General features: G+C 37.9%; 1 protein-coding gene and 1 long non-coding RNA gene across 3 annotated transcripts; one reads left to right on the top strand and one right to left on the bottom strand.

Annotated features, from left to right (window-relative positions):
* Positions 1-2,177: 2,177 nt before the first annotated feature.
* PPDPFL (pancreatic progenitor cell differentiation and proliferation factor like) lies at positions 2,178-39,294 on the top strand. 2 transcript variants are annotated; one of them, XM_080381519.1, is made up of 4 exons: positions 2,178-3,248; positions 4,064-4,153; positions 4,245-4,344; positions 38,509-39,294. In XM_080381519.1, exons 1-4 carry the CDS (start codon positions 3,194-3,196, stop codon positions 38,510-38,512), a joined length of 249 nt encoding a protein of 82 aa, XP_080237645.1. In that variant the 5' UTR covers positions 2,178-3,193; the 3' UTR covers positions 38,513-39,294. The 2 variants fall into 2 exon arrangements, with proteins under 2 accessions (XP_080237645.1, XP_080237644.1); XM_080381518.1 differs by lacking the exon at positions 38,509-39,294 and adding an exon at positions 4,729-6,202 and having other exon boundaries at positions 3,016-3,248.
* LOC308061491 lies at positions 12,539-38,499 on the bottom strand. The gene is made up of 2 exons (XR_013927253.1): positions 32,289-38,499; positions 12,539-32,251 (listed from the first exon to the last, which is right to left on the bottom strand). It is a non-coding gene; the product is annotated as an uncharacterized lncRNA (long non-coding RNA).
* Positions 39,295-60,948: the final 21,654 nt, after the last annotated feature.

Raw genomic sequence — 60,948 nt, 5'->3', positions numbered from 1 at the left:
GAAGTAGCTAAGAAACCAAACAGGTTTTGATAACTAATTTTGCATAGCAAAGCTTTGTTACTTTACATAGTAGAGCTACTTGATTTCTTTAATGCAAACCTCTTTTTACAAACTCCTTTCAAAATTTGACAGAACAAATATGCAAAACAATTTGTTGAGATAGCAAATAGTTAGTTACTGAAAGATGCATGAAAGAAACCTTTCTGAAAGTTCTCTGAAAATGTTAACATGCCCATTACAAAATACTAACCTGGGAAGTTAATTCTTCTCATGGAGAGTCATACTGTCAAATTAAGGCATAATTCCCTTCAAATAAGAGTGAATTATATTTTCTGTACAGATTTTGATTGAAATGTTAATTGCAGATGGGCAATAAGTCTGGGCAATGAAAATGTGCAAAAGCTGTTCTTGCAGAAACCTGGGGGGAGGGAATACCTTACCCTCCGTGCCGCAAATGTACCTTTCTGCATATGGAAAAATATATGTGCCTGTGGAAAAATGCTTTCACTGAAATTGTTCATAACTCTCTCCAAATTTATGTCAGAGTACCCATACAGTCATTGAATGTATGAACAGCCATGATGCAACACTGCACAATTTCCAGTGCTGCACTACTCTTCCACAAGGTTAAGCAACAAGGAGAGGTAAAAAATTTGTCATACAAATGCATGGAAGAAAACACCAAAAACAAGTCCCCCCAAAAGATTGGCATCATGCTCACAGATATTCCAAGAACTGAAAGAGTATCTGAGTTTATTAGATAAACCCTGTCTAGTGAATAATTAACAGGTTAGCTCCAAGGTGAAGCTCAATATAGACTTGTTTTTGTTGCTGTGACTGAGGTTATTTACTTTTAATGTCTAAAAAAGGGTTCTACCAGGTAATCAGGACTAGGTGGGATATTTATTCACTTAATGTGTCATATTGACTTCATTTTAAAATACAAGTTATACTTTTAATAAGTATCTATGATTCATGGGATGACATATAGATCTGTGTTTTGTCCATTTTATAGTTATGCATACACAAATGTTAAATGAACGCTGTTAAATTCACAATATTAGTCAGTCAAAAGGCTGAAAATGTTCCTTCTGTTAAAAGCATTTTTATAAAATTGGGGATTATGTACTACTTATTTCATAGGGCCCCTGCTTCTTTTGGCAAGAAGCATGGATGTGAACTGAGCTCGTGAAGTTAAAGAGATTATAAAGTGCATTTAGTAGGACTTCTTTCATGTCTGTAACAGCAGTTGAGTAGTGAATGTAGTAAAGGCTTCCAGAGAGAAAAGAACAGGTCAGTGGTTAAGGCAATTGAATGCTGTCTTGAAGTGAAATTATAACCTTGCCCCTGAGTTTGTAATTGATGCTATGTGAGTTACTTACATTTATCATAAGGTGGCCACTAACCAATTTTTTCTATGTCTGATGAGAATCTGATTTATCAACATGCTGAGTGCTTAAATCTGGATCTGAAGTGAATGAGAGCTGTAAGTGGGTAAACAAAGTGTGGCATAGTGCTAAATAGTTATAACAAAATGATGTCCTAGACTGCTGTCATTTAACACCTGCTGTCATTAGACACCTAAGCTTTGTGTCGTAGCTCCTTTGGATCTCGGAATTTCCACTTGTTAACTGAAGATAATAACATGTTTTGGTTTTGCAGCGATTGAAAATAAGTGTGCTGGTATTTTAGAAGCACTATGTCAAAATAACTATGGAAGGAAAGACACTGGCAAAATCTGTAGTATTCAGTGCATTACTCGAAGAAAATACAATAGATAGGTCATAACGCCAGAGAGAGTGGGAGAAATGGTGGTAAACTTCTCATTAAATAAGTACTTTCTATTCCAGTGCAATGCATGAAACAGGATTCTGGAACAAACCTGGTACATGGCCATGTAAGCTAAATGATATAGTAAAATAATACACATGCAGGAGTGAAGCAATTTCAGGTTTCACAGAGGTGGTGTTCCCCAGCTCCTGAGTGTTTTGGCATGGCTCCGACATGGATGGATATTCACAGGGATCACAACAGATCCACTTACCTCTGCTTTCTTGCCAAATACAATGCCTAGATCAAGGGTCCTCACACTTTTTAACCAGGGGGCTGGCGCACGGATGAAGTGGCAGGCAGTCATCTGCGGCTGCTTGGCTGGGGGGGTCTGTAAATACCGGGGGCCGGATTGAGGACCCTGGGGGGCCGTATCCGGCCCGCGAGCCGTAGTTTGAGTAAGTCCTTACAAATGTGGCAGGAGCTATTACGAGCCATGCCCTTGTCATCTGAGCCAGGACTCGCTGTTCAAGCAGGCAGACACGTTGCGGTAACACGGTATCACGCACTACACACGCCTGCGTTCTGACCCGCTGCCCTGCTGTGAAAAAAACAACCCCAACACAACAACAGATGAAACTTGGAGAGCAAGAGCAAACAGCCAAAACTGCTTGTTACTTTTTCTGTTGACAATTCTGAAAGGTGAGGAAACATGCTGTAGGACAAGTTTTGCCATGAGTGAGGATGAAAGTGATTTAAAGAGCTGTGTTTGTCTGTGGGAACAAAAAACTTCCTGGGTGATCTAGCTGTGACACAGCTCGCTCTGTACCAAGCCTTGAGATGGTCACTGGTTTCACCTATCACCGTGGGGTGGAGACTATTCCTTGGACTTCGCGTTCTCTAGGGTATGTGCACAGTCGTGTGCATGTTTATAAACAAAACAAAAGTCTCTACTGAAACAGGTACCGGCCCTGCTTCACCCCCCTCTCCCCTGCCCCTCTGGTGGGAGAGTCACTAAGGCAGCAGCTGCCTGTCCCCGCTCAGCGCGCTCCAGAGAAGTGCTGAGAGGTGACACCCGGCACGCCAGACCGAGGGGACCAGGCCGGGCACCGGCGGCCGCCGCGGGCTGTCCCGGGCCGGGCCGGGGCTGGGCGGCAGCGTGCCGGGGGCTGGCCCCGACCGGGCCCGTCCCACCGCCCTCGGGGCGGGCCGCCCGCCGCCGCGGCCCATATAGGGGCGGCCCGGGGTGGCGGCGGCACTGGCTGCGGAGGGGAGCGGGGCGCTGCGTACCCCAGCCTCCCGGCGGCGGCTTTCCCGGGGCGACTCAGGTGAGGCCGTTGCCGCTGTCCTGCGCCGGGCGCCGCTCCCCGTTCCCCTGCAGGCGCCTCCCGCAGAGAGGCGGCTTACCCGCCGCGCCGCTGCCATGGCCTCGGTACCCTCGGCCGGCTGCCTCCTGGCCAAGAACCAGTACTACAGAAGTAAGTGCGCGGCGGCCCGCGAGCTGTCCCCTGTTCCGCTCGGGAAAAGTCAGGGGGTGTCCGGACAAACTGGAGGCAGAAGGGTGGCCTTGCCCGGTAGCTTTTAATTGCTTGAAGAGCTTTTTGTTACATCAATGAACTTAAGTTTTAATGAGTATCAGCTTCTGGTTATTCTGGTTCTTATTTAGAGTTGTTTATATAAAAAAGGTATTACATACCCCTAATATTTTTAAAACTATAAAAGATGATGCACAAAAAGGATTAGGCCCGCAACTTTTGGCTTCTAGCTGTAATTCATATTTACTTTGCAGGCTTAGCAGAACACAAAATCAAGTCACGCTTTTTGTTTCTAAATATGTAACATAATCACAGGTTTGAGAGTATGTTTGGTGCATTAGGATCCCTCTGTGCAGGATGGACGCTGTAGTGTGAGTTTAGCATGCATTGTACCGCAAAGAACAGCAGCTAGGTTGTTTTGGACTTAAAATACTCAAGAACAGACTCATTTGTTTCAATAGCAGTGTGTATACGATCACAAGATTTGTCAGTGCTTTCAGTGAAAGGTATGCAAACAGATCTCAGTATGCTTCTAAGTGAAGAGTAAGTAGACTGAGGGATCAACTTCTATAAAAGTTTTTATGTAACAACTGTAGTAGAATGGTGTCTATAATATAGAGGTTATACTTTGTAGCCAAGTATATTTATTTTTTAGATTGTTTCCTCCAAGATAGCAGCAGGTCTGAAAAATTCTTGGCATAGAAATAGTGTGCTCTCTCAAATAACTTTCTGTTACGTGTGTCTTTTTCCATGAACAGCAAGACAGAACTCGGAATCCAGTGTTTCTTCCAGCTCCTCCTGCTGTTCGGATGCTGTGAATGTTACAGACCAGGACAAAGCATTTCATGGTACTGTGTCCTTCTTTCAAACTGTCTTCTGGTTTTGCCTGTTTGTTATTCAGCTAGTGTCTAATGGTGTGGGCTTTTTCTCCTTTGGCAGGATTACCTGAGTTGATTGATAAATGTTGGTGGATAAAAAGTTTTTTCCATAGTGAACAATCTCCACCAACTGTTGGCAGAAAAACACTATCAGCAAGCAGGTGAGTCCTGTTTTTACTATGGTGGGGATAACTTGCTCATTCCATTTTCCCTTTGGTAAAAGTGTTACTAAACAAGTCTTAATCGGCTAAAATAATCTGGAATGTGCAGTGCTATTTTGATGACTTAAGATACTGCAAGTGTACAGCTACAGAAGCTTCCTATGTTTTCATTTTAATAGGTGAACTCATATTACTTCACAGTAAGCATAGTGACATTTAATCCTCTATCTGTGTCACTTGCACACTCATTTATGCAGTTTACTGTTTGACTTTATATTAAAAAGCTGATGTGAATGCATTTGAAAATACTTAGGCAGATAATTAAATTTTCCTCAAAAGACATTTATAATTCTGCTCATAACCTTTTAATATATATTTCTGCAGTACCAACAGCTGAATAGGACAGCATGCTGGTTTTACCGACTGAGATACTACGTGCAGACTTGTTTTTCCAAGAGGCTTGGGATCTCCCTAATGTCTGGGTTCAGCTGCAAGAAGAAAACAAAACCTTTAGGAGAGCAGAAAAGTATATTTCAAAATATGTCAGTAGTTTAAATGATACTGCTTAATGGACATTTCCATGGTCTACCTTGTTCATTACAGACTTGCTGTAATTTGAGATGTCTCTAATGGGAGTTACCAGGATTAAATATCCTGATGTTTTATCTGGACAGTCAGAGAAAAATGCCAGTAAAAGTAAGATATTGTAGGCTTAGGAGAAGCATGTGTATTGAATGACTTTGCAGTAGGTGATACTCTTAAGTTTTAAGATACCGGCTCTGTCAGCCGTCACACAGAGATGTAAACAAGATTAAAATATGCAGTCCAGTGTAGGACTGCTATATGGTGTTTTCTATCAATTACTTGTTTACCAGTTGCAAGGAGTAAGTTTCCAAGAATGCTTGGTGATAGCTTTGCTTTTAGAAAGCCCAATTACATGACAAAACAGTAATTAGTTTGGTTTCCTTGTTCAAGCAGGGTGCATAGATCCCAACCTCAAACAACAAGGTACAACTTTCATTCATATCTATGCATGTTGATATTTGATGACAGGATAGAAGAGATAGATGAGAAACCAGTAATCCTAATGGACACTGACATCTTCCAGGCAGAAGAGCAACCTTAATCAGAGCTGATACTCCTAGCTCTGTTTTAGAGTACTGTCACCTGCTTTGCTTGTAGCTTAAAGAGCTACTTGTTATCAAGTGGTTAATCCCATCAATATTCACTACTCTGTCAGCTTAGTTATGTGTTAGATCTAGGAAAGTGTCCAACTCAAAGGGATAACATTAATGTTATTAACCAATTCTACTGTTGTCATGATTCATGCTCTTGAAAGGTACTGTAACATAGCTTCATTTGGTCTTCAGCATTGCAAAGCAGTACATCAGACTGTTTATTCTACTGGGTATGACTGAAATGCAGATGAGGTCATAGAAAGTAACAAGTTATTTGACTGGATGATGTAATTTCTGTAAACTGTCTATGCAACTTTTTGATGTACTATCACTAAACCTACCTGACCTCACCATCACTGGATGAACTAACACCAGCAAACATTAATGTAGCCATCATTTTTCATCATAGGTTAATGGTTGTCATGGTTACACATAACTCCAAAGTGTACCTAGTGACTGCTTCAGGAAGCTTACAGTTTGGTAAGGGCAATAAATGCATGGCACATGAGAACAGAAAAGAACATAATTCTGAAAACAGTTTCAGGAATCCTGAAATTGACATGTTAAGTATCTTACTTTACTCCTGCTGTGTAGTTTCATCTTTGTCCAATCTCTAAGTGTACAGAATGAACTATTTTTTATACTAAGGTATTTTTATTAATAAAAAGATTTAATCAGTATTTGGTCTTATGGGTTCAAATAACACTGATGTTCAATGGTGTTTGTGGTGTGGGTGGTTTTGGATTTTTGGGGATGTGTTTATTTGAAGTCATAGTAAAACTTTAAAATTCCTACAGAATGCTGTGTGTCACATTCTTCCTTTAGTTTCTGAAGTCTAATGTGAGGTGATAAAGGAATGATGGAATGCAAGGTAGGAAGAAGACCCTAACATCTTTTTCTGTAACATCATGTAAAGGAAGGGGAAAAAGACAGACTTGCTAGTTGCAAGGAGGTGATTTGGTCTCTTTGAACATGCTTGGCGTCCTAGAACAAAGAAGTGCTGTAGCCCTTATTGTACATGAGAAATACAGGGTGCGGGAAACACCGAAGGACAGTGACAAGCTTCCATATCACTTGCTGAGCTTAGGCTGCTTGTGTCCTTATATAATCAGAAGGTGGGGTGCAGAACATGCTGAAAGAGCTGATAAACTGTGAAGACAGACCTACAAACTCCACTCCACACTGCCCCCTTCCTTTCCCTGGTTTTTTTGGTGTTTTTTGTTTTTTTTTTTTTGGAGGGGGGAAGGCTGGAAGAACAAGAGGTGGGAGCCTGCCTATTGTTTGCATTCATCTGCTTAGCCTATATGAGCTACTCTATGTAATGGTGGCATGGTGATGGAGAACTGTTCTGGAGAAGTGCCCTCACATGATTCCCATCATCTTTTACTGTGTTCAGCACAGTGTTGGAGTTGCAGCACCACCAACTCATAGTTATTTGTGCCAGTTCTTCGAAGTATAGCTGCCCTGCAGTGAATCAACTCTGTTAAATAACATGCAATGTTGCTATGACAAACTCCTAAGCAGATAGGGGTAAATGGGACATTAAAGTGCTTGCTAACAAAGGGCTGCATCTAGTTACAACATGGTAATAAGGAAAGGTCAATTTTCTTGAATTAAATGTCAATATAGTGTTACTTTGTGGGGAGATAGAAGTCAAAATCTAAATGATTTAAAGAGAAATATGAAGGGGAAATTACATTGTATGGCTTAAATGCAGCTTAGAACAAGAAAAACAGCAGAAAATTATGATTTTAATTCCTATCTGGGTAAGACAATTCTAAATGTTTTATCAAATTAATAAATTGTAGTAGGGAAAAAAGTGTTGTTTTCCTGTTAGGAGTGTAGGTAGAAACTTGTTTTGTTGAAGTTAATCTAGGTGGTGTTATCCATGTAGAAAAAAATACCAGAAACGGGACTTGTGTCAGCACGTAAGCACTAAGATCCAACTGTTGTCACCAAGTTAGGAATGGAAAGATGGACTTGATTTTTTTTTTTTTTTTCTAAATGCCCATATAGCAATGATACTCAGTAATGGGCTTCCATTTCTTTCCTAAAAAAAACCCCTAGAGTTATAGTCTGCTGGTCATAGTAATACTTGTTTTAGGAGTCAAAAGACAAATTTTACATAGTTTGGTTTTGTTCAAGAACAGCAAAATCTTCCTGTTGAACACATGTAGAGAGAGAAATTCTTTACTATGAAGTTATTCTTTTCCCCATTTGTTTTGGTTTGGAAGAAATACTATAAAGTTGTTTTTATTTCCAAGGATTTTCTTGCCTGTATGTGAGGTAAGCAATACTACATGTGGTGGGTAGACAATAGTAAAGATTAACTGTAAAAACTAGTTATTGCTATGAAATGGGATTTTTTTTTTATACTAGCCTTTTCTGCATAAGCAAGAATGATAAATGAACCCATTTAAGAAACAAGTTTTCAATATAAGAATGAACAGTTAATCAAACAGCAACTCAAAAACTCAAACTCAATTTGAGTTATTGGGAATAAGTTTTTCTTTTCCTAATGTGCAGTGATTAAAATGTGCTTTAGCATTCCTTTAACTTCTTTGGAAGAGTCATTTCTGTTTGTGATATAATAACATTCTTGTTGATGTTTTAAATTATGTGCAAATCCCTATTTTTTTTTTAATCATAACTAATAATTAATTATTTCTTCTTGTAACTTATTAATCTCTTATTGTCACTGCTCAACATTTCTGCAAAGGAAAACTCAAGCAGGGTTCACTCAGCCATTTCTACCAGGATTAATGTTTGCAAAGTATTTCTTCGATTATTGCACTTAACAGCTGGCGACTGTGAAAATTTTGACCATGACCATATTCAGTGTCGTGGCTGACTCTTCAGTGATGGAGGGATTCTGTCAGATTTCTTTTGTCATGCACTCTGTCATATGCCATTTTAAGCTGTGCTGGCAGTAGCAGATGCGAAGTATACCATATGTAATCACTAGGAGATAGGTCTTTGTAATAGAAAGAGGCTACTGCTAATAGGGAAGAGAATCAGATCAGTATATTGCAAGGAATATATTTTTCCCCCTACTTCTCTCTCAGAAACTGTGGAGCAAGAAATCAATTTCCCAACCCTATGCCAAAAGAGAAGATTCAGCTCCCAGTTACGATACCTAATGTATGCTCAGGGACACTATTGACTTTCTCAAAAATAGAATTATAGAAGTGCCTGTAGTCATGAGGACAGGACATGATCTGGTCAGTCAGAGATGTAAGATTTTATTAGATCAACTCATAACAGGACAAAAAAAAGGGTTTGTACACTCAAAATGTTTTTCTATAAAGCAGAAACCATAATCTCACTTTACTAGTTTAGTTTAGGTAGCAGTATTGGGTGCAAGATAAAACTGTTTTGTCAGTTTGTGAGGTGCACTGAAATACAGCCTCTACCATAACAGAAGAGGACAGGCTGGACATCAGTTGCCCTACTGGGATCATCTCTTGGACGAGCTGAGGCTAGGAGAAGTGTATCAGTACTGGCAGTAACTTTTTAAAAAGACATTACTCAGGTTTTGGTTTGCTTTGGGTTTGTTGGGGTTTTTTTTGTTTATTTGGGGGTTTGGGTTGTTTTTTTTTTCTGTTGCTCTTTTTGCAGCAAGTGAAAAACCATCTCATCCTGACTTTAAAGCAGTCAGTGATTGACAGTCCGTAAAACACCCTAGTAAAATTTTCAATGGTTGATCACACTTACTTTAAAGATCTTCCCTGTTGCTGACAACCTGAATTTCTCTCTGAACAGCAGTTCAGGGGTTAGTCAGGAAAGCATGGCTTAAATAACAAGCAAAAGAATTTTTAAGTCCTGATTCTACCTTCTCTTCAAGGATCTTGACATTCCTGAAGAGGCTGTATAATTTTATTTAATCTCCAGCTATGCCAAATTCCAGAAGTATTTCAGAGCAATAGGAGTGGAACAATAGGTGGAAGCAGCTGGGGATAGGCTTTTTGCTTCTGTGAGTCAAAGCTAAAAGCTGGGTTCTTAGAGTATGTTTCCCAGTCTGTAGTTTACTTACTTCAGACTGGGCGAGGACATACAAATTATTGCAAAGTAAGTCGAAGAAGAAGGAAAAAGGTGATGGTGTGGTTTTGGGATGGCATAAAAGTGTTGGCCAGTTTGAAATCTTGGAATCTAAACCACATGCTTTAAACTGATTCACTTGAAAATGTTATTTAATGAATAGATTCCTTAATATCTCAAATCATAAAATGTTTAAAGAGTTATATGCATGGTAACTAGCTACACACAAATTTACATTTAAAAAAATAATTGTAAAATAATTTACAATCCTCTCTTTGATGACGTATTGTGCAATTTTTTTGTGTTTAATTCTGTTATCACATTGTATATGGAGTAGCCTCTTCATCTCATAAAAGCACTTTCAATTTTGAATTAAAACTTGGAACCTATAATAGGTTCTTACAATAAACTTATTTTATATATATTCTAACTTTCTAAGAACCTTGAAATTGCAAGTTTCACTGTCTCATAATAGTGCAGAAATGAAAGGGTAATACTGGGCGTAAAATAGATAATGAAATAAGTTCTTTTGAATAGGTATTTTCCCACCATATTTTAACCAGGTTAATTAATGCTATCATGACTCCACCATACATTTAAGTTCAGGTGAAATTTAGTGAATCACACCAACGGGACATGTTAGCGACTAGACAATTTCTCCATGGCAGTAGCAGACTGAGTGAAGTCTTGAATGCAAAAGGCAAGGTAAATGGGCGGTGTATGTAGTAAACCCTTCGTGTTCTGTCACAATAAAATGCCTGCCTGAAAAATATGCAATCAATTCGCAGAAAAAAACCCTGAACACTCCACCAAAAAACCCTCCTTGTTCTCGTTTGGTTCTTTCCAGAAACATATTTTTCTGGGTGAAGTGCTAGTTGCTTTGTATTTTTTTCTAATTTCATTGCAAGAGAATGACAAGCTGAAATGCTTTAAGCAAACAGATTGTTACTTTCACTGCTTATTTTCCTGGTTGTCACAATTATTGTCCTACATTAATCTTATGCGCTTATTGCTTAATGTCTTTAGTGGGGGAGTTGTTTGTTCTCTGTTTATCTGTCACCATACTGTGAATGCAACAGGAGTGTCATCTGGAGGGGGCAGCTTTGTGGTGTAAACACTTTTTGAACACCTACACCCTACTAAAACAGAGCTCCAGTGACTAAGCGGGTCAGCTCAGACTTTCTGAGATAAATGTGCATAGACTGTAACTCTATCATGGAAGGACTGATTTTTACTCTGCATTTTTAACAACATAGCATTGGACATTAATTTTGAAAGGCATCAGCTGCCAGGCATTATAATATTATATAAGGCCTTTATGACTAATTCTGAAAATGGATGTCTTTTCACTTCTTTTTGGACATTAAAGCATCCACAGCGTTTCTTAAATATTTTAAAAGAAAACTTGCCAAAAATAACAACTGCGATTTATTGGCCAGAGCATTCCTCAACTGAGAGCAGGCCGCCTTCTGTACAATATCAGTCAAATACTGTATCCTCTGTACATTTAACTTGCTCACACTAATAGCATTTAGTTCAGTCCCCAAACAGGAAAGTCATTTGAGATTTATTTAAACTAAAGGCAATTCTTCTTCAATGTCATCTATTCTGAAATCCACTGAGATCAAAAGTGCTTTTCATAATAATTAAATGTAAATTAATTGATGGTGGATTTGAACTGAAAAACCCAAAATGTTAATGAAGAGAACAGTTGTGATATAGTTGTTCACACCTACCTAAAATCCTAATTCTATGTAGGGATCGCTATGGCTGAAAGAGTTACAGAGGTTAAGTTTATATCAGTACTCATTCACTCTCTCTCTTCTCCCCCAGTTGCTCTCTGCACTAATTAAGAACCCCACAAAACACCAAAACCCAACAATGAAAACCCTTTTAGCACCTACACAGTAATAATACAGAAATGACATAGAAACAGCAGCCAGGGCAAACAGCATTCCCTTTATTCCTAGAATGGGCCAGCCTGTCTAAAGGGCATACATCTTTCTGTCTCTAGTTTAAAAAAAAAATAAAAATAAAACAAAACCAAAATTATTTTGCTGTGGCCAGGAAATAATCTAGGCCATATTAGAAGCTCAGGAAGACCAGGCACTGATACCATTTATATAGAGCCAGCTCTCCAGTAAGGGAAATCGATTGAAAGAATCCACAGCCTTGCTGTAAAACAGGGTGTAGGATTGAAGCACAATCTTTTGCTTCAATAAAACCGTTACTTTTTGGCTGAAAAATAACATCTCTGAAATATATTGACAGGATGTCTTCCTGTGTTGGCTAGTGGGAATTTTGTATAAGACCTCTTTTATGGGCTAGTCATCTCAGAAATTGGTTCTCTTGTTTCTCCCTCCAGTTTTATGCACGTTACATTACAGTGGATTAAGTCTGTATGGGGAACATGGTGATGGGCTGCAGCCAAGCAAAAACTCCTTGAGATGTACCCTAAGTGTGTATTTAATTCAAAATATCGTGAATTTCAAGGCAAACATTTTATTTTTTAAATCTGTAGTATTTCAGTAAAAGTATAGAAAAATACATCAAAACATTTTGATTGGCCATAATAATGACTGTTACAAGGAGATGTAGTGTGCAGAATAAGCTGAATTTAACATTAACCTGCAATATCAGATATATCAAGCATTTTACTAATATTTGAGGAAGCAACACTGACTAACGCAGTAAATAGCATATGGGGGCTTGTTTCTCCCTTCCTGTCAATGAACAGCACTAGCAGCGGTGTTAGACTCTACTTAGACCAGAGCTATCAAATGGGTAAACTGAGAGGAGGTAAGGAGGATGAATAAACCAAACTCTCACTGGCTGATGCAGATTGTCAGAAAGAAAATCTGCAGGCTCATCTGGGGTCCAGACCTGACAAATTTCTTGTCGCAAAACTAGTGGATGTTGTTCACCATTTTACACTAAGAAAGCCGGGCTTTTTTTTTTATTATTATTTTTTTTCCTGACCTGACAAATGCTTTAGCTATAGGGACTGAAATCTCTAATGAGCTGAAAATTCTTGGGCAAATGGATGCTGAGAGAGTGATGCTGTTAGTTTTTAGGTCCTGAGAATTTCTCTTTGAAACCTAGCTACATACATTATTATGATTTTGATATGCATTAACTATAAAATAATGCAAATTCATTACCTGAAGTTACTTTTTATTTACATGATTCACAGTATAAGGAATGACTATGCAGTTTATGGCAGATATATGTAAGGATGTATTTTTAGCAGGATTTCAGCTACTTTTGTTATCCATATAGTTGATGAAAGGGATCCACTTTCAGAGTGAACAAACAAAGTGTATTTTTGCAGTGTCTTTTCAGGACTGAAAAAACTGTTGAGTTGAAAGCGAAGTCCAGTTAGTAAATCTCACTTTCATTTCCCTCATGTGGAGGACTGACCTAGAAAGACCACTGCTTATATTTGGCTGCTGAAATACTGTACTACAAATACAGGATGAGGAGTTCATCTCACGTAGCTCCTTATTTCCAAGAAATCCAAGTGCCACTAGTATTACATAAGTCACCCAGGACACTAGGGTTGAAGTTACTGTGCTGAGGCTTGCTTAGCACTGCTGTATTAGTTGGCAAGCCAATTCAACATTTATTTCAAGTGTATGAAGGAGAAGCAGGTTCATGAATAGATAATAAAGAAGGCATACATTGTCTGAATGCATTAGTTCAAAACCAGTGTTCTTAAAATACTGTTGTATTGAAAGCATGCATTTGAAGATCTTAGATTATTCAGTTTGCAAGTCAACACGTTCTGTGCATTACACTTGTATTGAATTATTATGCCTCAGCTAAATAAAGGTCCTCATCCCTAATGCTTGACTTTTATGAGCCTCGTACAGTAATGTGTGTAAAGGCACATGGGAGAGAAGGAGAGAAAGAATTCTTTGTACTTTCAGTGTTTAATGAACAGCACGGTTTTTGGGTCATCTCAAAGAGTAGGCACAATTTGAGCAGTAAAAGCAAAAGCAAAATCACTCTTTTGAGAACGTTCTTTTGAGACTTACCAAGATTTCCTTTAGCATTGCCTAATTGGCCCTGCTTTCTGACACAGCATGAAATGAGGACACAAAGAGCTCTCAACTTGCGGTGTGGTGTGGTAACTTCTTTCATGAGTTGTACATTAAAAAATAAAGATCGCAACATGTACAGTCAGTATTTAAAGATATGGAAAACCAGAAATGTTTGAGAGGGGAGAGACAGGAGCAGAGATGGTGGAATATAACCCCCTCTGACTTCAGTTTGCTGCTTCCTTCTGTAGTTTTCTGAAAATTCTGAAGTGACTATTTGTTATCAAATTGATTTTTTCAATGTTGTAACTATTCTACTTTTGCCAGTCAAGACTCTGACTGGACAGGAATGGGAATACCTAACATCAGTGATTTGTAACATACGGGGTCTCAAAGCTGGAATTAAAACCTGACATCAGTAAGTAAAAGCTTTTTCTTTCAATAACAGGTAAAATGTTATTGCAAAGCCTATATTAATATAAGGCTAAAGCAAAAATATTACATCTTGCCAAATGCAAAAAATAATATTACTGGAACTGATTAGAAACTTAATACACATATATGCATTATAATGCTCATTAAAAACCATTATATGTATTTATTGAACTAGAAACCTTTTCCCCGAAATTAGAATTAGTATATTATTGTATGCAACACAGTGTTTAGCATTTCCATAGAAACTTAGTTGCATACACTTTTTTGGCTGTGTAATCTTAAAACTGTATTGGCATCTTTTCTATCTTTCATATAAAATAGGTAATGCTGCATGATATTTAGTAAAGCAATCTGTTTCATTTCCCAGTTCCCTGTCTTCAGTCTCATATCAAAGCACCACTAATGATGCCTTTGCCTAATTAGTGGGGCCTGTACTAGAATAAGTTTATAATTGAGGATGCTGTGTAATTTCTGCAGGGAAAATTGTTTCTGAACGTACTGTACTCTTATAAAGCAGTTTTGCTTTTCCTAGCAGATTGCTTAATTTTTGTAAAAAGATGTACTTCCACGCACATTTTTGTGTGTACATATAAACTTACACTTAGGAATGGTTTTACTGCATATTTTAAAATTGCTTTTATTTTTAAAATCTAACAGTAATAATATTAAAATTAGTACATTTTATATTCATTATAATGCTTATGGAAGCATTAAAATATCATTTAACTAGAGCTGAGCTTCAGACTGAAATAAAACTTTACATGATACAATTTTCCAGGTGGTTTATCTTTTAGGCACCATAGTTAATGACACAGCTTTTGTAACAGCTGCTACTAAGCCAGTTGAAAATATACAAAATATATCTTCTGTTTTACTGATCAGGTGGTGTATTAAAATAATTGTCCTCATTTACTGGATGAAGTTTCCTGGCCTGTTTTATGGACTATGTCCTCACAGACCCACTGGATTCAGAATCATGAATCTGAACTCAGTTGTGGCGGTTCTACCAAAGACATGTTACTTTAGTTTTTAATGATCGATTAAGCAGGCTTGTGCATATATTATGTCATCCTCCTTTCATATCTGTCTCAGATTCCCCTGTGGCTGAGGGATCTGCCAATAAATTAAATGACCTCTCAGTAAATCAAGTAGAATCAGCAATTCCAGACATGTTCCCAATGTTATGCATGACTCTTTTCTAAAATATACACTGAACATTCTAGTAAAAGCTGCAGTGTTACCTGCAGAAGTAGCAATGATCTTAAGTCATAGGAACATAGGTTAGAAAAACTGGTGTCTGTGTCAAAGTAAATAACATCAGCTCTGCTGGCCCAAGATATTCTCTCATTCTCTTACCTGATGGTAACAGCCTGTGTCTTACAACACGATAAACCTCAGTTATCAAAGCTTTGTCTTGTGCTTTGCTGAAGATTGAATGTTACTTCCATAAAATCATTATTCTGATTATAGTAATAACAATAATAAAGCACTCGCTTCTAGCCTACTTTAAGAGGTTTGTCCTATAAAGCAGCGTATTTCAGAAAAGATAAATCATCGTGGTGGAATTCTGTATTAAAGCATTTTTTAAACTTTAATTTTTCTCTGGCTTAAAGATACATTTATTCTTGATCATATAATTTGCCCTTACATTTACCACCGACAAGTTTGCCCTTACTTCTTATACAGTTAATATATTTAGGACAATTCAGCAAAAATGAAAATCAGTGAGGTTGCAAAGGCACTGAATGTTGCTAGAAGTCTTTTATAATGGGATTTTCTTTTATTGCTGGATCTAGGACTCAAGAGTTTCACCTGCTGGCCTGAACACTGCTTCATAGTGGGAAGAGGATTAACAGGTACAATGACTAAGTGAAACAGCAGTCCCTGGGATACACTATTCAGTATAGTGTGTTGATGTATATTTATTTTTAGTAGTATAATGTGTCATTACTCTTATCTTTTTATATATAGGCTCTATCGTTTTCCTTTTAGAATTAATGCAATGTGGATGTGGGTATTTTGTTTATTGAGCCCTTGTAATTCCTTACATCAGTTTTGGAGCTTGCATGCTTACAAATGCTGCAGGGGTGTCTGGTTCTTATGAAAATACATCACTGAGGAGCCTACATGCCATTTTCAAATACTGCAGGTGTTATAAATGGAAGTGAGAACAGTAGCTAATTTAAATAACTTCCCATTGCTAAGCCATCTCCCACCCTAAAAGGATTCTAAAGCACATTACATTCAGAAGACTGTACTCCTGACCATCTCTGCAGGAACAGTTTCTATTAACTTTAACAAATATCTTGTCTATGCACAATCTGATACTTCTGCAGTAATGACACATTAGGACACTCCACCCAGGATGTTAATCAATATATTTAGGCATACAAATTGGGCTAGTTGCCCATCAGTGGGAGTTGTCTTGAGGCAATTTCTACAACAGTTCAAAACTTCCATCTGGAGGGCTCTTGTAACCAGCTCCTGTAACTATGATTCAGATACTTATATGTGAAAGTTTAGTTGTTTTCAAGTTGGTCCATTGCCTCAAGCTGATCCATTATCTCACCCCCGCAGATGACTGATGGCTGGCTGGGGAGTTCCTGAACTGCTCAAGGAATTAAGTGTGCACTGGACATGCATATGGGCACAGCACCGGTACACAGGTACACTGCAGTTATAACTTAAGAGCAAATTTTGTTTTCATACTTAGAACTCACTTTCAACTTAAGCCCCATATCCACAGCCTGAGTATTCAGAGAGACCATATTATCAAAATGAATTATAAATATTAGGATATAGTTGCAGTAAAATTGTTCTTTGAATTTTTTTAGACACATTTCTACGAGTTTGACAAAAGCGAGCTTCAGGGTCAACATCTCTTGAAAGACTTGATAGGTGGAAATACTGTTAATTGGACAAGACAAATATGTATGGGCTGATAGTTCTGGTTTCCGTGAATGGTAAATAAGTGACAAAAAAGAAAAAAAGAAAGAAAAAATATAAGTATTTATGTATTTCAAAGACATCAAGACCATGGAAAGAGAGATATTAGCTCATTAAAAACTGTGCAACAACAGAAAATAATGGATTTATTTAATGAGGATCTTCTGACCTAAGAAATGTAAAGCTTTATACTAATTCACAGATTGCTGCTGGAAATTAATAGCTTGCTTGCATATAAAACATTTAGAGATAGCAATGTTGATGAAGTGGGGGAAAAAGCCCTAGCAGGGAGGCAGCTAAGGAGTCAACCAATTTCCACATTTCTAGCTTACACAAACCACCTGTCTTCAGGAAAAAGGGATTAACATTGGACAGTAACAATGATTGTCATTTGCATAGTTTTGTTTTTGAAATGAGAAAGCTAAAGTTGTTCAAACCTAGTGAACACAAGAGCATAACAACTGCTCTTAAACTGTGAAGCAGCTCCTCAGGGCTCCATCAGCACTTACTCAAGAATTAGAGTGTTACAAACATGGCAGATGTATAACAGCTGGCTTGCAGCATGTGGCTTGATATTAGCGTAGAAATGGACCATGCCTGAACCAGGTCCAAAGTACAACTCACATTAACTTGTTTATTTAGGGTGTGTAGGCTATGTTGTTGCATTCTGGTTCCAATTCTTTAGGCAGTAAAAACTTGCACTTTTTCATTAGAAGTATTTATAGTGGGTTTGAATATGGTAGTGTTCTATTAGAATACTGTAATTTTCAGAATTGTAGTTCTGTTATGCCTCCTGAGATGAAATTCCTGACTGATTATCTCAAAATTATAATTTGCTTTAGAAATTCCAGTTTTACTTAACTGAACTTCTCGTGATTATGAATCTGATTAATACTAGTCCATGGTAACTTGTTTTAAATCTGAAGCTACTTTAACTTATGAAAAAGAGAGTGAAGCATACCCCAAAAGCCCTGAAGATGTGTAAGCCTGTGCTATGCCTGTGAAAAGTAATATTCTCAGCCTTTGCTCTTGTGCGTGACTGAAGAGACTGAAGAGGATTAGACATACTTTAAATCTTCTGCCAAATACTTGAGATCAGAGTATTTTTGAATTGTCTGTACATGCAAAGAACAATTATTCTGGTTAAGCCCAGGGTATGATGCCTGCTGTAAAATGGACCTTTTCTATTATTGATAATACCGTTGGGGTTTCTTTAAGCTAGATTGTTTAGGACTCCTTGAAAACTGTGAGAGAGCCCTCCTAGAAAAAATTGCATAAATTAACATGGAATCCAAACCACTTTTATATGTCCAAAATATGGTAATTATTTTTTTTTTTAGAAAAATATCAGATGAAACAATTTGGGGTTTTTTTTGGTGAAAACTCATTCTCATAAAATGTCAGTGGTTAGGATTATCAGGTCTAATATTAACACATTCTATTTTTACTTAGCGTCTCTTGTTCTGACTAGAAAAAATTACTTTAGGCCAGACAAACATAACTTGACTTTCATCCTTTCTCCCATTTCCCTTTCGAATGCCTACTCAAATACTTCAAAAAATTATAATCACTCCACTAAGAAAAGTTAACTTTGTTCCAGCCTCCTTTCTCTGCCTTTCTTTGATTTTCAGTTTTTGGAAAAGTTTTCCAAAGATTTTGTGTTGTTCCTAAAAAGAAACAGATGCATTTCTAAAACATCTCTTCCTCTCACCTCCTTGACAAAAATCTAGTTTAAGAAGAAAGCAAATGGATCCATCATTTGTTGGTGGCTTTCTTGTGTTCAAGGTGTGAAGCCAGAAATAGCTTATCATTTTATGGGAATTTGAAAATCTGAAGATCTGTAAACCTAAACTTTTCTTTCTGAAAAAAGATCTGATGCACTTCTGCTCCTAGAAATAGGTTTTGGCACCCACCCACCTGCATCCACCCCCCATAAGAAAGCCTTTACCCACAATTTTTTAGCACTCACACAACTAATCCTGACAACTTTTACCAAACAAGGTATGGAGCAGCAGACCTTATGATTAATTTATAAGTTGCTGTTGTGGTGGGTTTTTTCCTAATGTTAGTTGGAATTAGAGCCCTTACAGACAACAAAAGAACCCCCCCTTTATTTTATTTTAAGCTAGTTTCAAAACAGGTTCCTAATTAAATGACTTTGCTTTTTTCTCAACTTGACTTGCTATGTCAGGTAAAAAGCTGTGGGTATCCAGATTACAGCTAATGAAGTATATTTTAGAAACAATTCTGACTATCATTTATATTTTGCTTCAGAGTCCTAGTCCAGACTCCAGGCTTCAGTACTGTATTCAGCCCTAAGTGAAATCGCTAAATCTGAAAGTCTCCACCACCTGTCCTTTGTCAGAGACTACTAGCCTCAGCTCAAGCTAAAAGAAGTTATTATACATGAATGAACTGAGAGAAGTTAATTTTCCACAGGCTTGAATATTACAATATTTATTAGAAGTATAAAAAACATTACTTGTAGAGCATTCTACAGGAATTAAAAAAAAAAAAAAAAGCACCAAAGCTTTATTATTCATGAAGAACCTAAAATCACCTATACACATATTAGAAATACATAGTATAAGTTAACTGGTTCTTTCTAAGTCTTGAAGGCCACCTCCTTTGAAACATTCATATCTGACAGGTTGTAATCTTTTGGGGCAGTTCCATAATACTGGCTTTAAAGTCCCTCCTCCCCGCAGTGAACTCATAAATTAAAGCAAGAAACAAGGGTTTAAACTATTTGTCATCAGCTGTTCATGCTTTTTATTTATTTATCTATCTATTTATTTAATTAATTATTACTATTTATTGCCTTCAGAAACTTCTGAAATAATAATCATCACTTAATTAAAACAAAATTTTGCTCTATCATACCTTGCATATATACACAATCACTGTGCAATATTCATTAAGCTTTGTGAAAAGAAATATCTCATTTGCACATAAAGAAAGAGCTTGTATGGTTTAATTAAAAAAACCCTGTTGGTATAATTTAACTCAGTGAGATCATTACTGAGCTAGGAAAGTTCCTGAATTAAATATACTGTGATGTTTATGCATGTATTTATTCAGATAGACCACTATATGAATAATGATCAGGAGTCATTATTAGGAATCCCCCGTAGAGGAAGCAATCACTAATACTGAGTTTATATATATCACAGTTCCTCTACAGGTGGATGAATTAAGCCATGGGAAGGACAGCTTAGTGTGTGTGCCAGAGTGTGTACATGTGAACATTGAGGTGGTTAGGTGGGAAGAAGCATGGGGATGTGGAAAGGAATCTGCAACAAGGATCACACACAGTCAAGCTTCCAAGCTGATGAAAAGACAGATGCTTCTATGGACCCTGTGGGGATGTTATTTCCTGCAACCCCAAATGCCTCTGAAAGCTGCTGGACTGAGATTAAGTTTGGAGCAACCTGTAAGGGCCCACTGGCTATGAAAAATGTATGTGTTCCCAAAGCATTTTATTTTGATCTGCCAATAGATCAGAAACTTGCTGCACTTAGAAAGCTTTTCTATCTTTTGACATGTTCTTAAGAAAAATAGCAGACAGATTCCTCTCAAGGCTTTGGCTGAATTTAAGTCCTGTCACAAAGTATTTAACTTTTTTTCCAGGATATTATTTACTTTAATTTCAGATATACCCTTTGTGAGATAGCCATAAATCATAGGTCCACATGTTTAGTCCTGAATACTTAAACCTATGCATCTTAAAATACATACAGGTCATTGATCTGCCATTTAGAGGTCTGCCCCCAAAATTCTAATGTCTGTTCCTTCAGAGAGATCTCTCTCGTGGTCTGTCTGCCACTGAAAAGCACAATTAAGGTACTATTGAAGGTTAAATAATAGTAGTGTCAATAACATCTCCTATAAATGAGTGAGAAATTGTTTCTGCAGAGTGCTCAAGCACTATAATGAACTGTAGGGAAGAAATACTTAGCTCTTTAAATGAGCTTTGGGAGCACTGGAGTATTAGCTATTAGGAACTGAATTTACCTTAAACTTGTCTTCACCCATCCATGTAGATTCATATCATGAAAGCTAAAAAGTCCAGAGCTAAAGGTGGAAAATGGACCCATTCAAACTGCAGAAATTTCTTCTTTCTCATGATCCGCCTGCATCTCTCTCTTCACAGGCAAAGAGAACCATTGTGAGACTCGTGACAGCCAGGGTATAGAGCAGAAAAAGTTGAAAGCTCTCATCTTTCATTTACCTGCTAGATGGCAAGTATTGCCATCTAACTCAGGGTGATGACTGCTACACCTCCTCTCAACAATCGCCAGAGTTGCAGGAAGCAATGACACGTTAAAGCTAGACTATCAGAGGGGACTGAAGGTCATTCCTCACTGTCCAGAGGAGTGTATTTGTGGTAAAGACATTTTCATATGGTCAGCAATTTGAACTTACATTGTCTTTTTTATTATAGAGACTCCACACACCTGTTCTGGATAGGTGCTGCATGGGAAGTGTTGCTGTGCTTTTTCTGCTTTTGTACCTATGCATAAAAAGACATTATTTAGCACTAGACACTTTAACATTCAGTTTTGCTCTGTAGTAAGACTATAGAATTTTGGCTGACATCAATAGGAGTTGCATACTGCACAGGCAAAACTGTGCTCAGTCTGCGTAATGTCAAGGAAATTACATTTATTCAGAACTTTCTTGTGCTGCTAATTAAGTCCTGGGTCATTTAAAACTGAATTGTTAAAAGTAGACATAGGCATCTGATACATATTTCCACCTGGGTTGACGGGATATTGGATGTAGCAAATCAAAGTGCTTTCTGCTTTTAATACACATTTTCACGTGTTCATGTTCCATTGTTCCCCTTGCTCCAAAAAAACAATCTTAATCATTATTTGCTTTGTATTCCATAACTATCCTTGGCAGCAACAATCTTTTAAATCTATCATCACCAAAAGCAGGGAAGATACTTTTTTTTCCTTGTATGAGAGCTAGATAGATACTGTCATAAAAAAGTTCCCAAAGTGAAAGTTTTGCTAAAGAAAAAAGAATTCACAGGAAGAATTCAGTAACAAGTTAGCTCTAAACAACGATTTCATGATCAGACTCCAAGGGCCTAAATTTAGCTTTGCCTACACTGATCTGAATTGGTGAAAGGCTACTGTACCCTTTAAGGCATCAGGGTATTTGAAGAAATAAACATATCCAACTAATCTTTGCTTATTACAAGGGTTTATATTCTAATTTTAAGCACTACTTTCTTCTGTTTAAACAACAGCAATGAATTATACAGATATTATATTATGTAAGGCACAGGTACTTTTAAGTCTCATTAAATTCAAACCAAACAAATTACTAGTTTTGCATATGATCATTTTGTATGTCACCTTTTGAAGTGGTTATTGAAATAGAGCTTTTCTAAGTAATCTGATTTTCAATTTATTTTGCTTGATTATTAAGTACAGCTAGCAATATGGTCACACAAAAAGATTTTAAAAGAAACTAAAATTGAATTGAGCCTTGCATATGTTTCTTCAGGTGCTCAAACTGTTTGGTATATTCCTGAGAACTATCTTCATTATGCATTCACTATTTGAACATCATTTGAGAGTATTTGTTCCTCCTCTTGTTGAAAGCATCTGCTGCTGCTGCTACAGGCATGATTTAAATTTATTGTCCCTGTAATCAAATACATTTTAATATGCTAATTTTGATGTTGTATCTGGGCACTCTAAAATATGTTTATTCCTGTGTCTTTAAACTTAGAATTTAATTTATACTGACAGTATTACTTTCATAAGGAAATTTAATGTTCCAGTGCCCTGTAGAATGTTTTAATACCTAGTTTAAAGACTTGATAGCCATTAGAGAACCAGAGGCTTTTCTCTGATGCTATATTCTGCAGAAAAAAGGTGATAATTTGCCTCTGTAATACTTCTGAATGAACCAAATAAAGATTTTTATCTTGAGTACACATAATTATAATATGTAGGCATCATTGCAGAAAAACAGTTTAGTCCATTAGAATGTGAAACCAGTACTTACACTTGTTTGTTATACTACAATAGAAGAATGGGAAGAAAACAATACATTGGCATAGACATTTATCTTTTTAGTTAAAAATGTCTCAGATTTTCATTTCAGAATACACAGTGGACCAAAGGAGAAATGCTTTCAAACCACCAGTAACATAGTAACCTTGCATTGTATTGTAGTTAAAAGCTGAGGTAAAACTGATAGCAGAGATACTGTTGCAGTGCATCTGCCCAGTTTAGGTTTACCTTCTGTTGTACACAGTAAGGTCCCGTTGAAAAGCAGGTCCACAGTAAAGATTTTTTTAACTTACTTGTGATGTTGAGCTTTAATAAAGCATGATGTTATCTTTAGGATTAGCCAGGAGGTACATCCCACCCTGTACAACACAGATCACACCTCTGTGATATTTATGTAGTTTTGCTCCTTCTTGGCTTGATTATGAGACAGTCCAGGTAGATATGAAAAGCTACAGCCTTAAGAAAAGTGGAAATAGAACATGATGTGTGAGTAACTGCTAAGAAAATGATGGCACACTTTTTCTTTGCTCACTAGCTGATCTTACAGTACCTTATAAAGCTTCTAAAGGACTAATGGATTCTGACAGGTAATAAGGAAAACTTCAGCCCTTTCCTTGTCCAAGTGCAAAATACTATTCTTTACTGAAGCTTTTAAAAGCATGGTCTATAATGAGTCATCAAGACAAAAACCACTCACACAAAGCAAGAAGCCACAAGAGGCTGCTGTATAAGACTGCTTCTTCAAGCAGTGGTTAATAATGTGATTAGCATAGCCAAAATTAATATTTGGCAGCTGAAGCACAAGCAAAGTTACAATGCTGTATCTATTCTGAATCTGGATAACTTTTTATATCAGCTAGAGACTATAGCAAAATAAATTACTCATGGTTTCCATTTTGGTACTGAATGTACTTCATTCATTAAGTACTCAGGTATTCAGAAAAAATATGCCGATGAAAGCACTTTACATATACACAGATAGCACTCTTGGAGGAAATGCTTTGCATCCGGAAGAAGAGCTGAATTAGCATATCTGCAAGACAGGGAAAAGTGACAGATTGCTTTCTATAAAGGAATCACAAAACTCACACTGCCAACTGGTTTGTATGCTACAGCAGTATTGATCCAGAAGCCACGTCACAATCAATCAGACTCTCAGAGGACCATGAAAGAATTGCAAATGCTTAAGTTAACTAAGCACACAGTAAAAAGTTTTATTGAAGTAAAAAGTGACTGTTTTCAGCTGCAGATAACTACCACCTATGTTTTACCTTAGCTTGCTTGAAAAAAATCATTATGTGAGCTTAATAACAATACAGAGATCATAAACCAGCTCACTAAGGGTGCTGTTTTTTCATAGTAACATCAAGTCACATCAGAGTAACAAAATGTGCCAAAACAAATCTCATAAGCCATTATTTAATTATGTCTTACTCAGAGTAATAAACCTCTTTACACCAGTTGTACACTGAAAATCAAGGTGCAAGACCATTGGCTACTAATGCAGATCAGCAATATACATGCCTGTGTGTCTGCTCCTCTGTCTTTGGATTACTGTTTGCTCCGTGGACACCACCTTTACTGGTACTAGGACTTCCTTCGCATGAGAGACATAAAGAGCCCCATGCTGAGGTTGCTGTAACTTGCTGGAAATGCCTGCTATTATCTATGCCTCTGCCTGGTCCCATCAGTGTAGACTTACTGATGTTTTCTGTTATTCTCTCCCCCTCTCACCCCCTCCCATCTTGTTTTATTATGCCAAGAGCAGGCTTGGGCACATGCCCCATCACTCTGTGCAGCAACCTATCTCCACACAGTATTCTGGTATGAACAAGTCAGTTTTTTGTAAGTGGTAAGTGCTCTGGAGTCTTTGTCTCTTCTTGTTCCCACATATTTGATCTGATTTTTGTCAAGTGGGGATGAGTTGCAGGTCATAGGAAGTATCTTGCTATTAATCCTTCCATACCTGTCTATTCACATGTGCCTTCTCTATTGAAACTTGTAATATTATTTTTAGTGAAACATGCATATTTTTGTTTGATACCTTTAATCAACATCTTACCTTTCAGATGCAAATTTACTAGAAAGTGAAGCTCTGCTTTAGGTTGTGTATATTCCAGACTGTAAGGAAATAAAATTCCAACTGCAGTTTCTAGGAGAAAGTTCTCATCTATAGGCTGCCCTCAAAAAATGGTTATGCAAAATCCTTTCCTGGACATTTTCAAAACTAGACATTGCCTGATATATTGTTGTAAACTAATTTTAAAAGTCCTCTAGAAATAAATTTTCTAAGATTTGATTCACCCTAGCAGATTTGTACCATCATCTAAGGTTTTTCCATGCTTCCTGTCAGGAGCTGGTCTGCAGATCAAGGTCTTACCTGAGAGTATAGACGTATTTCAAAGACTTACCAGAAATAATGTGACCTAATTCAAAGCCTCAGACACTGATGTGTGTAAACTTTCATTATTGCAACAGTAAACTTTCATTAAATGTACATTAATAGAACAGCTCTGCTAAGAAGGATAGCATGTTTCTTATAAGCAGGTGTAACCTGAATAAAAGCAAAATGCTATTAATGTGTGTTTGAGTCCTTAAAGGGATTTGTTGTTCAAATTCATCATGGAGGAATTACATTTGCCTTTGAATATATCATTTAATATAATCTAATGTATGAGAATTGTTTGTTGAAATACTTGTCTACATTGTTAAGTGTTGCATGCAGAGTGATATACACAGCAACACCATTAACAAGAACTGCACTCCTATGTGCAATTTCCCTGTGAGGTCTTAACTAGCTCTGGTTTAAATAGCCGAAACACTTCACTTTCTGAAAATTAACACAGGACGTATGTGGAATACGTTTTAAGAAGCTGCAAATCACTGAGAGCTAGATGATGACTCAAATGGTAAGAAAGAAATGAAAGCTTACTTCATGTCTGTAAGGAGTCTTACTCAAATTTGGGTTTAGGTGTGTGCCTCCCAGGAGCAGCATTTACTGGTCAGAGTAGCTGTGCAAGCATGCTAATCCACTGATCTTTTACTGTTATTGTAGTAAAGTGAATCTTATGATGCTTAAAACAGTGATGACCAAGGTCTTCTGTGTAGCTCAGTATCTGAAACAAATTTCAGCCATTTCTACTAAGGTGACAGAGTTGTTATGAAACAGAAAGATGGTACATCAACTGCATAGCCCAGGAGGAAAGAAACTGCTAGTGCACTACTCGGCCAGCTTCTAGAGTAGCTTTAGGAGCCACAGAATAGCTGGTCAGAAACTGGATAGAAGCAATCAGGCAAGAGAAATGAAGCCAGTGACAGGAAAATAAGATTTAGTGAGCCAGTATTACCTTCCTGCCTATCAGATCATTTGACCTTCTTTACAGACTTTGAGGTATAGCATGATGCATTAAGTTATTTCTTAAATCGGGATAACCCAGCAAACAATACAAAACAGGAAAAACCCCTGAAACTTTATTTGATAACACTATGGGGGATGGCTTCCACTGTGATCTTCAGGGAAGTCAGTTATTTCCTGTAGGTAACCATAACTAGGTTACATGGAAAAGAACATCAGGCAATCCCTGGGAAAAAAAACCAACAAAAGAACCACCTGGCAATGTCAGGAATTTGGAACAGTATTACCCATCCACTGATTAAAAAAAAAATAATATGGAAATGTGCATACTGGGAGTGAACTGTGATGGGGTACAGAAGACCAGCCTTTCAGATGGTACAGGGATATGACATAGCATTTCACAGTATCTGTTTCTCATTCAGCAGAAAGTCTTGCTATGTTTTCCCTCACAAGTGCAGGTTTTCATGTCTGAAATACAGATTTGGTGCTCAGAACCACAGGAATATTTTTTGCCTCACTATGTAAACAAACTAGACAAACTAAGAAATGTGCAGTGAGCCAAGAGATAAAGGAAGTTGAAAATGGTGATAAAGCAGTAATGCTGTTGTTTTATATTGTATGTCCAGTTTATTAAAAATAATACGTGCCTGTTGAAAATCATCCCCCCTCTGCTCCTGCTAACACTTGACACAAAGACTAAGCATAAAGCTTTGCCTGAAAATGTTCAAAACTTGGCCATTGCCTTTCCCTGTGAAAGCAAAAAAACTCAGCTTCAGCTCTTACTCAATTATTTTTTCCCTGTGTCAGCTGACAGATCATTTCCTTAAAGAACTCTCCTCCCTTGGTCTTATTCCCATTTCTAAGAGCTCATATCTTCTGTTTTAAAAATACAGTTTGCCTGCAAGTGGCTGTGACTAACATCTTTATTATGGGACTGAAAAAAAAAATCTGAAAGGGGAGAGAGAAAGACACTGCAGATCAAATGTGTTTGTACTAAGTCTTATCAGCCTTGCACTTAGGGCCATTTCACACATTTGCTGCTTCTCTGCAACAGAGAAAACAGCTCTTGGCAATGACCTTTTTGAATCTGTGGCGTATCTGAAATGTGCAGTGGAGCATAGCATTTCTCACCAGTAACATTTTTTCCTACTCTCAAATGGTTCCTGTCACTGTTTTACTCCTTCTGGGCATACCTGGCACTTCTTGCTCTCACACACTCACACTCTCTCCCTCTCTCTCTCACACACACATGGTCTGTAAGAATTATAAATGATCTTCTGCAAACTCGCAGGCTATTTTCTAACTTGGAATTCACAAGTAAATACTGGAAATCATTATTCCCTAGCAAGCTTTTGCACCTCTTTGTATCTCTGGTGGGTTAGGACTCCTTCAGGAACAGTTCTTCAAAAGGATGTCCTCTGATCTACCCATTCTGGAGAGATGTACACTTCTACAGTAACAGTGGCAGTGAACGTTTCCCTTGTGCTCTATGGCACTTCCTCTAACATTGAGCAAATATGCATGCTCAGGAAACAAACAGCACCTAAGAGCCCGAGTAATTGCAAAATTATCTGTAATGGAAATATTTTCAAACAATATATTGTGACTAAAAACTCTCTAATGTATGAATTTCTGTTTGGAAAATAGTGTGCTGCAGGATTGCTACTACAGTCTAAACAAGACACCGTAGAAATGCTGAAATGAGTCTCATAATCTTACCAGATATGTAATACAACCAGAAGCTTCTCCAGTTTTGTTTGAAAGAGGTAGTCTAAGGAATAATTAATGGTGCTACACTGTGATCTACAGTTCTGCATAAAGTAATTTATTCATTTCAAGTTTGCAAGGTAAGACCAAGGGCCAGTGAAACTGATGAGTGTAACACTGACATTTATAAGCCATTTAACTTATCTATTACTTGAAGTAGTCCATAACTTATTTTATGGAGTCTCTCACTCCCTTCATAATTTATGCATGGAAAGTAATACTAAATATTCTGTCTAGGGCAAGAACAGCAGAATATTTCAGGTCTGTTAAGATAGGGTTAATGATAAAACATTGTCCTGCTACAGCATCCATGATTCTGCCTACAAGGCTATACTCCCTGACAATTGTGCTGTATAATCCCAAGAGTGCCTTTGGATGCACCTTTCTGACCCAGATGGAAAATCAAGTGGAAGACCTGATCTTTCACTTCACCTTGCCTGCATCCCCGGAGGCAGGTTGGAGTACCCTGTCTGGAGGATATCTGGCTGTGCCAGTGTGCACCCTGCAGTGCACTGCGCAGTGTTTATGCCCCCATAGCCTCATGCCCTGCCAGGTGCTCTGTACCCCTCCATGCAGATGTCCCTTCCAAATGTGGCACATTTTTATTTTTCTCACATCTGTTTGTGTACAGTACCCTAAACACAGTAATCAAGAGTCTGTTTGAATTTACATATCTTTATATTAAAAAGGGAAGGATGAAACAGAGAGGTGAGCATGTAACCTATTCTTTGAGAAAAAATGGAGTTACTCTGGCTGTATTTACCCCAATAAATCAGTATATCTTCAGGTTTGACCAGCTGGAATGAACAAATGAATCCTTTTCATGTAGTGTTGAGCTGGCCTGAGTTTTAATTTTCAAGAGGTTTTTCAACCCACCGTTGAATTAGCAAGCATTTAGCAGACACAGTCAAATTTCAAGCTCCCTTTGCTGTCATAGAAATTTGGTCTGTGCTTAGCATTATTTGTTTATGGCAGGTTTAGTTCCACAGAAGACTTCATTCCTCATCATCCGAGTTGCAATGGCATCAACAGGATTGACACGGGATACTAATTCCAGCTCCTGTTTGACAGAGCCTGGAAGTCAGTGAGAGGCTCGCATACCAAACAGCACAGACGTTACAAAACCATGCAGACAGCATCACCGCTGAGCTGAGCCCAGCTTCCTGATCACTCACACTGCTGGCTGCCATCTAAGCTCCAGCTTTGAGGGACCATCTAGGCTCTAGCTCTGAGGGAACCAGCTGCCTCTCCAGATAAGGAAAACCAGGACGGCTCATATTCCAGTGGTGTCTCTACTGACAGTATGGCTGCAATTGTCTCCAGGCACTTAATTCTATGACCTTGAGTCTGAAACCAAGCAGTTACCACAGAAGATACAGATGTAGGCAGTTACTTAGTAGGAGGCAAGGGATCGCTTTACCAATAAATGTTTTATCTTTTCTTATATGAACATGTACACCAGTTGGTTTGTGCCCATTTCTAATACATCATTGATAAGCAGCTGTTACTTTTTGCAGCACAGGAATGTCAGACAAGCACTAGGAGTGTCAATGCTTGCCAGGGTAGATCTTGCCAACAGATTAGAATTTAATTTTACCTCTGTGTGTTGCTTTTCATCAATGCCCACGAAAGTATCAGATCTATGGGGGAGGAAGGCAGATCAAGCACACACCAGCGCCAGTGCTAAGTGTGATTGCATCTGCACCCTAATAATACAGAGAACTGATAAAAAAGGAGCAGACTGTTGTAACAAATGATTGACATTTTGATGAATTTGGAATGTAACACAAGCTTCAAATACATAAGTACACTAGTTGAGCTCTGCAGCATCAAATGGAACATTAAAGCTGAAATCTCTCAACAGATGCAAACCTCTTTAAATGAAACATGCAAACACCTACAAACATACTCTGATTTTTATCTTACAAGGCAAATACAATTAATTTGTCTCTAGAAATTATATATTGATCTTACATAAAACCTCTAGATAACGTGGAGGATGATTTCAATGATCCTATGTGCTCATCAGGGCTTAGACAATCACAATAACCATTTTTTATTAAGGAAATGGGGAGAAAAGCTACAGAGAAAATCTTTTTTATTATTCTTTATGGGTGGAAAGTTTGTGTTTAAATTAAAGACTGAAAAGAAGCATTTTAAGAGACAGAAATAATCCAATGTAAATTAAAGATGGACTAAAAATGGATAAAACAGAGCATGTACTGTCAGGGAAGAAGAAACACTGCAAGTGACATTAACGATTTCTTAAAATGGACTGAAAATTAGGACTTCATTCAACACAGTCTTCTGAGGCTTTGATGCCTGCAGATCTCAATCTGTAGAGGACTGGAAGAAAGGTGGCTTCAAAGAGCAGTCTTCAGTCTCTTACCTTTAACCCTGTGGAAAACTCAGCATGTCTGGGGAGTAAAGAAACACTCCAGTGTGTTTTCCAGAAAGTCAGCAAAAGCTGAAATCCAGTTCCTCAAATCTTCGTAACATAAAGGGCCTGGGAGGCAGCGGTACATGGTCTTTGGCCAAGAGCTGAGTACAACACAAACTGCTTGACTCTGTTGAGCTGTGCCATGGAGTACCAATGGACAGGAGACCAACAGTAGAAACTGCTGGAAAGATATACTGCTATCTTGCTGTGGGCTGCTTTCATTGGTGTCTGATGCTGACAACTGGATGCGAAAGCCCTCAGCTGATGGTGCATTTGTGTGTGCACAGGCACGTGTGTATTTTTCTAGACACAGATGATCCTTTGCTTTGGACCACTTTAGAAATTGAGCTTTGCAGTGTCAACTTGTTCCATGTTCCTCTCCTCCTGGTCCCAGGACTAATTTCCTGACATTGAGCACTCAGCTCACTCCCTCCAGAAACAATACAACATTTTGTCAGTATCTTCATTACGTCTCTGGTATCTAAGTAGGCAGGTCATTGTGGTCTGGCCATTCCTGTAATACAATTATGGGGAAAAAACTAAGTAGGTCTGAAGGTAGAAGTATACTTCTACTGGTGAAGCCTAGAAGTAGGCTATGTGTTTTGAATTAGCAGTTTAAAATTCAGTCACATGTGCAAAGTTGTAGAAAACACACAGAAATATTATCTACTGCTTTTGAAAACTGGTATTTTGATTAAGACTTGAGAGTATTTTTGCAGAGGCAAAATTGTATTAAAAGGCAGTGCTTGTTTTGGCAGAACATAGCACAATTTAATAATCTCCGTCAGACCACTAAGAACAATAATTTGCAATTAATCTATTCTGTTGAATAACTACAAATACATAAAATTGTGTAAAACATTAAACAACTCTAAATTCCATTTAATCATTTTCACGTTTAAAAATATCTGAAAATTTATGACTCATTAACAAACATCTAGCATACTGGGAATGAGTGCAGGAACAAGCTCCTTTCAAATAGCAGTATATAACTATATAGCTCTAGCATGGCTTAACATTGATACTAGCAGGGTGGAGACCCCCCTGCTGCCACCCCCGCCTCCCCAGCTAGCCCACCTGCGTGACTGTTTTAGTTACTTGCTTTACCAGGGAAATGGGAGGAATCTGTGCATGACCCTCTGCCTTGTGCTGCTGTGACTTTGATGCTGAATCTGGCCAGATCTAGGAAGCAGAAGTTGTGCTTTCATAGTTTCTTTTCGATCCTGCTATTTCCTGGATGATGTTAGCCTCTTTCATATCTGGTTTGGCCTCAGAGTTTCTGGTCCTGGGAGGTGAAGACCCTCCCCTCCTACAGGATGTTTCCATACACGCTCTGGTCACTCATGCTTCCCATTGCTGGGCATACAGTAAACACACAGATTGGTACTGATTCTCTGTGAGTGTAAGCTTGTGCTTGTTTTTCCGTGGTTGTTTTGATATAATTTTTTTTTCTCCCAAAGTGTCTGTTGTTTGGAGACTGGCTGGGTATCAGTCTGTCTGTGGGTGGTGCTGAGAGATTTTTTTCTTTCCTTCAACTATTAAGCTGCCTTTATCTAGACACATGAGTTTTCCAACTTTCAGGCTTCCTATTTTCTCCACTGTCCTGCTGCAGAGTGGGACGTGGAAGGTGAGCAAGCAGCTCTGTAGGTGTTTGGCTGCTGTCTGGGATCAACCTACCCAATCCAACCCTGGCTGCTGTCTGGGATCAACCTACCCAATCCAACCCAGGTGCACCTTGCACTTGCCTTTGTTGAAGAAGTTCATGAGGACCATATCTCTCCAGGTCTCTCTGAATCACAGCCCTGCCCAGCAGCTTTAAGGCTGTGAATCTTATGGAAAGCTTAAGATAGATTTGTACGGTCAGACTTGTTATTAACAACTTTTTGCAAATAAATAATTCAGAAAGATCAATAAATTAACTGAAAGACACATAAAATGTGTCCAGTAAAAGAAAAACATGGAAGTTTGAAATAATTGTGGAACAAGTGAGATATATAGTTCAAAAAATAATGAGAGTAACATCTTCCATGTAACGAACAAATAAATTTTCTCAAGACTATAAATTCTTGGCATTAGCCACCTTAAACCAATACCTAAGCCGTTGTCTGAAATAAGATTAAATAGAAAATAAAGCTATAAATTTAAATATTTTAGAGTTGTTTTTCAAGTGAGTTACCTCTTATTTATTAAGGGTATCTGAGAATTACTCCTTATTTAAGAAATGGTGTTATATGATTTGGTATCCATGGTAGGTGTGACTTCGATTGATGGTTCCTTTCCTGTTGTCATGGGGAAGAAACGGTACTCTAAAACTTGAAGGAATTAGCTTTTTTTTTGCTTTGATCAGCTCGTTGTATCTGGTAGAGGGAAACAAGAAGGTCATTCTTCAAAATCCTCATTTGTAGCAGATGACATGGTAGTTTGAAGAAGATTTTCATGTAGCATGAACTGAAACATGCTGTAGCATGTGATCACTGTTTTGATAAAAAAAGCTCCCTCTAGTTTTGGCATTAATATAATCACTGTTTTGGACCATTCTCTAGAAAATGAAGCTCTCAATGATTTCACTAAAACTAATATACCATGAATTGCAAAACTGCCCACACAATAATGAGTTATCTAATGTGGTTTAACTCTAAAAGAATTTTTGCTTTCTTGGTTAAAATGGAACATGCACACCTTCAGGCTCAGAAATGCTGTCCCTTTGCAGGTCAGGTTTACCAGGTTGACACAGGAATGGCTAGAAGGAAAAAAGGATAGCAGCGTATGAAAAATTAAACTGACGTTTATTCCAGGACTGTGCTGGAGACAGTTTTGGCTAGTTTAGAGGATATCAAAAATCTTAGTGGGTTCCTGACTATTAAACAAGCTCTTAAATGTGACTTGTCAAGATGTACCCCCTGCTGCCACTTTCTTAGAGGGAACTTCACTGCCCTTGTTTGTGATTCTTCTTCTCCACCCAGAGTTTTCCTCTTGCAACTGGAAGTCAGTATTGCTGTAGAAATGTGTCCAGCATGCTTCAGATAGAGTTGATGACTGAAATTGGTAATTCTGCAGTTTATTTGTACCTGATACCAAAGTAGGGTATGATAAGGCTGGCTGGAATACAGATATACTTGCTCTGGTCTTGCCTTCTGCTGCGCAGATGTACCCTCTGAATATAAATTTTCCAGAGCAGTACCATGACTTGCAAGAAAAGCAAATTACGCGTTATTTTGCATTTACTTGTAAATGGCAATGACTGTCAATACAGGCTATAGAGGTCTACGACTGGTTCAAATACCATTAAAATAGTGGTTTACTATAATTATTATCTACAACTTCCACATTAAAGAAAGCCAATACAAACACGGTCACCTACCTCTACAGGTGAGTATGATCCTTGCTCTAGTGATCTAGTGAAAATATAAACACTTACTCACCTCACTCTTCCCAGAGAAGTTTAAGGTTTGAAGGCTCAGCCCTCAGTGTATCAGGGAAGTGTGTCTGAGTAAGTGGGTGCACAGCTGGGATGCAGACATCGGAGAGCCTCCAACACACTGCACAAACTACAGCCCATGAGAAACTGTGCACTCATTCATCTATTTTGATCTATTTAGTACCTAGACTGAAGAAGTCCCTTCCCTTATAAACATTGTTGGAGCTTTAACTGAAGCTCTGGTAATTCTAGCACTGAGCATCTATGAGACATCTCAAATGCATACAGACACATATTTAAACACGTCTCAACCTTGGAAGAAATTAAATTTTATTCAGAGATAAGTGAAGGGTTGACTGGATTCCTTTATGTTATCTATGCTCTACTTACAGAATTGTGACAATTTTGCAGTCTTATAGAAGATTATCTGTTAAAAGATTAGGGTTCAGACATGATGAAGAAGACAAAGTGAAACTCAAAAGCACTTACTTGTTTTACTGAAATGGGATTATTTATTTATCTATTTATTTTGCTGGTTACTAAGGTTTTGGGAGACCTTATTATAGATTTAATTTCCTTGTAAAAATCTTAGCAGTATATTTTAAGGGTTTTGCTATGAATGTGGGGTATCACCTTGTGATCCTACAAGAGCCAAGAAATGTTCTCAGTTAGAAAGTAATAAAGTGTTCTTGAATCACAGTTCAATATTTTAGTTAGGTTAAAGAAGCTCTCAATTTAAAACCTCCTAAAACAAATTTCTAGATTTGCAAGATGACATAGAGCATTAATCATTACCAGTCTTAGTTAAATTCCTGGGGAATACCATGACAATTCCTACAGGAGAAAAATGTGATAAGTTCCTTTCATCATTTTGGATCTTTATTCAGCACTTCTATGTGGGTTAATTTTATGATAGCAGCCTGTTAGCTTTATTCCTCCCGTGTAAAAAATCCAGTGTAAGCTTCACAAAATACTCAGTCTTCTTACATACTGAAAAAAATTTACTTTGTCCCTTACTCCTGCAGTTGTATATACTGGCTCCTTTTCAAAATGTATTTCATTATGTTTCGCTTTCAAAGCCATGAAGCGGCTATCTATTGATTTTGGTTTTCCTCTTTTTAAGTATACTAATGCTAATATTTTTCCCTTTATTGCAGCCTTAGAGGCTTCCTAGACCATTTGACTATTTACTTTTCCCACCATAGTATATCATAAAATATCAAATAAAGTTATTCTTTATGATCTTTATATCAGAATCTTCTAGCAGGCCTGTTATTAAATCACTGCCTTCTATTTTTCTTCCAGGAGTAGGCTAACACTTAACAATCACTTTAATTAGTACATGATCTAACTGCATAATTATCTCACTAGCTATAGATCCTCAGGTCAATGTTATGAAATATATTCGTAGCTAGATGGTCCTGGAAGATATCGATTGGACCTCATAGCATGCACTAGGTAAAGAGAGTATAACATCTCAAAAGGCCAGATTTTTTTGCAGTTAACTATTCTATTGTGCCTCTAAATAGAGTCTCCGAAGAACCATTTGAACCATTAATTCAGAGTCTCGGTGTCTTGGTATTGGAGGGGAAGGCTGGGATGGTCATGTAAAGAAAGCTACACTCAGCATACTGATTAGCTGAAGGTGCATTTGCTAGCTGATACTGCAGCATGCATAGTGGGCCTGCTAATCAAAACATCTCACCCATCTTTGCTTTTCTGTGCAAAATGATGCCAACATGGCAATTAGATTATCAAGTCCACTTAGTTTTAAATGAGGAAAGTATAATGACTTGTTTCACATTTCCCTCAGTAGGTTACCAGTTTTATCATGGACTTAATTACTTCCCAGTATGGGCAGAGGCAGTTGGTGGCTGAAAGAGAGTGGAAATGTACAAAACCTTGGCCATGTTGCTTCCATGTATTCTTCTCCCAGAGAAACATATGCAGATGACAGTGTGGACTCTGCAGGAGGGAGCAGTTTGGAGAATACTAGAACTATGTCATGTACAGAGGGGCAAATGCCACTAAAAGGGTGCCATGCATCACTAAAAGTAATTTCAGCACTGGGACAAGAAACAAAACAAAACAGTGAAATTCAGCAGTCCTACTGCATGGCTCAACTGGAGAAGGGGAATAGCAGTGATATACTTTAGACATGAGAAAGAACTTCTGTTGACACAGTGTAGACATCTGCAATGTAGACTGCAAGGGCAAAGATACTTCAGATGTGAAGTTCATGTCATGCCATTGCAGATGACATGGGTCAAAGGAACTTTAGGACTGGCGATTTTCCCAGTGAATATAAAGTTAGTTCAGATGACTAGCCCAGATAAAGATGGCTACATTGCAGATATCTAAAGTCAGAAAAGAGAAATTTCAATTGGGCTGAATGAAAAACAGGTTATGATGGAGTTCTGTGGGCTTTTCATGACTACAATGATATCCATAGTTTCAATAGATGGTAGTGGAAAATATACATGTAGGAAAAAAAGTTTTGGGTTTCTTTGTAGCAATTGCTTTGTGTAGATAATATACCAAGATAATACTGGAAACCCTTGTTAAATGTTGCTTCATGAAAATCTGGCAAGTAATTCCTAAGTCATAAAAAATGAAACACATAATGAGAACTTACAGTATGACTTGGCAGTTGAACAGGCTGAAAAAAAGAAAAAGATAAACTGAATTTTCATGTGTACTGAATTTCTTACATAATTTCTCATATTTCTGAGAATTACAGAAGATAGCTTAGAAGAAAAATATTTCAATATGAGAGTAGTTTATTCAGACACTAGTGAGACAAAATAGAAATCAGAAAAGAAGCTGGCTTTGTAGGTTTTAGTTTTTTAATGGAACAAAACCTGCAAAAGTCAAAGTATATCTGTAACAGTGACAACTGATAAAGGAAAATGAACTATGGGAAGTAGAATACTCTAACGGCAAAATCTACAGTTACTCACGAGTTTGCACTAAAAGGTGGAAAACCGAAATAAATCAAAGCTGGTATTAGAGAAGTGAAAGTGGGTATAATGTAAAAGGTAAAAAAGATAAAACTAAGAAACCTGCCTTTCCCAGATATTCCTGTAGGAGTTCAGTGACTGTACTGGATACTCAGCAGATGCTTAGCATTTTATTCATGCATAAGACAGGCTGAAGCTCTATCTACCATGATAACTCCTAGTATTCTGTTAATATCACATGCTTTGGTGATTCCCAGACAAGAAAACAATTAGATGCAAGTTGATTAACATAATATATCAGTGTAATGTTCTAATAAAGAAGGGGGAAGACATGGGAGAAGAAAATAACGAAGGTAATTATTTTGTGTATTAGTATATATAGGAATAGCTGGGAAGGGGGGCATTCTTGGTAGAGATTTAGAATCACACTTTCTTGTCAGGTAAAATGACTAGCATCTAAGTCAGTATCCCGGTTTTATACTGATGAGGTTGAGATCATGGATTAGGATTCGGAGTTAAGTTCAACATTGCCCAGTGTATTGGGTTTGCATGGCCAGGTTTTGGTAGCAGTGGGGCTACAGTGGTGGCTTCTGTGAGAAGCTGCCAGCAGCTTGCCCCATGTCTGACAGAGCCAGCGCCAGCCGGCTCCAAGATGGACCCACTGTTGGCCAGGGCCGAGCCCATCAATGACGGTGGTAGCGCCTCTGGGACAGCGTATTTAGCAAGGGGGAAAAAACCTGCCAGATTATTATTGAAGCCAGAGAGAGGAGTGAGCATATGTGAGAGCAACAGCCCTGCAGACCCCCAGGCCAGCGCAGAGGGAGGCAGGAGGGGCTCCAGGCCCCAGAGCAGAGGTTCCCCTGCAGCCCGTGGTGAAGACCACTGCGAGGCAGGCTGTGCCCCTCAGCCCATGGAGGTGTACAGTGGAGCAGATCCCCACCTGCAGCCTAGGGACAACCCCATGATGGAGGGGGTGGATGCCTTAAGGGAGCTGTGACCCTGTGGGAAGCCCACGCTGGAGCAGGCTCATGGCAGGACCTGTGGACTCATGGATAGAAAGGAGCCCATGCTGAAGCAGGTTTGCTGGCAGGACTTGTGACCCTATGGAAAGGACCCACACTGGAGCAGTTCATGAAAACTGTAGCCCACAGGAAGGGCTCATGTTGGAGATATCTGAGAACTGTCTCCCACGGGAGGGACCCCACGCTGGAGCAGGGCCCGAGTGTGAGGAGCCTCCCCCGAGGGGGCAGGAGCGGCAGAGGCAGCGTGTGACGGACTGACCCAGCCCCATCCCTGTCCCCCTGTGCCACCGGGAGGAGGAGGGAGGGAAATCAAGAGTGAAATTAAGGCCAGGAAGAAGAGAGGGGTGCAGGGAAGGTGTTTTTAAGTTTTGGTTTTATTTCTCATTATCCTGCTCAGATGCAAATGTTAATATATTAAACTAATTCCTCCAAGTCGAGTCTGTTTTGCTTGTGATGGTAACTGCTGAGTGATGTCCCTGTCCTTATGTTGACCCATGAACCTTTTGTTATATTTTCTCTCCCTTGTCCAGCTGAGGAGGAGGGTGACAGAGTGGCTTTGGTGAGCACCTGGCATCCAGCCAGGGTCAACGCAACACACCTGGATTTAGACACACAGGATAAAATCAGAACAGACTGCTTTACAGAAAGTCTTATAACTTAATTATGGAAAATCATACAAGTCTTTAGGCTATGCTCACCAGCTGTAAGAATCCCATCATTCCCTCTGAAAGGAAAAAATAAAGCTGTTTTTCATAATTGTGGAAGAACTGCAGACATTTTCAGACATTTCAGAAAATTGTCACTACCAAAAATTCCTTCCGTAATTATTCCAATTTCAGTATAGATCTCTTCTGCTGTTATCCTGACATTAGGTATATGTATGCTGTAGGACAAGGCCTCAAGGACAAGAGTCCAAGTACTGTTAGCCTGATGAATAGAGACGTGTTAGAACTTGTAGGGCACAAGCCCTGGGAACAAAGGAGCAAGCTAACTGCAGACTCTTGAGCCGTTGCAGTTGAGATGGCAACCAGACGGACAAAGAGGAATAAGTAGCCAGACAAGGGAACGGATAGTGCCGATAAGGAACTTTGCTAATCAAGAAAGTCACATAGGAAGAAACCTCCTAATCTTAGAATAGAAATTGTTGTTATGACAAGGTAAACTAATCAGTTTTTATTGTTTTAATGGTGTGTCTTAAATATCAACCAATCAGTGTTTTTTATGTCTAAGATATAACCAATCAGTGTGTAATATGTAGAAGGTAGAAGCATATATAATTGTAAGAAAATCACTAATAAACTGACAACTTGCTTGCATCAAGCTGTGTCCCGTCTCTTCATTCGCCGCAGTATGCCAATTCAACCAGTTGTCTCTGTGAATGAATAAAATGCTTTTTTCCAAATTATCATAAAATAAATTTGATTCCAGTTTATTGCAGCTACATTTTCTTACCAGTTTTAAGCATTAAGTGATTCCCATTTAAAGCTGTGAATATGCAATTGATTGAAATTGCATCAGTTTAAAAATTCTACTTGTGGAACATTTTTTATCATAAATAAGTTATAGTAATGAAGTGAGATGTTTCTTAGAGAATCTGACCTAACTGGTGTGGATAGCTGTGATGTCTTTTAAAATGAGTAATGTGCCAAAATCACCAATGGATCACCTTTGCACAACAGTAAATGGTGTGCACTTTCATTAGCAAAAACTATTAGACAGTCCAGGCTGTGAAATGCAACTCTCAATCAATGGCTGTACATAAATTCATCAAAAATAATGAAAACGAAAGCCTATCCAGGTCAAATAAGAAGTCTGGCTGTCTTTCAGTTAAAGTTTTCCAAGGACATAAGAAATAAATCCACTCCTTCCCGTTTATGAAGCCTCAATGAGAAAGCAGCAGTAGTGTACCAGCCATTCTTGTCAGGAGGAAAATATCTCCTATGAGATGAGTAATGTTTCTGGCAGGGAAGTACATATTTGCTGAATTAGCTTCAATAAAAGGAAATTTACATAAAGCTGTATTAATTTCAGCAGGGTGTTTAACATTTCTGCTTTTGCTTTATCGGTCTGAGAAAGCAAAAATGGTGTGTAATGAACATGTGTGTTGAAGTTGTTACTCAGTCTTGCATTCAGAGTAATAATAACCAAGTTTCACTCAAATGTTTCACTTTATACATAGCTCCTTGATGGAATTACAGTCTTGCTATGAACGTTAAGGGCACATTATTCCATATTTTTAATTGAAATGGCCCAAAACTTACAGCTTGCCAGCATAAGAAAAATTCAACTGTACATTTCTAATGCCTACAGAGAGCTATAATTCACTAGCTTCCCTATCCCCTGGGTACTGCTGTTGTCAATTATAGGCATTCTGAAGTGTAGAACAAACACAAGAACATTTTGTTCCTCAGCACTCTCTGTTTAACTGTCCGAGTAATTCCCAGATCACTCCACTGCACTCTAAGGGAAAACATTGGATTGGTTTTGAAACTGAAGAACAGCTATATGACTGTGTTTGAAGCCTAAAAAGTTTAATTTTCATTGCTGTAGTCCTGCCTGAGTATCTCTGATGTCTTGCTACAAGTTTTCTTGAGAAGCTTTTCAGTTTTTCCTGAGGCAACTTCTGCAGTTGCTCTGAACATTGCATCCATGTATTAGAAAATCCTTGCTAAAACACAGCACTGTTGGTTAGAGCTATTTACAGCAGCTAACAAAATTGCAAGGTGGCAACAAAGATTAATTTCATGTATTTTGTTTAGAAGTGTGATAGTACAGAAGGAATTAGCAAGGAGGGGTAAGCAAAAATAACCTAAAACCTCACCAAATGGACTCCTTCCTGCCCTTATCCATTTTCTCACATTTACAAAACATGAGTCAAGTCTTCAGCAACAATCAAGGACTTAATTGGTGATATACAGGTGATAAACAGATGCCTGAAAGCATTCTGCACAAGAGTTTTTCTTCGTTCAAGTTAAAGCTATTGACTATTTACTATACTACTGTCAATTACCACTTGTAAAAGTTCACAACTATAGCTGTGTTGTAAAAAAGTTTGGAATACACTTTCTTTTGACTGGTCTTGGCTCCTAAACTGGTAGCTGTCAAGAATGTTGCATCCAAACTGTGAGGCAGGAAAATGTTTTACAGAGTTCCCTGCACTTCTGGTCCCACACCTTTGTTCAGGACAGGAGACCAGCCAGCGGGCATTTGATACTGTATGCTTGGGTTTTCATCCAAAAGAAACCAGGGCATTGGAGAAAAGCAGAAGGGTGAACAAACCTCAGAGATGGGATGGTGTACTCCTGGGTGTCATCCCAACATTTAATCAGAATACATCTGGTGTTTATTTCCAGGATTGGAGGCTGAGGAGTGTTTTCAAGTTTGTTACCTAATGCATCAAGGTTTTCTCTGTCCTAGGCTGACAGATAATTCCTTTCTTTACATAGGCACTATTATACCAATACATGTCTGAGATGCAGTGGAGCTACCCGGCACCAACATCTGTCCTTGGTTCACCAGGCAGAAGCAGATCATAAACCAAAGACAAATATCAAAAGTGATTGCTAGTCATGTTCTAACCAGGGCCTCAACTCTACAGTGACTTTTTACTGAACACTCAGGAAGCAAAAATTTCTCAGCAATGAGACACGTTCTTTCTCGTCTGTATTCTGTTTTGAACTCTGAAACCTCCTTCCCACCTCAATGATGTCTCAGAATTTCAAATACTGTTCAGAAATAAATTCCCTTTAATGGTGAAATACTGCATATAAGCAGTCTACTGAAAGGAGAGTAAATCCAGGTTCATAGACTCAAAAAAATCAGTTCCATGTTTCAGCAAGTTACTTAGGTATTTTCTTGCTGGCTGTTTCTGTAATCGCTGTCTTCTACTAACAATCCCAAACTGTTACACAGATGAACATTCCCATGAGTTTAGCACTATTATTAGTGTTAGCTGGATTAACACTAAAACTTCTGCATGTTGTTTAAACTATGTAGTGAAGGATATCACTATACACTGTTTCTCAATATGTCAATAAAAATGGAGACTCTATGGATGGCAACGAAAAAGGGACAGGAATAAACAGCCAACTAAGATCCATATACCTTGCCAATTATTAAGGCTAATGTCTTGTAAAGTTTATAATAATTGAGCTTTGTTTTAAGATTAAGACGGTAACAAAAAATAATTGAGTATCACAATAATGCTGATTATAATAAATATCGATGAATTTAAATATTTGTATTTAAAATGAAGGATTCAAAACTGAAAATAGCAATTTTGTCTATTTTAGGGGTTTATATATCTTTATATTTATATATATATTAATATATATATTATATATTTATATTTAGGGGTTATCTTGCTTAGCCATCTGCTTGGTGCATTATTTTCTATATAATTTTTTATGAATACAATAATACTACTAATGCAATTCTGGCAATAAAATTCCATGAGAATACTAAGAAACAAAAATAATGAGATTAGGCTACACAAGGAGCATATATATTTGTATTTCCTTTTCTGGCTCTGTTGAGATGGATATATCCATCAACATGAACATCACCATCTGCTATGAAATATAAAGGGTTTGCAAAAATCAAGAGACATAATTGTTACATTTTCTTTTGCAAAGGCAGATGATTATGGTTTTATACCTCAGGATGCTCCCTTGACACAAAATACTAGTGCAAACTTTTGAATCATTTTCCTATTTGAATAGTAGATATTGTTCAAAATGCAAGTGGTTTGGGAAGTATCAAGCCTCATGCACTTTTAATTTCCCCAGTGCAATATTTTTAGCTTTCTATTTTTCAGACAGTGTATCGAGGAAAGCTGCAAAGGCAGTAGTTATCAATTACTAGAAACTACTGTAAGGGAGAGAGAACTGGCAAAAAGCTTTTCAAATAATTCTGTTTCCTACTAAAGTTCTCAGAACTACAATGGAGGATTACTAACCAATTGATAAATTATCAACTTTTCAATAAAGTGTGATTTGCACAGTTGCTTTTTGTCTGTTATCCTTGTTGATTCTTCTGTAGAAATATTTAGCCTTAAATCCTAACGAACTACCAGCTGAGCAGACTAATTTTGTCTTCTTGCAAAGCAGTTTTAAACACCATACAGATATTATAATTCCAATATCTCAATATATAGGGTGCCAAGAAGAGAAATTCAAAGACTAAATAACTTCATAGGTCAAGTCTCTCCTGATGTGCGGCCAAAGACCACTCAAGCTCAGCTTGCCATAGGCGTCCTTTGCATTCCTCCCTAAACTGCAGCCACAAAAGAAACATTCAGCTCTCTAGCAAAACATTGAAGAAAATTAAACGTTGTCAGAACAAACAGTATCCCAAACTGAGATTTTTATTGAGGAAACCGAATTATTAGCATATCTTTTAGAGGAGGCACAGTACATAGAAATCCAGAAAACATGGACAAAACATACTAAGCATATGCAATTTGCATCCATTATATACCTGTACATATCTTCATATACTTGTACAGAAAACCATTTGTAGATGCAGATCATGAAGCTGGGTAGTGTGTGAAGAAAAAGGCAGACTTTAACATAATGGCTTACTAGTGCACAGCAGTACAACATTCCTGAACAAGGTTACTATAGTTTTGTTTTGATAATTACCTGTTTTCTGCAGTGATGATCTAATATTCCATGTTATGGGGGGTGGGGGTAGGAGGGTGGGGGAAATGAAGTATAGCTAGCATATCTAGCAGTGGAAAAAACACACGTTGTCTTTTCAGGAAGGATCATGGTAAAAATACAGTTTCTATTTTTGAGCAATTTTTTATAAAGCTATTTTAAAATGACCATAATTAAATATTAGCAACCATAAAGTGAATGTATACCTGTAATAATTGACCATTATCTATGTCTTTTCCCTGCCTCTTTTTTATATAGATGTGACTTCTTTAAATGGTTCCCTAATGCTTAAAGAACTAACTCTTCTGTATTTCTTGAGCTAGGTTTTTCATTCATTAAAAAAAGTCAAAAATCATCCTCGGCCTTCAGTGACACAAGACCTGTAGTCCAATGTTCCAATATTAATCCTTTGTTGTATGAAGTGTGAATTCACAGATATTTTATGTTTAGTCATTTTAAAGGAGGTTGGTAAGACACAAAGTCTTCTCAAACAAATTTCATGCAAATTAAGACAGATGTAATCTACTGTTACCTCAACTACAACTGGCTATTGTCAAATAAGAGCAAGTACTGAGCTGAATGTATTTTCAGATATCTCCTTATGAGAGGAAGAAAAGAGAATGAAGAAAGAAAAGAAAAATGGAAGACTAGATGGCAGTTATGATAAAAGAGTCTTAAAGAAATAGCTTATTTGGCAAATTAGATGTTTGCATTGGTACGTAGCAGATTTTAGAACAGGAAATGCTGAAATTGAGATGATCAAGGAACTATCATATGCATCAAATAGTAACTTCACACAATATGACATCAGAAAAATTGGATTCATTGAGTCCCAAAGACAGACATCATTAACAGATGAAATCTGTACTTCCCTTCAGATGGAAATAGAAGAAAAATACAGATGACCAGACCTGGTTGGATTAATACCGCTAACTTTAATACAGCCAGTCAGGTTATGAATTTAGACCCTGGGGATCTATCTATTTAGATCACATGGGAAAAAGGGTTAAGTATCTTTAAAATAACTTAGGCATTCTGAAAGTGAGAGCTGGCTAAAGGAGATACCAGTAGTTGTTGAACATTTTAAAACAACAGAAACAGAAGACAAAAAATCAATAAACCCTCATATGAAAGGTGATCTTAAAAAATAAATTGATAGATTATATTTTGCTGCAGTAACTCAGACATGAACTTTTATACTTGCACTGATCTTTTTTTCTAAGCTCCCCCACAAAAACCATCCTCCAGCCGGGCCAGAGAACAGCAAACCTACAAATTGCTTTCTAGAAAAAAATCCATATTTTTTTTTCCTTATAGCTTTTCTAAGTGGCCTGGAGCTAGAAAGCTGCTCCTTTTTTTTTTCTTTTTTTTTTTTTTTTTTTTTTCTGATGCAACTATTTACCAAAAGCCCAGGGCATTGCTAGTCCTGTCAGCAGGACGGACCAACAGAGTTGGGTACCTCCTGAGGATGCCTGTTTCCTTCTGTGGGACCTGCAACACTTTGTACACTGGAGAGGTGCATGGGGAGCATGAGAGGCACCTTCCTCCATGTTCCTTGGTGCCCATGGCCAGCACCTATCCCTTGTCCCCATGAGAAGGCACCCATGGGTGGGGGTGCCTCACAGCAGAGAGCTCTGTCTGAGAACAGCTATTGCCTGCTAATAGGCACGTGGGATGGTCTGGAGGATGTTTGGGCAGGCTGGTGGTCCCAGCATAAAGTAACTGTTGGGGGGAGGGAAGCTTTGTCCAGGAATGGCAAATGCTTGTGTGCAGCTGGGTTTGGTGGCAGTGTGGCACAGGTGGTAGATCTGGGCATGAGCTAAGAGAAGGGATTTCAGGAGGTATTTATGCAGCATCAGAGTTTTGCAAGAAGGGACCTGTCTGACACCTGCATATATAAAAAAGCTTACCGGAATGAATGTTTTTGAATGATCTGTGATGGACTTTGTATCTATTTTACTTGTTTTTCTAAATTTGTGTTTGTTTTCCTTTAGGCATCCAGGCCTGATAAAACCACTGGAGGGCAGGGACTGCACTGTCCTTTAGACACTTTGCTCAGAGGAGAAGATGCCAGAGACAGAAAGGTAAGAGAGGCAAGAGTCACCGCACTGAGCTGGGAGTTCACAGCTCATGCTTAAACAAAGAGTGCAGTGGGGAACAGAGCGCCAGGTTTCAGCAGTGACTCAGATCTTCCCAGGAGCCAGAGGATACTGCAGTTCACTGTAACTCAACAAATGACTGAGACCCCTGGAAGCAAGGACTCAACTTTGAGCACAGTGAGCAGGAAAAGAGTTGCGTACAAGACGTAATGATTCTGCCATGTCCTACCTATTTTTTCTGAGCCATCTTTCTTTGAGAGTTCAGTTTCCAGGCTTTGTTCAGCAATATTAGGCTTGGGGTTTGCAGGGCATTTGTTGGTTTTGGGTGGGTTTTTTTTTTGTTTAAGAACCTTTTTAGAGAGAAAGGAAGAGGATTAGGTATATAGAACCACTTTAAAACTGTTATCATTTCAGAGTCCTGCTCCAAAAAAGTGTCCAGTGAGAGAAAGGGCTCTGCAGTTTGTAGTCAGGATAGTACTGTGGAGCTCAGCAAAATGAGTCTTGTGCAAAACTCATGTTGACTTCAGTGGAGGAGGTAACAGGAACTCTAAGTACTTTGAGGCTTCCCGTCTTACAGGAAGTGATCTAAGGCAAGAGCTGGTATCATTGTGGCTTTCTAAGTTGCTTGGGGTTCCAAGTTTTATATGCTGCATAGGTACCATTCACCTCTAATATCACTTACAACATCAAAGAGCAAAATGAAATCATTATATTGTCCCTGCAGTATGCAATTAAAACCTTTTTCACAGCTACTCGCAAGAGTTGCAAAGCATGCAAGAGCATTCTCTTGGGCTCACAGGAATGAGGGATAGTGAAGCTAAAGCAAGTAAGAATATCCAGTAGAATTCTTTTTGTCTCTGGGTCTCTGTTATCATGTCAATGCAGGAATGTCAAGGAGAACTGAAATTTGTGTTTTATGAAAGACAGTCCTATCACTCTTCTGTATCAAATTTAATTTTAGGACCCTGAGATTTTTATGATTAAAAAATCTGTCAAACTTGCTATCTAAAGATCAGTAAGTTTATTCCATACAGATTCAGATGATTTTGTACCATTTCTGTAATGGGATACCGATGACTACAGCTATTTTGTCATAGGTTTTTAGGATGTAGTTCTTAAACAGGAGTAATTCTACATCACAGAAACTTTGATAAAATGAATTTATAACAGTTGCATCATGAACTCAAAGTTATGCCATTCTGCGTTAAAAAAAATACTTCTTGGAAAATTTTAATCAGAACAGTTAGTGAATTGCAAACTAGATTTAATCAAAAACAAATTTAAATAAGGATGCTTTCTCTGTTGCAAAGATCACTCGAAGTTGTTCATTATTGATAAACTAACATTTTCTGAACTTGCTGTAAGCATTGAAGGACACAAGTTTGACAAAGGCAAGTGTGAGGTCCTGCACCAAGGGAGGAACAACCCTACGCACCAGTACAGGCTGGGGCTGGCCTGCTGGAAGGCAGCTCTGTGGAGAAGGACCTGGGAGTGCTGGTGGACAGCAAGCTGGCCATGAGCCAGCAGTGTGCCCTGGTGGCCAAGGAGACCAAAGGGATCCTGGGATGCATCAGGAGGAGTGTGGCCAGCAGGTCAAGTGAGGTTGTCCTCCCCCTCTGCTCTGCGCTGGTGAGGCTCCATCTGGAGTGCTGTGTCCAGTTCTGGGCTCCCCAGTTCAGGAGAGTCAGGGAACTGCTGGAGAGGGCCAAGCAGGGCGGTACAAGGATGATGAAGGGTCTGGAGCACCTTCCTTGTGAGGAAAGGCTGAGGGAGCTGGGCCTGTTCAGCCTGGAGAAGAGAAGACTGAGAGGGGGCCTCATCAATGTCTACAAATATCTTAAGGGTGAGCGTCAAGAGGATGGGGCCAGGCTCTTTACAGTGGTGCCCAGCGACAGGACAGGGGGCAATGGGCACAAACTGCAGCACAGAATGTTCCTTCTGAATATGAGGAAGAACTTCTTTACCTTGAAGGTGACAGAGCCCTGGCACAGGCTGCCCAGAAAGGCTGTGGAGTCTTCTTCTCCGAAGACATTCAAAACCTGCATGGACGTGCTCCTGTGCAACCTGCTCTAGGAGAACCTGCTTTAGCAGGTGGTCAGACTAGATTATACCCAGAGGTCCCTTCCAACTCTGACCATTCTGTGATTCTGTGACACCTGAAGTAGCCAGGAATATTTTTCCTAATACTGCTTCTTTTCCTTCCTCCCATCTGGTTTGTTGGTAGATCTTTCAATGGAAACATTATGCAGCTTCTCAGGGAAATGCAGGTTTCTTTACACTTCTGACAGTTTTCCTGTTATTTCTCTCTACTTGGATATCTGTCATTTTTTTGTACACCTGAGTTATATGCCTTTATTTTTAGCACAGTGATTTCTGTGTTAGTAAACAAATAAAAAGGTGGTTTTTTAAAAAAAAGTAATTAAACTTTAAATTGTATTTGTTTTAATACTTTATTTTTTTATTAATTTTTCCTCCCAGAAAACAAGCTCTTATGTTCTATTTGATGTACATACCATGTGTCCTGTGGTGGGACTAGAATTTTTTTTTTTCCTCAGTGAAAACTTTCTTAATATGAGAATTCCAGTGGACATACTCCTACTCATGAAATAGAAGAGCGGGTAAAAATCATTAAGAACCATAAAACATGATTTGATTTGAGATAAACACTCCTTTGCAACCAAATTTCCTTTTTTTTCTTAAATGAAAGCAAGAGAAGCTATTTTTGAAAATGAAAATGAGCACATTGAACAGAAGGAAACAGGCGGCAGTGGTTCAGCTAAACCCAAATCCATTTACTCGTCCACAAACAATACATCTATATAGCCAAGTTAATGTGCTCATGAGCTCCAAAAAAGGATGCCCCTACTGCATGTCTGCTCGGTAGTCCTGAGTTGTGCTACAGTCTGTGGAAGTCCTTACAGATTTTCATCATGTGTATATTTCTTTTAATTAACGTTTCCTCTTTATTATTCTATTAAATATTTTAGTGGTTTTGGCCTCAACTACTTATAAAATGTCATCCACTAAGATTTATCAGCAATTAATTCTGGGGTAGAAGAGAAGGGATATGGCAAATGTGTTCCTAACAAAAGAACATTGTGATGTGTCTGGACAAGGACGCAATAAGATATAACATCTGGATGCTGATTTTTCTTGTGCCATGCCGCTGCTAATCTGCATAAAGGTGTACGTAGCCAGTATTGTCACTTTACTAGCCCAAAGTGAACAGCAAGATTTAGCTTCAAGTATTTGTTGTGCTCCCTGCTGCTTTGCTGGGAAAGAGTACTCTGTCACGTTAGCATGTTTAACTATACCAATGAAATACTGACTCTTGTCATCTTATCTCTACTGATAAAATGATCCATAAAAGTGTTATACAGTTAATGTTGCTACACTAACAGACTATTTTTCCCCTCTGTAAAATGGCAAAGCATAATTATACAGAAAAAAGAAATCAGAACACTTTCATACTCAGTAGTCTTCTTCCCTCCTTCTCCCCCACCCAAAAGATGTAGACAGAAAATATGAGCAGTCAGTTCAGTCTCGTTCTTCCTCTGGTATGATTATTTCCAGTTTCTCAAAATAAGTGGTAACTGTGTTTAAAGCACTGTTATTCTCATTTACAAGCTTCAGATTGTTTAGACAGTAAATCATAATATAAGGCAAAAGACAATTAAATGGTTCTGTATCCCATTATAGTGCAGTATGTACTCTTAGACTTATTGTAAATAAAAAGTTTGTTTAAAAATATGTTTTTCCAATTGTATAAAGCATTTTGCTTCACTTTTGGAATGCAAAGGAGGAAAATATTTGGAATGAAAGAATTGTCTTACTGCAGTTGTATAACATAAAATTTCTTTTGCAAATAGAAATAAAAATTTGATGTGAACATGAAGCTTCTGCATCTAGCAAGTTACTAAATATCAGCCTAGAAGTAACATCTTTGATGTTTATTAGCACTTTGCTAAATACTTAATTTTATGTATGTATCCTGCTCAGCCATATTTACTAGATCTATTATGGATTTTTGAGAGAATGTTCTACATGTACATTATTTCCAATCTTTTTTTATTTTTCCTCCCCTCATGAAAGTATTTTCAGTGTTTTAAAATCCAGTATTTAACCATAATAAATCTGGAATCTAAAGGCTAAATGGCTGTTTGTTTCTATCACTATAACTGTAGAATATTTGCCTTTTGACACTTATAGGAATATTCCTATGTAATATCTTTAATCTTAATGAGTTTTGATTTTTTTAAAAAAATAATTTTAGTAGTTTAATGCAAATGAGTCATATTGATGCAGGTTTTCACATGGCAGTAGTGGTTCAGGTATTGCTATGTCCACTGGCAACATCTGTGCTGGGTCTTTGTTGAGTTCTTCATTGTTGTTTTTATTTGGTGGTTTGCATTTTTTCCTCTTTTTTGATTAGTACTATGGCTAGTGCAGTACCCTTTTTGTCTCCAGAGCTGACAGTTTTTCTGTGGGAATGTTTCTTTCTTCCAAATCTTCTAGCAACGTCCTTGTGGGAGACTATTTGGATAAGGTACTGGAGCTAGGAACAGTTTTTTATATGATAGATTAAATTCTATCATATCAAAAGGATATGTACAGAAGAACTGAGGCATAGCTTACCTTTTAAAACTTGTTTTCTGAGTGGATGTTGGGAATTAGAGTTGGGAAAAATGCATGGATATGCTATATAGGAAAGAATGGTCTGGAGAGAGGCAGAAGTAAGTTATTTCTTTGCATAAGCAAATACTAGTACTTCACCCAACTGCCATTTGTGCCTGTTCATTATGGAAAAAATAGGAGGCTGAGATTAAAAATGCTAATTTTGATTAAAGAAAGCATATCTTCATAGGCTTCCAGTGTCAGTGGAAAAGCTGCTTTTTAATGTCTAAGTGAAAGCACCTGGAGTTCAGACGCTTCTTAGAGCTGCCTAGGAAGAAGTGGAACCCTGTGTGCAGACTACAGCCGAAAGATACCTCCAAAAGATAAAGACAGTCTTTATGAGCATCCCTTTCAGTGTTTAGGTACATGTTGGTCCCCTGGCAGAGCGGTGGAGATCATTAAACAAGCTTCAGTCTGTACCAGAAGTTTTATAACAATTGTGAAGCTGCAATGGTTAGCATGTCTGCCATTCCTGATGAACTTTGTCTGTGCTACCTCTGCTAGCTAATGACGCCAGTACCTGTGTCCTCCTCAGTTACATGCAGCTACTCAGGTGGAAGCATGTGTCTGAACGGATTGTACATTTGCTTGGCTGTAGGGCCAAATCTAAGCCAAGGAAGAAGACATAAGAGAGGAAGATGTTCCACTGAAGGGTTTTGGCTGGATGGGACAACAAAACACTGTGGAAGCTCTTGCTTTCTAGATATGTTGTTATCTTCTGAATGAAGTAAGAAAAAACAACAAAAACCCATCAAATTTTTGGGTCTTTTCTTTGGTTTTGTTTCTCAAAGTAGGAAGCAATTAATCTTATAAAATATATTTCCAGTGAAAGCTCATGTAACAAAATGCATTACTCTAATTTGGTAAATGATAATATTTCTCAAGCATAACAAAGTAGTGGAAAATTAATCTTGAATGCGCTTTGAGTTAATAGTTTTAGAAAGTGAATAAGTGATTGAGCAATGAAAGATGATTAGCTTAATATGCAGTTCAAGAAAGTAATTTTTGTTGTCTGACTTATCTTTTCAAATTAAAAACTTCCTTAATTTCCGTAATATTTCAATTGCTCTACAGCCTATTTCTTCACAGTTTAGATGATAAAATGGTCTCTGGTCTTCATTCACATTGTACATGACCACCTGCATTTTATGAGATCTGATATAGAATAAATTTGTTTGACTCATTTTTTTGCAGACAAGTGTTTATGACATTAAAGTCACTATAGAGCTTAACTGTGTACAGTAAGGAAAAGTAACTTTTTCATGAAACTTTATCAATATTTTTTGAGGTTGTTTTTTAGTGACTGTATTATGAAAGATGGAAAACAACTAATCATCACTGAATTTCTCTATGCCACACAAAGCTACTGTATGATATCCCCCCTTATCTGTCTCTTGTTCAGCTGAAAAGTCCTGCTTTGTTTAATTGCTGCTGTTATGGAAGGCATTTCAACCCTGTTGCTAATCCTCAGAACTTTCAATTCTTTCTGGGAGTGAGGGGAATCAGAAAAGCAGACCCTGTTTGAAATGCAGCTATGTATTGATTTATTAAGGTTGTTCTCAGAAGGAAATAGTCCAAATAAACAAATCACCAAATTCTGTTTAAAAGAAAGGAACAGCTCAGCTGCTGACTCTCTGCATAAGTCTTCTGCTAGAACAGGTGGGGTATTATTCTTCTTTGATTTAATAAGCAGCGAAAAGCCAATTAGACCCGAATAACAGATTAAGGTTGAATGGTTCAGAACTAAAAAGAAATCTTATTTCTTTGAAACGGAAAATACAGAAGCCACTTTTTGTTCTCTCTTAATAAAGCGGAATTTCCAGCAATATGAAAACTCTAGTTCTGTAAGGAGAAAAAATGAAAGCCCCAAACACCCCCCGCCTGCATCCCCCACTCACATCCTGCCCTCCAAGTAAAAAAAAACCCAACAAAAAACCCCAAAGAAACAAATATCAAACTTGCGCACTCAATCAAAAAACCCACAGGTATGTACTCACACAGAAAACCGGTTACCTTTAAGTGTACCACTGGTTCTTTCCCAGGCTGTTAGTATGTCATATCATCATTAAGCCTGTCATACCTGACCTGCTTTGCCTCTGAATGCTGCTGAATGAATCTTGGCTGGAGGTGGCTAACGGTAGTAGCTTCTCTTCTCAGCTGGAGATGGATTTATCCAGCTGTGAACTCTTCCTGGGTCTGTTGTCTTCTTTTAATCCAGTTGTACACACTTACTTTGAAGAATGATTTTTTTTTAAGTTTCTTTTGTGATGTGTATTAAAAATAATACCTTCTAAGAAACCAATGTTTGCTTCTCAGAACAGTGCACACTGTTTCACACAAACTGTAGGAAAGGATGAATTACATTTTGCATTTAATTTTTTTAAAAAAATCATCCTTGGCAATACATATTGCCAAAGGTCACTTGGTTTATAAGATGCGAGGATTTCAACCATTTTCTATATTAATGGACAGCAAAATAAAGGAGCGGTAGGCATCCTAAACACATTTTTCCTGCAACTTGTAGCTAGGTCTCTGGTTTTAGAGAAACCTGACTATGATAATAATGTTTTTTTTGCATATAGTAATTCCTGGTTTAAATATAATACGCATCATTCCTTTTTTCACGAGCTAGAGAGGTAAGCAGATAAGTGGATACAAAAACATGATGATGACTTATCCAGATTTTCTAATGCAAACCTCAGGCAAATGTATCACTTTGGAAAAAGGGATAGCAGCAGAGGGGAGAAGTTTCTCAGAGGACAGCCTGAAGGACTTTGGCCTTCAGGCAGTTAAGTGCAGGCGATTCAGCTAAGCTGTTTAAAGGCTATCTTGAAGATACTGCTGTGGTATATGTGAATACAGATCTTTTGCTGCAATGTCAGTGTACTTGTCATAGTTTTTAGTAACCCATAAATGACTACAATTTCACTCTTTATCCCTTCTCAGTACAGGAGGGGATAAAATTCCTTATGAGTGGAACTGTCTTGTGTTAGACAATGTGAAGAGACTGGTCCACATGAAAGGAATAAATAAGTGTTCCTAATTAATCCCACATGCTATAGTACATGATTCTTACTAAGGAAAGGATCGGGTAAACCCAGCTGCTTAAAGCAGCTCTTTGCGGACAAGTACTATATATAGTTCTTGTAAATATTCTGATGTAAATGGTTATTTGATTGACTCTTAATTTGCTGTTTCCCTCACTGACTTGTCATTAATGTTTTTTAAAAGCCAAGGTATGCTTCTGCTGAAGTTTTGAAAAAAACTTAATATATTCTAGTTTCCAGTTGCTGTTAATTTATTTTGTGATTAAAATACCATTGTGGCAATGGTATTTGCATGAATTTCCATGGTGTCTTCCTAAGCTTTTAAAAAAATTATTTTGTGGAATTCCTAAAATAACAGACAGCTGTTTCATTTAAATTTAACACCTGATATGAGGTTTTGTTTAACAAGTACCTAGCTGCCATGTTTGTAGGAATGCCTTTAGTAACTGCATAAGCATCTAACTCAGATTGAATCTTCTAAAGCTTTTGGATATATGCTAGGCTTGCCCAGTTTCAAAACAGTCTAAGAATTCTCAAGCTTTTAATAAAAGTACACTACCTTATTTCTATAGCAATTCTAGTGCTATAAATGTAATGCCTTTTTTTTATACTGTGAAAGTGCCTCCACCATGATTAGTAGACCAGCAAGGCAATATGAAATGCACACAATATGTGTGGGATGACACTCCCACTGCACTTTGCTTGCTTCCATTTTTTGGAACAGCAGGATGCTGTTTTTAGAGCTTGAAGCAAGACAGATATTTGGAAATATGTGGGCGGAATAATTTTTACGTTTAATAGAAATGACTGTCTAAGAGCTGGACCAGAGCTGTGGTTCTTGTTACAGTCTCCCAGCTGTCTCCAAGGACAAACCACTCTTCACTTCCCCCATGTTTCATACATGTACAGAACCTGACTGACCACAATATATGTGTGGGACTCAGGTGTTGTTATAAGGTGCCTACCCTCTTGCTGCTCCCCAGCTGGCTTTAGAAATAGCACTGGATTTTGTCCAAGTTGATGAAAAGTAAATCTACACAAATAAAACTGTCTTCTCAGTACTATGAATTTGAGTCCCAGAGCCAAGCATAAGGTCTATTGCTGTTTAGCTTCAATTTCACAACCTCTAGGATGGTTTAAGGCAGAAGTCTGACATTTATGAAGTCTTTATACTTTTTAGAAGACTGCTGAAACAGTAAAAGATAAAAGCAGTGCGTCTGAAGCCATCTTTTTATTTTGCTGAATCCCCAGCGCTTGTTTCTCTCTTCAATAGTGTGTACCTTCCCTCAGTGCTGGTGTTTTTCATGTAGAAGAAAAGGCAATTTTGAAGTATGCCTTGTGTCGAGATATACAATACAACAAAGTGTTCTTTAGGTGGGGAAGAAAACTCCAGAGACTGTGATCCTAAAGAATACCTATGTATTTCTTTACCTATTCCTGCTTTGAGAATGTTTTAAACTAGGCTACAGAAATTGCTCTGATTAAAGATTGAGAGATTTGCAAACTTCTGTAGAGGTTTCAATTCATTGTTAGCTACTAGATACTTGAGTTTTCTGTACACGAGGGTGGAATCTCATTAATTATATTTGCATTGCTGTACTAAGGATGACATATTATCACATGCAGACTAAGTCAAGTTGAACCTGTTTTCCCCCCTCCAGATTAGATAAGTGATTGTTAAAAAGGGTGCTGAATAAAAATGGTTATTTTAAGTGTATAGTAAGAATCACAGCTTTGCAGACAATGCACACTATTGAGTAGTTTGGTGAGGTTTCTAAAATTAAACGTAAAAAGTTTTAAAATTGGGGATCTTATGAGGAGCGGCTGAGGGAACTGGGGCTGTTAAGCCTGGAGAAGAGAAGACTCAAGGGGGATCTTATTGCTCTCTACAGCTCCCTGAAAGGAGGTTGTAAGCAGGTGAGGGTAGGTCTTTTCTCCCAGATAACAAGCAACAGGACAAGAGAAAATGGCCTTAAGTTGTACCAGGGGAGGTTTAGATTGGGTCTTAGGAAACATAATTTCACTGAAAGGGTGGTCAAATTGGAACAGGCTGCCCAGGGATGTGGTAGAATCACCATCCCTGGAGGTGTTTGAAAACCACATAGATGTGGTGCTTAGTGACATGGTTTAGTGATGGACTTGGCAGTCCTCGGTTAATGGTTGGACATGATGATCTCAAAGGTCTTCTCCAACCTAAATTATTCTATGATTAAGATTTAGTGGTAAATATGAGGAGCATAAAAGGCAGACAGCAGTAAGGAACTCCTAGGCTGAGAGCTATCTGAAAAGGGAATCAATGCAACATAGTCAAATCAACACGTGAAGGGGTTAGTTCCTAGAAGCATTTTTAAAGGCTATAGTAGGACATGATTATCTTTGCCAAGATAAAGCAATGGTGTAAGAAACAGAACAAAACAAGATGAAAATCTAAGAACCCATTTAAGCTCAGCAGGAGTATAGAAAAGGTTGTATTTAGCAATCTTATTAAAAAAAATATCTACAGCTCAGCAAGATTTAGACATATCCTGCAGCTGAGGATTTATCGGAGTAAAAAAAAAATGCCTGGATTTATATGGCTGAGTGACAGGCAATATAGAAGTTAACAGGTCCTACAATCTTGCAGTGTTATGTTGATGGATAGGAGAGCTGGCTCAGGGCGAGAGGGAAAGAATTAAGGGCTTTGTTTAGTCAAATTGTGCATGAGCTAATAACTAGACACCTAGGAGAAAGTGTTGGAAAAAGAGGCCAGAATTTTGCTTAGGTTGTTATTCCTGCACTGAAGTTGACCTTCAGCTATGGAACCTTTACAGACATTAGTAATTATGAAAGAAATTTTTTAATCTTATTATACCAGAGGGAAAACACATGAAAAGATGAATGGGCTATCTCTTTAAGGTAAGGAAAAACAGTAAAGATTTAGAGAAAAGAGAAACCAAGCAGACAAATGAGGTAGGAAAACAATGAACCTATAGGATCAGTGGGCATATAAAATAAGTGGACTGTGAAAATGTCAGATGAGTAATTCAATCAGCATTTCACAGTAGTATATTAGTGACACTGGTCTCATTCATGCAGAGAAATACTGAGGGAAATAAAGCTTGGAGACTTGATGGACTTGATGTGGCATGTCAATGGTAAAGTGAAAAACTGGTGTTAGATCTTATGTCCCCCTGTGCTGCAATCTACCCAAACAGCAGTACCATGTGAAGAAACTATGAAATACAGCAAAAATAAAAATGTGCAAAAAGGTATCTTTTAAGTCAAGATAGGCAGAAGGGGTAAAAGAGATTGACATATCAAAGAGGAATAGTGAAATACAAAAGAAAAAGTATAGTTGCAGTAGTGTCAACAGAAATTTATATGGTGATGTGTTTGTCATCTGAAGTATTTAGGTTTTCCAGTCTATCATGACCTACACCAAAGTGTTGTTACAGCTTAAGTGTCTTCCAAGAATTTGTTCAATGTATATGTCATGGATAAAAAGGCAGGAAATAAATAAAAAATAAAAAAACCCCACAGTTATTGGACCTTTGTATCTGAGACATTGGCCCACCAGATAGTTTTGAATAGATGTGAGCTTGGGGACAGGAGGGAAAGAGGGGTAGAGGGAACAGTATTGTGGAAGCTAAGTATGGATAGAAGTAGTAGGTAGATGCCCTCATTAGGCAGAGCAATGACAGGAGAGAGAAAAATATGCAAAGGGTAATAATAATTGAGTAAGAACACTCAGTGGAATAACTAATGGTGAAAACTGGAAGTAGGATGTTAAACAAATAGACATAAGTTATAAAAAGTTCCAGAAAAGGGGACTGATATCTGATACACCTTACTATTTCTTACAGAATACTGAAGAGCTGCTTAGATGGGGCCATAAAAAGAGGGCAAAAAAAGCCTGTTTGCAGAGCTGAACAGTTTTACAACTGTTTTTCTATCATTTACTTGTGCTTTACTAAAAAGTTGAAATTATAATTTTGAAGGATATTTTTTAGATTAATGTGTCTGTGTTGCCCATCTCTGAAAGTAATTTCCCTTGGTATGGGAACAAATTCCAAAAATGCTGTGATTATTGACTTCTGGGTGAGCCTGCAAATATCCAGTGTTTCCCTCTTTTGTTGTAAAAGGGGCAGGCTGGGGAGAGGCAACAAATTAAACACTCAGTTTTCAAATGTATTATGTGTTTGGAAAGCTATTTCCATAGGGAGGGAGCACATAGCTGTACCTCTTCTGTTCATTTAGTGAGTTTTGTCTTTATTTATTTTCAAGAAAGCAACACTCATATGTGTGTATATATTTCAGTAATTTAAAAAAAGAGCAGTTTATAAAGTTTAACAGACTGTATGTGCCTGTTGCTGGAAAACCCACATGTAGTATTAATTGGTGGGAAGTAACTGAATTTTATATATTTTGAGTATAGAGTGGTTTTCTGAAAGTATGTATATCAAACCTCTGTTTTCTGCATAATAGGAAGCTTCAGAATGTTTCGTACTTGGGAATAAGCACAGTTTTCACTGCCATAAAACCAAAGCAAAATGCAGCTTTGAATTTCAGTAGAACATTGGATATTTTCCTCCCTTTTAATTTTGGCTTGGCCACCCTAACTATCGACAAAGAATTGGAGGAATACTATTCTTTCTCATTACTTATAAAATGGAGATAACTTTTTAATTACTTTTCTGTTGGTGAATTGAACACAGGGGAGAGATTAAACTGATAAATGTAGCCCTTTAAGCTACCTTCTATTTACGCTCTTTCTGTTGGTTGTCTTGATAGTACTCGTTTTTCTCACATCTTCTCAATGCCAGAGAATTTAAGTGACACTTGAGAAGAAAAAGTATTGGAAAGAGAGTAGCTAACAACCAGAGAGAAACTCAAAGTGGAGATTGTTTTAGGATAAGATGCAGTGAAGAGAATCAGACAATTGTAAGAAGAGTAAGATTACCTGAAGCTAATGATAACACAGTATCTCCAGAGAAAAACTAGCAGGAAAATTTCAAATATTTCCAGTCTAAAACTCCTTAATGATGATTTATTTTCTATCAACATTATTATTGCAGAGAGAAAGGTGGTGTACTTGTGGAATAATGTGTATAAAATTTCCTAGCATCTTAGAATGTCAAAAAAACCCCAACCAGTTTTGATAATTTCTTATGATTCTCTTCTAAAGATTATATATGCATAAGATACTTAATGTTAATATCAATAGTTCTATGTAATCATATTGCTTGGCATCCCTTTATCTAAACATTTGATTTACAAATTCAATTTTTACTGATGTTAATAATTGGTGGAAGCAGTCTGTGAGATATCTATATCTGCCAATCTGCCTGCTTCACAAGTATGTGTTGAATAACTTACAGTTTCTGAAAAGGCACCTAGGCATCTCTATTTAGGTTTTTAGCATTTTCTACAAGTGGTCTAATGGTAAGTAAAGCTGGAACAAGGTGTGGAAGGGCTGGCGGGGGGGGAAGGTTGCTGTGCAACTTGTGCTCTTTGATGAAAACATGGCTGTGTCTAGGGCTTTCTGTTATTGTCTTTTATTTCTCTGATGGAAGTCCTCCAAAGCCCATTCTTAACCAAGCCATACCTAAACTGCAGCCTAGAAATATGCTGAAGTTTGTCCTCTTTTATTTTTTTTAATATTTATTCCATTCATTTTTACCCTCATTACTTTATATGGTTCTCAGTCTACATATTGTAAAGCATTGAGTACTGGTGCTTAACTTGCACAATATAAGTCTTAAATATCAAGGCATGAACAAGTTTGGTAGGAGGAGCAACTATTACATCATATAAATGAGGTTGCTTATTTACTAGTCAGGTATTAATCCTGTCTGTGTCTGCTCAGCCAGAGGCTTATGTATTTCAAAGGCACCTATGCCTATCAAGGACTTGCTGTAGCAAACAACATCTCATTATCCAGAAAGCTACAATTCAGTACTGCTTAAAAGAAGTAGCTAAAGTAGCATTTGTGTTTAATAGCATTTCCAGGGAATATATAAAAGAAATCGGTTCTAGAGCTATCCTAGCCTCTCAGAAATTTGAGAAGAACATTCCTAACTGAAAAAGCTACAGAATTGCCCTGTTACCTAGTCCTATTGCTCTGTTAGCTGAATGAATTACAAAGAATATCCTTTAGCCAAGAAAAAAGTACCAGGTGTTAATAAACATTATTTCTAGTTATGTGCTTTCAAATCTAATGACTAGGTTTTGTTAGAATACAATAATAATATTTACTCTTCTTCAGAATTATGTTGAGTGATTTCCAGATTGAGTGATCTTGTTGATCATCAAAATGATACTTGACTTGTTCTCAGGGTGCCTTTACATCAGAATTTTATCTGAGACACGGGGTATACAGCTACAGGGAATCTTTTAGGCATCTTCACTTTCTACAGGCTGGTTGAGTGTCCTGGGGCAGTCTCAGAGCACACAAACTGGATTCCTTTCAGAAGGATGCCAGATGTGCTCCAGAACTGTACCTAGTACAGCTGGAATTGTTAATGGTTGTTCAACCTCCCAAACTGACTAAGAAATCTACAGGAAAAATCCCTGGAGATGTGTATAATGGGAATGTTGGGTGATTGTTGCCAGCTGTCTCACTGCATAAATCTAGTCTTGCTGGTGTGCTCTACTTGCTAATGCAGACACAGCTCAGATAACCTGAAGAGTGAAATGTAAGGTTATATGTGTGAAATGACAACTTTTTGAAGAGACATTTCCATTAGCTGGAGTGTGCCTTAGTGTACAGCAGGTAAATGGGGGATTCAGGTGTTCTAATAGTCTAGTTGGGAGGATCAGTCCCATCAGTGTGATAGCAGATTGATCTTGTTGATCTGTTTCTGCAGCTGGGGAAAAGGCTGCCTTCCCATGAGATCTCCACCTTCTGCTGCTCAGGCCTGGAGCTGGGATTTAGCTTTAGGACTTGGACAATTTTGGAGTGGCTTCAAGAAAAGTATTTCTTTATTTGCTTTTATGAACAAGCTAACGGGACCAAAAATAATGTTCAGCCCTGTTGTGACAGAGGTCTTCTGGACATCTCCACTAGAAAGGATTGAATTGTGGCAGGCACTATTTTCATTTAAGTTTTGAATGAACTGTTGGAGCCTTGAAAGAAATGCACTGGATTTTGATTCAGCTATGGAAAAAGTTGGTAACTGAATTTTTACCTACTTAATGTTCTATTTCCACTAATCCTAAAAGGAGAGTTTTTGTGAAGTTATAACCTTGCTTGAAATTGCTATGGATTTTACTACGTTGCTAATGAAGGATGATGAGCATGCAAAGATAGTTATGTTAATAAACATCTCAACCCTGAAATGCACAGCTCTGCAGCCTCTTGAATATTTTATCAGCCTGTTTGCAAGCTTTCTTTAGCCACTGCAAGTTGATCATCCTGCTGAATTTCTTGTGCTGAAAGCAATTTATCTGTAGCTACTTGTTCTTTAGGGACCAGCTGTATATTTGATGCAAAATAATATTTATGTAGATGA

This window comes from Falco punctatus (assembly GCF_963210335.1).
Source record: "Falco punctatus genome assembly, chromosome: 3".
Taxonomy (NCBI): Eukaryota; Metazoa; Chordata; class Aves; order Falconiformes; family Falconidae; genus Falco; species Falco punctatus.
Note: the sequence above shows the minus strand (reverse complement) of the source record. Positions and strands in the feature narration are given on the sequence as shown.

Coding starts and splice junctions, on each gene's coding strand:
- PPDPFL (XM_080381518.1), top strand. CDS start 3,194: ATGGCCTCGGTACCCTCGGCCGGCTGCCTCCTGGCCAAGAACCAGTAC. Junction 3,249..4,063: donor CAAGAACCAGTACTACAGAA/GTAAGTGCGCGG, acceptor TTCCATGAACAG/CAAGACAGAACTCGGAATCC. Junction 4,154..4,244: donor CCAGGACAAAGCATTTCATG/GTACTGTGTCCT, acceptor CTCCTTTGGCAG/GATTACCTGAGTTGATTGAT.